A 72089-nucleotide genomic window follows, 5' to 3' on the forward strand; every position below is an offset into this window, starting at 1 on the left:
CACGAGGGAAGCAAAGAGGGTGACCCAATCAAAAGCAGGGAGAAAAAAGCAAGGAAGACCCAATTATAACTAGGTGTAAGGATGGGGGGGGGGGGGGGGGTATAGAAAAAAAGGGGGAAAAGTCTTGTGAAGATTGAGATAATGTGTGTGGCTCAGGCTATATGAAGACAGACTATCATCACCTCTATTTTGGCCTAACCGCCATTTTGAGTGTTTGCTTGTATGAATGCTTATCTGTTTTATTCATGTATGATCTGTAATGTTTGATTCTGCAGTGTATCGCTCCTAGATGTAACTAGCCCTTGTGTAATTCCTACGAGTCATGGAAAGAAATTGAAAGTTGCATTCGTAAGAGGTTTTTCCTGCCTTAGATAATTCTGCTGACCTTAGGTTCTGTTATCTGACAGATACAGTAACACACAGGGCTGAACAGGGAAACTCCTTTATGTCACAAGGTCAAGAGGCCCACATTATGGTAAATTATAGGATAAGAATATAGCGTATGCAGCATATTTATATATCAATATGTATTTTTGTATAAGTCATCATATTGTTTTTATCTCTAAGCCAGCCCCCTTAAGGGGCGTATTACTCATTTTGAAATGTATAAAAATGTGATACCAAGCAATATGTTTTCAGAGGCATGAGTTCATTTTTGAATTCTTTTCTCTCAATTGTACCTTGGTGCAGATACACTCACGTTGTTACTTTGAACCCTTGACTCATTGATTTTATTTCTACGCTTTCACAGTCTGACCAAAGGAGGGGAAACGAGTGAGAACACAGAAAAACACAAGCGGAAGCCCAGGTTAAATCAGCGAGAAACATAGGTGGGGACCGTAAAGAACCAGAGTGTATCAAAGGATGGGGCAGACACAATCAGAACAAGGATGGATCACACGTGAGGGGGACCCAAATAGGACCAAACCTCTTTTCTCTGCCCCCCGCTCTACCCTTTCTCCCTCTGGTCTGGTCCATCCCCCGCTCTACCCGCGTTCCGTCTGGTCCACCCCCCGCTCTACCCGCGTTCCGTCTGGTCCATCCCGCGTTCCGTCTGGTCCATCCCCCGCTCTACCCTCGTTCCGTCTGGTCTGGTCCATCCCCTGCTCTACGCTCGTTCCGTCTGGTCTGGTGCATCTCCCGCTCTACCCGCGTTCCCTTCTGGCCTGGTGCATCCCCCCGCTATACCCTCGTTCCTTTTGGTCTGGTGCATCCCCCGCTCTACCCTTGTTCTGTCTGGTCTGGTGCATCCCCCACTCTACCATCGTTCCTTCTTGTCTGGTGCATCCCCCGCTCTACCCTCGTTCCCTCTGGCCTGGTGCACCCCCCGCTCTACCATCATTACCTCTGGCCTGGTGCACCCCCCTGCATCTACCCTCGTTCCCTTTGGCCTGGTGCATCCCCCCGCTCTAACCTCGTTCCCTTTGGCCTGGTGCACCCCCCGCTCTAACCTCGTTCCCTTTGGCCTGGTGCACCCCCCCACTCTACCCCTCGTTTCCCACTGGCCTGGTGCACCCCCCGCTCTGCTCACCCTGTACGTGCACTCGTGCCTGTGCCTCGATGTTGCCCGCGGGGGTGCTGCTCACACACTTATACACCGTCCCGTCATACACCTCCACGTTGATGATTCTCAGGGTCCCGTTCTGGAAAATCTCAAACCGGGAGTCCTGTGGGGGTGAAGGAGACCATAGGATGAACTGTAGGGGGGCGGGGGGGAATTATAGGGCAGCTGGGGGTTCAGACCTAGAGGCGGTGGAGTGAGTTGGGAGTGCTGACCTGGGGTAGCGGGCGCGGATGGAGGGGGAATGTAAAAACAAAGTGCACAGGTGTGGATAGCGTTTTGGACCCTGAACTTGAAGGGGTTAATAAGGGGGATTAAGGCCACTGGCCGGCGGGTGAGGGGCGCCGGGGAAGAGATAAAAGGAAGAAGTCGCAGCACCGGCGGATTTTCTCATTCTGATTTATTAAAGCCAAAAACAAGCAGCGTTTCGGCCTAGTGGTCGTTCCCAAGTGATAGTGTGCAGGACGCCTGGGAAGGCTGGCGGGGTTATACAGGGGAGGGGGTTATACAGGGGAGGGGGGTCCTGACCTCGGAGATGGGGATCCCGTTGCGGTACCAGCTGACACTGGGTTTCAGGGAGGCTTTGCTGAGGCACTGCAGGTAGCCAGATTTCCCCTCCAACATGCCGGTGTCCTGAGGCTTCTCCACCCACTCCGGAGTTGCTGTGAGGGAGAGAACCAGAGTGGGGTCATACACGCGGCGGGACAGGGGCGGGCGCGACGGGACAGGGGGCGGGAGCGGCGGGACAGGGGGCGGGCGCGACGGGACAGGGGCGGTCGCGCGGGGGGACAGAGGCGAGGGCGCGGCGGGACAGGGGCGGGAGCGGCGGGACAGAGGCAGGCGCGGCGGGACAGAGGCGGGCGCGGGGGGGCAGAGGTGGGCGCGGGGGGGCAGAGGCGGGGCAGAGGTGGGCGCGTCTCTTACTTGCCACAGTGACTTGCAGCTCCTGCCTGTGCTTGCCGGCCATGTTGGACGCATGGCACGTGTATGTGCCCGCATCCTGCTCGGTGATGGGGTTGAACACCAGATCGATGCCATGCTGGTACACTCTGTCCTTGTCAGGGATCCGCACTCCGTCTCTCTCTCCCACCACACGCTGGGCGGGGGAACACCCCGCGGGGGGTCACAGGCGATGCGCTGCACGTGGATGTCCGCAGTGAGGATCCGCGGAGGAAGGGGGCGCATGTGCTCAATTTCTGTGGGAAGACGCACAGCGCTGTGAGAGGGGAGAGGGAGAGGAGAGAGAGAAAGGGGGAGGAGAGAAACCGACACGAGCGACCCCAGCAAGCATAGGGCGAGAGCGAGCGAGCATAGGGGCGAGAGCGAAGCGAGCACAGGGCGAGAGCGAGCACAGGGCGAGAGCGAGCGAGCATAAGGCGAGAGCGAGCGAGCATAAGGCGAGAGCGAGCGAGCATAAGGCGAGAGCGAGCGAGCATAAGGCGAGAGCGAGCGAGCATAAGGCGAGAGCGAGCGAGCATAAGGCGAGAGCGAGCGAGCATAAGGCGAGAGCGAGCGAGCATAAGGCGAGAGCGAGCGAGCATAAGGCGAGAGCGAGCATAAGGCGAGAGCGAGCATAAGGCGAGAGCGAGCGAGCATAAGGCGAGAGCGAGTGAGCATAAGGCGAGAGCGAGCGAGCATAAGGCGAGAGCGAGCGAGCATAAGGCGAGAGCGAGCGAGCATAAGGCCTCGGTCCCGCTGCGCTCGTTGGCGCGGGCGGCAATGTAGCGAGTTCCCCACCAGCAGGGGAATCCTCGCGAGCCGGTCCCGGTCCCCACTGGCTGCACAGCTCACTACACGCTGTGGCGCGTCAGCCGCTGGAGACACCAGAGAATGGTGTTTCCTAGCGTTGACGCGTGACGTGTGTGGCTGTGAGCCAATGGGGAGGGGAGGCTTCGGGAGGAGGAGAGGCTTCGGGGAGCGGGGAGGAGTGTGGAGTGAAAGCAGGTGAGTGCCTGTCTGTGTGTGTGTCCGAGTGCGTGCGTGCCTGCCTCTGTCTGTGTGTGTGTGTGTGTGTGTATGAGTGCGTGAGTGCCTGCCTGTGTGTGCGCGCGTGTGTGTGTATGAGTGCGTGAGTGCCTGCCTGTGTGTGTGTGTGCGCGTGTGTGTGTGTGTGTGTGTGTGTGTGTGTGTGTGTGTGTATGAATGAGTGCCTGCGTGTGTGTGTTTAAACTTACTTTCCAGCTCCAGCCCGAGTCCGTGGAGGGAGGGGGGGGGAGAGTAGCGGGTCCCTCCGCTCAAGCCACGCCCCCCCTCCCTGTCAAACCGCCCACCTCCCGCTCCCTACAGACCGCATATCGCGGTCTGTGTATCTCAGCGCACCGCCTGTCAGCAGTGCGGGTGCGCTGACTCTGGGAGCGGGGCCTTAGCCTAAGGCGAGCGAGCATAAGGCGAGAGCGAGCGAGCATAAGGCGAGAGCGAGCGAGCATAAGGCGAGAGCGAGCGAGCATAGGGCGAGAGCGAGCGAGCATAGGGCGAGAGCGAGCGAGCATAGGGCGAGAGCGAGCGAGCATAGGGCGAGAGCGAGCGAGCATAGGGCGAGAGCGAGCGAGCATAGGGCGAGAGCGAGCGAGCATAGGGCGAGAGCGAGCGAGCATAGGGCGAGAGCGAGCGAGCATAGCGCGAGAGCAAGCGAGCATAGCGCGAGAGCGAGCATAAGGCGAGAGCAAGCGAGCATAGGGCGAGAGCGAGCATAGGGCGAGAGCGAGCATAAGGCGAGAGCGAGCATAGGGCGAGAGCGAGCATAGGGCGAGAGCGAGCATAGGGCGCGCAGGGAGAGGGGGGCGCGCAGGGAGAGGGGGCGCGCAGGGAGAGGGGGCGCGCAGGGAGAGGGGGCGCGCCGGGAGAGGGGGCGCGCCGGGAGAGGGGGCGCGCCGGGAGAGGGGTCGCGCAGGGAGAGGGGTCGCGCAGGGAGAGGGGGCGCGCAGGGAGAGGGGGCGCGCAGGGAGAGGGGGCGCGCAGGGAGAGGGGGCGCGCCGGGAGAGGGGGCGCGCCGGGAGAGGGGTCGCGCCGGGAGAGGGGGCGCGCAGGGAGAGGGGGCGCGCAGGGAGAGGGGGCGCGCAGGGAGAGGGGGCGCGCAGGGAGAGGGAGGCGCGCAGGAGAGAGAGAGCGCGCAGGGAGAGAGAGAGCGCAGGGAGAGAGAGAGCGCAGGGAGAGAGAGAGCGCAGGGAGAGAGAGAGCGCAGGGAGAGAGAGAGCGCAGGGAGAGAGAGAGCGCAGGGAGAGAGAGAGCGCAGGGAGAGAGGGGGGTGGAGGTGCTGTGATAGTCTGTACCTGCAAGGCGCAGCGTGGCCTGTACCACGGCTTGCTTCCCGCGCTGCCCCGTCCCCACACAGCGATATATCCGGACACTGCTATTGCGCAGCTTCACGGTGCTGATGAGCAGGGAGCCGTTCAGGAACACAGTCACACTGCAGAGAGGGGCGGGGGGGGGACACAGTGATCAGAGAAGCAGGGGGGAGGGAGAGAGAGGAACAGTGCTCAGAGAAGCAGGGGGGAGGGAGAGAGAGGAAAAGGGGGGAGAGAGAGGAAAGGGGGGGAGAGAGAGGAAAGGGGGGGAGAGAGAGGAAAGGGGGGGAGAGAGGAAAGGGGGGGAGAGAGGAAAGGGGGGAGAGTGTGGAAAAGGGGGGGGGGGAGAGGATAGGGGGGGAGAGAGAGGAAAGGGGGGGAGGGAGAGGAAAAGGGGGGGAGAGAGAGGAAAGGGGGAGAGAGAGAGGAAAAGCGGGGAGAGAGAGGAAAGGGGGGAGAGAGGAAAGGGGGGGAGAGGGGAAAGGGGGGGAGAGAGGAAAGGGGGGAGAGTGTGGAAAAGGGGGGGAGAGAGAGGATAGGGGGGGGAGAGAGAGGAAAGGGGGGGAGGGAGAGGAAAAGGGGAGAGAGAGAGGAAAAGGGGGGAGAGAGAGGAAAGGGGGGATAGAGAGGAAAGGGGGGGAGAGAGGAAAAGGGGGGAGAGAGAGGAAAGGGGGGAGAGAGAGGAAAGGGGGGAGGGAGAGGAAAAGGGGAGAGAGAGAAAAAGGGGGGAGAGAGAGGAAAGGGGGAGAGAGAGGAAAGGGGGGAGAGAGAGGAAAGGGGGGGAGAGAGAGGAAAGGGGGGAGGGAGAGGAAAGGGGGGAGGGAGAGGAAAAGGGGAGAGATAGAGGAAAGGGGGGAGAGAGAGGAAAGGGGGGAGAGAGAGGAAAGGGGGGGAGAGAGAGGAAAGGGGGGGAGAGAGAGGAAAGGGGGGGAGAGAGGAAAGGGGGGGAGAGAGGAAAAGGGGAGTAGAGGAAAAGGGGGGAGAGAGGAAAAGGGGGGAGAGAGGAAAAGGGGGGAGAGAGAGGAAGGGGGGGAGAGAGGAAAAGGGGGGAGAGAGGAAAAGGGGGGAGAGAGGAAAAGGGGGGAGAGAGAGGAAGGGGGGAGAGAGGAAGGGGGGGAGAGAGGAAAGGGGGAGAGAGGGGAAGGGGGGGGAGAGAGAGGAAGGGGGGGAGAGTGTGGAAAGGGGGGGGAGAGTGTGGAAAAGGGGGGGAGTGTGGAAAAGGGGGGGAGAGTGTGGAAAAGAGGGGGGGGGAGAGTGTGGAAAAGAGGGGGGGAGAGTGTGGAAAAGGGGGGGGGGAAGGGGGAAAAGGGGTGAGAGAAAAAGGGGGGACATATCCGCTGGAAGGTGATCGGATAAGCCTCAGCTTCTGCTCAGATATTTGGGTCTCTCCTTTCGGGGCCACAGACCCCTGATCTGCCTGCATGTGATGTAACGAGACCATGAAGGGGTCTGGAAAGAGAAAGGCATGCGCCTGGAGCAGGGCTACGGGTCCCACCGTGCCCCCCCGCAGGCTGCGGGTCCCACCGTGCCCCCCACCCGCAAGCCCCACCGTATTCCCCCCCCCCCGCAGGCTGCGATACAGAGTGATATCCCGCAGGCTGCGATACAGAGTGATATCCCGCAGGCTGCGATACAGAGTGATATCCCGCAGGCTGCGATACAGAGCGATATCCCGCAGGCTGCGATACAGAGCGATATCCCGCAGGCTGCGATACAGAGTGATATCCCGCAGGCTGCGATACAGAGTGATATCCCGCAGGCTGCGATACAGAGTGATATCCCGCAGGCTGCGATACAGAGCGATATCTCGCAGGCTGCGATACAGAGTGATATCCCGCAGGCTGCGATACAGAGTGATATCCCGCAGGCTGCGATACAGAGTGATATCCCGCAGGCTGCGATACAGAGTGATATCCCGCAGGCTGCGATACAGAGTGATATCCCGCAGGCTGCGATACAGAGTGATATCCCGCAGGCTGCGATACAGAGTGATATCCCGCAGGCTGCGATACAGAGCGATATCCCGCAGGCTGAGATACAGAGCGATATCCCGCAGGCTGCGATACAGAGTGATATCCCGCAGGCTGCGATACAGAGTGATATCCCGCAGGCTGCGATACAGAGCGATATCCCGCAGGCTGAGATACAGAGCGATATCCCGCAGGCTTCGATACAGAGTGATATCCCGCAGGCTGCGATACAGAGCGATATCCCGCAGGCTGCGATACAGAGCGATATCCCGCAGGCTGCGATACAGAGCGATATCCCGCAGGCTGCGATACAGAGTGATATCCCGCAGGCTGCGATACAGAGTGATATCCCGCAGGCTGCGATACAGAGTGATATCCCGCAGGCTGCGAAACAGAGTGATATCCCGCAGGCTGAGATACAGAGTGATATCCCACAGGCTTCGATACAGAGCGATATCCCGCAGGCTGCGATACAGAGCGATATCCCGCAGGCTGCGATACAGAGCGATATCCCGCAGGCTGAGATACAGAGTGATATCCCGCAGGCTGCGATACAGAGCGATATCCCGCAGGCTGCGATACAGAGCGATATCCCGCACGCTGCGATACAGAGTGATATCCCGCAGGCTGCGATACAGAGTGATATCCCGCAGGCTGCGATACAGAGCGATATCCCGCAGGCTGCGATACAGAGCGATATCCCGCAGGCTGCGATACAGAGCGATATCCCGCAGGCTGCGATACAGAGCGATATCCCGCAGGCTTCGATACAGAGCGATATCCCGCAGGCTGCGATACAGAGCGATATCCCGCAGGCTGCGATACAGAGCGATATCCCGCAGGCTTCGATACAGAGCGATATCCCGCAGGCTGCGATACAGAGCGATATCCCGCAGGCTGCGAAACAGAGCGATATCCCGCAGGCTGCGATACAGAGCGATATCCCGCAGGCTGCGATACAGAGCGATATCCCGCAGGCTGCGATACAGAGCGATATCCCGCAGGCTTCGATACAGAGCGATATCCCACAGGCTGCGATACAGAGCGATATCCCACAGGCTTCGATACAGAGTGATATCCCACAGGCTTCGATACAGAGCGATATCCCGCAGGCTGCGATACAGAGCGATATCCCGCAGGCTGCGATACAGAGCGATATCCCGCAGGCTGCGATACAGAGTGATATCCCGCAGACTGCGATACAGAGCGATATCCCGCAGGCTGCGATACAGAGCGATATCCCGCAGGCTGCGATACAGAGCGATATCCCGCAGGCTGCGATACAGAGCGATATCCCGCAGGCTGCGATACAGAGCGATATCCCGCAGGCTGCGATACAGAGCGATATCCCGCAGGCTGCGATACAGAGTGATATCCCGCAGGCTGCGATACAGAGCGATATCCCGCAGGCTGCGATACAGAGCGATATCCCGCAGGCTGCGATACAGAGCGATATCCCGCAGGCTGCGATACAGAGCGATATCCCGCAGGCTACGATACAGAGTGATATCCCGCAGGCTGCGATACAGAGCGATATCCCGCAGGCTGCGATACAGAGTGATATCCCGCAGGCTGCGATACAGAGCGATATCCCGCAGGCTGCGATACAGAGCGATATCCCGCAGGCTGCGATACAGAGCGATATCCCGCAGGCTGCGATACAGAGTGATATCCCGCAGGCTGCGATACAGAGCGATATCCCGCAGGCTGCGATACAGAGCGATATCCCGCAGGCTGCGATACAGAGTGATATCCCGCAGGCTGCGATACAGAGTGATATCCCGCAGGCTGCGATACAGAGTGATATCCCGCAGGCTGCGATACAGAGTGATATCCCGCAGGCTGCGATACAGAGCGATATCCCGCAGACTTCGATACAGAGTGATATCCCGCAGGCTGCGATACAGAGTGATATCCCGCAGGCTGCGATACAGAGTGATATCCCGCAGGCTGCGATACAGAGTGATATCCCGCAGGCTGCGATACAGAGTGATATCCCGCAGGCTGCGATACAGAGCGATATCCCGCAGGCTGCGATACAGAGTGATATCCCGCAGGCTGCGATACAGAGTGATATCCGCAGGCTGCGATACAGAGTGATATCCCGCAGGCTGCGATACAGAGTGATATCCGCAGGCTGCGGGTCCCACCGTGCCCCCCACCCGCAAGCCCCACCGTATTCCCCCCCCCCCCGCAGGCTGCGATACAGAGTGATATCCCGCAGGCTGCGATACAGAGCGATATCCCGCAGGCTGCGATACAGAGCGATATCCCGCAGGCTGCGATACAGAGTGATATCCCGCAGGCTGCGATACAGAGCGATATCCCGCAGGCTGCGATACAGAGTGATATCCCGCAGGCTGCGATACAGAGTGATATCCCGCAAGCTGCGATACAGAGCGATATCCCGCAGGCTGCGATACAGAGCGATATCCCGCAGGCTGCGATACAGAGCGATATCCCGCAGGCTGCGATACAGAGTGATATCCCGCAGGCTGCGATACAGAGTGATATCCCGCAGGCTGCGATACAGAGTGATATCCCGCAGGCTGCGATACAGAGTGATATCCCGCAGGCTGCGATACAGAGTGATATCCTGCAGGCTGCGATACAGAGTGATATCCCGCAGGCTGCGATACAGAGTGATATCCCGCAGGCTGCGATACAGAGCGCTATCTCGCAGGCTGCGATACAGAGTGATATCCCGCAGGCTGCGATACAGAGTGATATCCCGCAGGCTGCGATACAGAGTGATATCCCGCAGGCTGCGATACAGAGTGATATCCCGCAGGCTGCGATACAGAGCGATATCCCGCAGGCTGCGATACAGAGCGATATCCCGCAGGCTGCGATACAGAGCGCTATCTCGCAGGCTGCGATACAGAGTGATATCCCGCAGGCTGCGATACAGAGTGATATCCCGCAGGCTGCGATACAGAGTGATATCCCGCAGGCTGCGATACAGAGTGATATCCCGCAGGCTGCGATACAGAGCGATATCCCGCAGGCTGCGATACAGAGTGATATCCCGCAGGCTGCGATACAGAGCGATATCCCGCAGGTTGCGATACAGAGTGATATCCCGCAGGCTGCGATACAGAGAGATATCCCGCAGGCTGCGATACAGAGCGATATCCCGCAGGCTGCGATACAGAGCGATATCCCGCAGGCTGCGATACAGAGTGATATCCCGCAGGCTGCAATAAAGTGATATCCCGCAGGCTGCGATACAGAGTGATATCCCGCAGGCTGCGATACAGAGTGATATCCCGCAGGCTGCGATACAGTGATATCCTGCAGGCTGAGATACAGAGCGATATCCCGCAGGCTGCGATACAGAGCGATATCCCGCAGGCTGCGATACAGAGCGATATCCCGCAGGCTGCGATACAGAGCGATATCCCGCAGGCTGCGATACAGAGCGATATCCCGCAGGCTGCGATACAGAGTGATATCCCGCAGGCTGCGATACAGAGCGATATCCCGCAGGCTGCGATACAGAGCGATATCCCGCAGGCTGCGATACAGAGCGATATCCCGCAGGCTGCGATACAGAGCGATATCCCGCAGGCTGCGATACAGAGCGATATCCCGCAGGCTGCGATACAGTGATATCCCGCAGGCTGCGATACAGAGCGATATTCCGCAGGCTGCGATACAGAGCGATATCCCGCAGGCTGCGATACAGAGTGATATCCCGCAGGCTGCGATACAGAGCGCTATCTCGCAGGCTGCGATACAGAGCGATATCCCGCAGGCTGCGATACAGAGCGATATCCTGCAGGCTGCGATACAGAGTGATATCCCGCAGGCTGCGATACAGAGCGATATCCCGCAGGCTGCGATACAGAGTGATATCCCGCAGGCTGCGATACAGAGTGATATCCCGCAGGCTGCGATACAGAGCGATATCCCGCAGGCTGCGATACAGAGCGATATCCCGCAGGCTGCGATACAGAGCGATATCCCGCAGGCTGCGATACAGAGTGATATCCCGCAGGCTGCGATACAGAGTGATATCCCGCAGGCTGCGATACAGAGTGATATCCCGCAGGCTGCGATACAGAGTGATATCCCGCAGGCTGCGATACAGAGCGATATCCCGCAGGCTGCGATACAGAGTGATATCCCGCAGGCTGAGATACAGAGTGATATCCCGCAGGCTGCGATACAGAGCGATATCCCGCAGGCTGCGATACAGAGCGATATCCCGCAGGCTGCGATAGAGTGATATCCCGCAGGCTGCGATACAGAGTGATATCCCGCAGGCTGCGATACAGAGCGATATCCCGCAGGCTGCGATACAGAGTGATATCCCGCAGGCTGCGATACAGAGTGATATCCCGCAGGCTGCGATACAGAGTGATATCCCGCAGGCTGCGATACAGAGAGATATCCCGCAGGCTGCGATACAGAGTGATATCCCGCAGGCTGCGATACAGAGCGATATCCCGCAGGCTGCGATACAGAGTGATATCCCGCAGGCTGCGATACAGAGCGATATCCCGCAGGCTGCGATACAGAGTGATAACCCGCAGGCTGCGATACAGAGCGCTATCCCGCAGGCTGCGATACAGAGTGATATCCCGCAGGCTGCGAAACAGAGCGATATCCCGCAGGCTGCGATACAGAGCGATATCTCGCAGGCTGCGATACAGAGCGATATCCCGCAGGCTGCGATACAGAGTGATATCCCGCAGGCTGCGATACAGAGTGATATCCCGCAGGCTGCGATACAGAGCGATATCCCGCAGGCTGCGATACAGAGTGATATCCCGCAGGCTGCGATACAGAGCGATATCCCGCAGGCTGAGATACAGAGCGATATCCCGCACGCTGCGATACAGAGCGATATCCCACAGGCTGCGATACAGAGCGATATCCCGCAGGCTGCGATACAGAGTGATATCCCGCAGGCTGCGATACAGAGTGATATCCCGCAGGCTGCGATACAGAGCGATATCCCGCAGGCTGCGATACAGAGCGATATCCCGCAGGCTGCGATACAGAGTGATATCCCGCAGGCTGCGATACAGTGATATCCTGCAGGCTGAGATACAGAGCGATATCCCGCAGGCTGCGATACAGAGCGATATCCCGCAGGCTGCGATACAGAGCGATATCCCGCAGGCTGCGATACAGAGCGATATCCCGCAGGCTGCGATACAGAGTGATATCCCGCAGGCTGCGATACAGAGCGATATCCCGCAGGCTGCGATACAGAGCGATATCCCGCAGGCTGCGATACAGAGCGATATCCCGCAGGCTGCGATACAGAGCGATATCCCGCAGGCTGCGATACAGAGCGATATCCCGCAGGCTGCGATACAGAGCGATATCCCGCAGGCTGCGATACAGAGCGATATCCCGCAGGCTGCGATACAGAGCGATATCCCGCAGGCTGCGATACAGAGCGATACCCCGCAGGCTGCGATACAGAGCGATACCCCGCAGGCTGCGATACAGAGCGATATCCCGCAGGCTGCGATACAGAGCGATATCCCGCAGGCTGCGATACAGAGCGATATCCCGCAGGCTGCGATACAGAGCGATATCCCGCAGGCTGCGATACAGAGCGATATCCCGCAGGCTGCGATACAGAGCGATATCCCGCAGGCTGCGATACAGAGCGATATCCCGCAGGCTGCGATACAGAGCGATATCCCGCAGGCTGCGATACAGAGCGATATCCCGCAGGCTGCGATACAGAGCGATATCCCGCAGGCTGCGATACAGAGCGATATCCCGCAGGCTGCGATACAGAGCGATATCCCGCAGGCTGCGATACAGAGCGATATCCCGCAGGCTGCGATACAGAGTGATATCCCGCAGGCTGCGATACAGAGTGATATCCCGCAGGCTGCGATACAGAGTGATATCCCGCAGGCTGCGATACAGAGTGATATCCCGCAGGCTGCGATACAGAGTGATATCCCGCAGGCTTCGATACAGAGCGATATCCCGCAGGCTGCGATACAGAGTGATATCCCGCAGGCTGCGATACAGAGTGATATCCCGCAGGCTGCGATACAGAGTGATATCCCGCAGGCTGCGATACAGAGTGATATCCCGCAGGCTGCGATACAGAGCGATATCCCGCAGGCTGCGATACAGAGTGATATCCCGCAGGCTGCGATACAGAGTGATATCCGCAGGCTGCGATACAGAGTGATATCCCGCAGGCTGCGATACAGAGTGATATCCGCAGGCTGCGGGTCCCACCGTGCCCCCCACCCGCAGGCTGCGATACAGAGTGATATCCCGCAGGCTGCGATACAGAGCGATATCCCGCAGGCTGCGATACAGAGCGATATCCCGCAGGCTGCGATACAGAGTGATATCCCGCAGGCTGCGATACAGAGCGATATCCCGCAGGCTGCGATACAGAGTGATATCCCGCAGGCTGCGATACAGAGTGATATCCCGCAAGCTGCGATACAGAGTGATATCCCGCAGGCTGCGATACAGAGCGATATCCCGCAGGCTGCGATACAGAGCGATATCCCGCAGGCTGCGATACAGAGTGATATCCCGCAGGCTGCGATACAGAGTGATATCCCGCAGGCTGCGATACAGAGTGATATCCCGCAGGCTGCGATACAGAGTGATATCCCGCAGGCTGCGATACAGAGTGATATCCCGCAGGCTGCGATACAGAGCGATATCCCGCAGGCTGCGATACAGAGTGATATCCCGCAGGCTGCGATACAGAGCGCTATCCCGCAGGCTGCGATACAGAGCGATATCCCGCAGGCTGCGATAGAGCGATATCCCGCAGGCTGCGATACAGAGTGATATCCCGCAGGCTGCGATACAGAGTGATATCCCGCAGGCTGCGATACAGAGCGATATCCCGCAGGCTGCGATACAGAGCGATATCCCACAGGCTGCGATACAGAGTGATATCCCGCAGGCTGCGATACAGAGTGATATCCCGCAGGCTGCGATACAGAGCGATATCCCGCAGGCTGCGATACAGAGCGATATCCCGCAGGCTGCGATACAGAGCGATATCCCGCAGGCTGCGATACAGAGTGATATCCCGCAGGCTGCAATAAAGTGATATCCCGCAGGCTGCGATACAGAGCGATATCCCGCAGGCTGCGATACAGAGCGATATCCCGCAGGCTGAAATACAGAGCGATATCCCGCAGGCTGCGAAACAGAGCGATATCCCGCAGGCTGCGATACAGAGTGATATCCCGCAGGCTGCGATACAGAGTGATATCCCGCAGGCTGCGATACAGAGCGATATCCCGCAGGCTGCGATACAGAGTGATATCCCGCAGGCTGCGATACAGAGTGATATCCCGCAGGCTGCGATACAGAGCGATATCCCGCAGGCTGCGATACAGAGTGATATCCCGCAGGCTGCGATACAGAGCGATATCCCGCAGGCTGAGATACAGAGCGATATCCCGCAGGCTGCGATACAGAGCGATATCCCGCAGGCTGAGATACAGAGCGATATCCCGCAGGCTGAGATACAGAGCGATATCCCGCAGGCTGCGATACAGAGCGATATCCCGCAGGCTGCGATACAGAGCGATATCCCGCAGGCTGAGATACAGAGCGATATCCCGCAGGCTGCGATACAGAGCGATATCCCGCAGGCTGCGATACAGAGCGATATCCCGCAGGCTGCGATACAGAGCGATATCCCGCAGGCTTCGATACAGAGCGATATCCCGCAGGCTGCGATACAGAGTGATATCCCGCAGGTTGCGATACAGAGCGATATCCCGCACGCTGCGATACAGAGAGATATCCCGCAGGCTGCGATACAGAGTGATATCCAGCAGGCTGCGATACAGAGCGATATCCCGCAGGCTGCGATACAGAGTGATATCCCGCAGGCTGCGATACAGAGGGATATCCCGCAGGCTTCGATACAGAGTGATATCCCGCAGGCTTCGATACAGAGCGATATCCCGCAGGCTGCGATACAGAGCGATATCCCGCAGGCTGAGATAGAGCGATATCCCGCAGGCTGCGATACAGAGCGATATCCCGCAGGCTGCGATACAGAGCGATATCCCGCAGGCTGCGATACAGAGCGATATCCCGCAGGCTGCGATACAGAGCGATATCCCGCAGGCTGCGATACAGAGCGATATCCCGCAGGCTGCGATACAGAGTGATATCCCGCAGGCTGCGATACAGAGCGATATCCCGCACGCTGCGATACAGAGTGAAATCCCGCAGGCTGCGATACAGAGTGAAATCCCGCAGGCTGCGATACAGAGCGATATCCCGCAGGCTGCGATACAGAGTGATATCCCGCAGGCTGCGATACAGAGGGATATCCCGCAGGCTTCGATACAGAGTGATATCCGCAGGCTGCGGGTCCCACTGTGCCCCCCCCCCCGCAGGCCCCATCGTATCCCCCCCCCCCGCAGGCTGCGATACAGAGCGATATCTCGCAGGCTGCGATACAGAGCGATATCCCGCAGGCTGCGATACAGAGCGATATCCCGCAGGCTGCGATACAGAGTGATATCCCGCAGGCTGCGATACAGAGCGATATCCCGCAGGCTGCGATACAGAGCGATATCCCGCAGGCTGCGATACAGAGCGATATCCCGCAGGCTGCGATACAGAGTGATATCCCGCAGGCTGCGATACAGAGTGATATCCCGCAGGCTGCGATACAGAGTGATATCCCGCAGGCTGCGATACAGAGCGATATCCCGCAGGCTGCGATACAGAGTGATATCCCGCAGGCTGCGATACAGAGTGATATCCCGCAGGCTGCGATACAGAGTGATATCCCGCAGGCTGCGATACAGAGCGATATCCCGCAGGCTGCGATACAGAGCGATATCCCGCAGGCTGCGATACAGAGCGATATCCCGCAGGCTGCGATACAGAGCGATATCCCGCAGGCTGCGATACAGAGCGATATCCCGCACGCTGCGATACAGAGTGATATCCCGCAGGCTGCGATACAGAGTGATATCCCGCAGGCTGCGATACAGAGCGATATCCCGCAGGCTGCGATACAGAGCGATATCCCGCAGGCTGCGATACAGAGCGATATCCCGCAGGCTGCGATACAGAGCGATATCCCGCAGGCTGCGATACAGAGCGATATCCCGCAGGCTGCGATACAGAGCGATATCCCGCAGGCTTCGATACAGAGTGATATCCCGCAGGCTGCGATACAGAGCGATATCCCGCAGGCTGCGATACAGAGCGATATCCCGCAGGCTTCGATACAGAGTGATATCCGCAGGCTGCGGGTCCCACTGTGCCCCCCCCCCGCAGGCCCCACCGTGCCCCCACCCCGCAGGCCCCACCGTATCCCCCCCCCCCGCAGGCTGCGATACAGAGCGATATCCCGCAGGCTTCGATACAGAGCGATATCCCGCAGGCTGCGATACAGAGTGATATCCCGCAGGCTGCAATACAGAGCGATATCCCGCAGGCTACGATACAGAGTGATATCCCGCAGGCTGCGATACAGAGTGATATCCCGCAGGCTGCGATACAGAGTGATATCCCGCAGGCTGCGATACAGAGCGATATCCCGCAGGCTGCGATACAGAGCGATATCCCGCAGGCTGCGATACAGAGTGATATCCCGCAGGCTGCGATACAGAGCGATATCCCGCAGGCTGCGATACAGAGTGATATCCCGCAGGCTGCGATACAGAGAGATATCCCGCAGGCTGCGATACAGAGTGATATCCCGCAAGCTGCGATACAGAGCGATATCCCGCAGGCTGCGATACAGAGCGATATCCCGCAGGCTGCGATACAGAGCGATATCCCGCAGGCTTCGATACAGAGTGATATCCCGCAGGCTGCGATACAGAGTGATATCCCGCAGGCTGCGATACAGAGCGATATCCCGCAGGCTGCGATACAGAGCGATATCCCGCAGGCTGCGATACAGAGTGATATCCCGCAGGCTTCGATACAGAGTGATATCCGCAGGCTGCGGGTCCCACTGTGCCCCCCCCCCCCGCAGGCCCCACCGTGCCCCCCCCCCGCAGGCCCCACCGTATCCCCCCCCCCCCCCCCGCAGGCTGCGATACAGAGCGATATCCCGCAGGCTGCGATACAGAGTGATATCCCGCAGGCTGCGATACAGAGTGATATCCCGCAGGCTACGATAGAGCGATATCCCGCAGGCTGCGATACAGAGCGATATCCCGCAGGCTGCGATACAGAGCGATATCCCGCAGGCTGCGATACAGAGCGATATCCCGCAGGCTGCGATACAGAGCGATATCTCGCAGGCTGCGATACAGAGCGATATCCCGCAGGCTGCGATACAGAGCGATATCCCGCAGGCTGCGATACAGAGCGATATCCCGCAGGCTGCGATACAGAGTGATATCCCGCAGGCTGCGATACAGAGTGATATCCCGCAGGCTGCGATACAGAGCGATATCCCGCAGGCTGCGATACAGAGTGATATCCCGCAGGCTGCGATACAGAGTGATATCCCGCAGGCTTCGATACAGAGTGATATCCGCAGGCTGCGGGTCCCACTGTGCCCCCCCCCCGCAGGCCCCACCGTGCCCCCCCCCCGCAGGCCCCACCGTATCCCCCCCCCCCCGCAGGCTGCGATACAGAGCGATATCCCGCAGGCTTCGATACAGAGCGATATCCCGCAGGCTGCGATACAGAGCGATATCCCGCAGGCTGCGATACAGAGCGATATCCCGCAGGCTGCGATACAGAGTGATATCCCGCAGGCTACGATAGAGCGATATCCCGCAGGCTGCGATACAGAGTGATATCCCGCAGGCTGCGATACAGAGTGATATCCCGCAGGCTGCGATACAGAGTGATATCCCGCAGGCTGCGATACAGAGCGATATCCCGCAGGCTGCGATACAGAGCGATATCCCGCAGGCTGCGATACAGAGCGATATCCCGCAGGCTGCGATACAGAGCGATATCCCGCAGGCTGCGATACAGAGTGATATCCCGCAGGCTGCGATACAGAGCGATATCCCGCAGGCTGCGATACAGAGCGATATCCCGCAGGCTGCGATACAGAGCGATATCCCGCAGGCTGCGATACAGAGCGATATCTCGCAGGCTGCGATACAGAGTGATATCCCGCAGGCTGCGATACAGAGCGATATCCCGCAGGCTACGATACAGAGCGATATCTCGCAGGCTGCGATACAGAGCGATATCCCGCAGGCTGCGATACAGAGTGATATCCCGCAGGCTGCGATACAGAGCGATATCTCGCAGGCTGCGATACAGAGCGATATCCCGCAGGCTTCGATTCAGAGCGATATCCCGCAGGCTGTGATACAGAGTGATATCCCGCAGGCTGCGATACAGAGCGATATCCCGCAGGCTGCGATACAGAGCGATATCCCGCAGGCTGCGATACAGAGCGATATCCCGCAGGCTGCGATACAGAGTGATATCCCGCAGGCTGCGATACAGAGTGATATCCCGCAGGCTGCGATACAGAGCGATATTCCGCAGGCTGCGATACAGAGCGATATCCCGCAGGCTGCGATACAGAGTGATATCCCGCAGGCTGCGATACAGAGTGATATCCCCCGCAGACTGCGATACAGAGCGATATCTCGCAGGCTGCGATACAGAGCGATATCCCGCAGGCTGCGATACAGAGTGATATCCCGCAGGCTGCGATACAGAGTGATATCCCGCAGGCTGCGATACAGAGCGATATCCCGCAGGCTGCGATACAGAGCGATATCCCGCAGGCTTCGATACAGAGCGATATCCCGCAGGCTGCGATACAGAGTGATATCCCGCAGGCTGCGATACAGAGTGATATCCCGCAGGCTTCGATACAGAGCGATATCCCGCAGGCTGCGATACAGAGCGATATCCCGCAGGCTGCGATACAGAGTGATATCCCGCAGGCTGCGATACAAAGTGATATCCCGCAGGCTGCGATACAGAGTGATATCCCGCAGGCTGCGATACAGAGCGATATCCCGCAGGCTGCGATACAGAGTGATATCCCGCAGGCTGCGATACAGAGTGATATCCGCAGGCTGCGATACAGAGTGATATCCCGCAGGCTGCGATACAGAGTGATATCCGCAGGCTGCGGGTCCCACCGTGACCCCCCCCGCAGGCTGCGATACAGAGTGATATCCCGCAGGCTGCGATACAGAGCGATATCCCGCAGGCTGCGATACAGAGCGATATCCCGCACGCTGCGATACAGAGCGATATCCCGCAGGCTGCGATACAGAGCGATATCCCGCAGGCTGCGATACAGAGCGATATCCCGCAGGCTGCGATACAGAGCGATATCCCGCAGGCTGAGATACAGAGCGATATCCCGCAGGCTGCGATACAGAGCGATATCCCGCAGGCTGCGATACAGAGTGATATCCCGCAGGCTGCGATACAGAGCGATATCCCGCAGGCTGCGATACAGAGTGATATCCCGCAGGCTGCGATACAGAGTGATATCCCGCAAGCTGCGATACAGAGTGATATCCCGCAGGCTGCAATAAAGTGATATCCCGCAGGCTGCGATACAGAGCGATATCCCGCAGACTGCGATACAGAGCGATATCCCGCAGGCTGAGATACAGAGCGATATCCCGCAGGCTGCGATACAGAGTGATATCCCGCAGGCTGCGATACAGAGCGATATCCCGCAGGCTGCGATACAGAGTGATATCCCGCAGGCTGCGATACAGAGTGATATCCCGCAGGCTGCGATACAGAGCGATATCCCGCAGGCTGCGATACAGAGTGATATCCCGCAGGCTGCGATACAGAGTGATATCCCGCAGGCTGCGATATAGAGTGATATCCCGCAGGCTGCGATACAGAGTGATATCCCGCAGGCTGCGATATAGAGCGATATCCAGCAGGCTGCGATACAGAGTGATATCCCGCAGGCTGCGATACAGAGTGATATCCCGCAGGCTGCGATACAGAGTGATATCCCGCAGGCTGCGATACAGAGCGATATCCCGCAGGCTGCGATACAGAGTGATATCCCGCAGGCTGCGATACAGAGCGATATCCCGCAGGCTGCGATACAGAGCGATATCCCGCAGGCTGCGATACAGAGCGATATCCCGCAGGCTGCGATACAGAGCGATATCCCGCAGGCTGCGATACAGAGCGATATCCCGCAGGCTGAGATACAGAGCGATATCCCGCAGGCTGAGATACAGAGCGATATCCCGCAGGCTGCGATACAGAGTGATATCCCGCAGGCTGCGATACAGAGCGATATCCCGCAGGCTGAGATACAGAGCGATATCCCGCACGCTGCGATACAGAGAGATATCCCGCAGGCTGCGATACAGAGTGATATCCAGCAGGCTGTGATACAGAGTGATATCCCGCAGGCTGCGATACAGAGCGATATCCCGCAGGCTGCGATACAGAGTGATATCCCGCAGGCTGCGATACAGAGGGATATCCCGCAGGCTTCGATACAGAGTGATATCCCGCAAGCTGCGATACAGAGTGATATCCCGCAGGCTGCAATAAAGTGATATCCCGCAGGCTGCGATACAGAGCGATATCCCGCAGGCTGCGATACAGAGCGATATCCCGCAGACTGCGATACAGAGCGATATCCCGCAGGCTGAGATACAGAGCGATATCCCGCAGGCTGCGATACAGAGTGATATCCCGCAGGCTGCGATACAGAGTGATATCCCGCAGGCTGCGATACAGAGCGATATCCCGCAGGCTGCGATACAGAGTGATATCCCGCAGGCTGCGATACAGAGTGATATCCCGCAGGCTGCGATACAGAGCGATATCCCGCAGGCTGCGATACAGAGTGATATCCCGCAGGCTGCGATACAGAGCGATATCCCGCAGGCTGCGATACAGAGTGATATCCCGCAGGCTGCGATACAGAGCGATATCCCGCAGGCTGAGATACAGAGCGATATCCCGCAGGCTGCGATACAGAGCGATATCCCGCAGGCTGAGATACAGAGCGATATCCCGCAGGCTGAGATACAGAGCGATATCCCGCAGGCTGCGATACAAAGCGATATCCCGCAGGCTGCGATACAGAGCGATATCCCGCAGGCTGAGATACAGAGCGATATCCCGCACGCTGCGATACAGAGAGATATCCCGCAGGCTGCGATACAGAGTGATATCCAGCAGGCTGCGATACAGAGCGATATCCCGCAGGCTGCGATACAGAGTGATATCCCGCAGGCTGCGATACAGAGGGATATCCCGCAGGCTTCGATACAGAGTGATATCCCGCAGGCTTCGATACAGAGCGATATCCCGCAGGCTGCGATACAGAGCGATATCCCGCAGGCTGCGATACAGAGTGATATCCCGCAGGCTGCGATACAGAGGGATATCCCGCAGGCTTCGATACAGAGTGATATCCCGCAGGCTTCGATACAGAGCGATATCCCGCAGGCTGAGATAGAGCGATATCCCGCAGGCTGCGATACAGAGCGATATCCCGCAGGCTGCGATACAGAGCGATATCCCGCAGGCTGCGATACAGAGCGATATCCCGCAGGCTGCGATACAGAGCGATATCCCGCAGGCTGCGATACAGAGCGATATCCCGCAGGCTGCGATACAGAGTGATATCCCGCAGGCTGCGATACAGAGCGATATCCCGCACGCTGCGATACAGAGAGATATCCCGCAGGCTGCGATACAGAGTGATATCCCGCAGGCTGCGATACAGAGCGATATCCCGCAGGCTGCGATACAGAGTGATATCCCGCAGGCTGCGATACAGAGGGATATCCCGCAGGCTTCGATACAGAGTGATATCCGCAGGCTGCGGGTCCCACTGTGCCCCCCCCCCCGCAGGCCCCATCGTATCCCCCCCCCCCGCAGGCTGCGATACAGAGCGATATCTCGCAGGCTGCGATACAGAGCGATATCCCGCAGGCTGCGATACAGAGCGATATCCCGCAGGCTGCGATACAGAGTGATATCCCGCAGGCTGCGATACAGAGCGATATCCCGCAGGCTGCGATACAGAGCGATATCCCGCAGGCTGCGATACAGAGTGATATCCCGCAGGCTGCGATACAGAGTGATATCCCGCAGGCTTCGATACAGAGCGATATCCCGCAGGCTGCGATACAGAGTGATATCCCCGCAGGCTGCGATACAGAGTGATATCCCGCAGGCAGCGATACAGTGATATCCCGCAGGCTGCGATACAGAGCGATATCCCGCAGGCTGCGATACAGAGCGATATCCCGCAGGCTGCGATACAGAGCGATATCCCGCAGGCTGCGATACAGAGCGATATCCCGCAGGCTGCGATACAGAGCGATATCCCGCAGGCTGCGATACAGAGCGATATCCCGCAGGCTGCGATACAGAGTGATATCCCGCAGGCTGCGATACAGAGCGATATCCCGCAGGCTGCGATAAAGAGCGATATCCCGCAGGCTGCGATACAGAGCGATATCCCGCAGGCTGCGATACAGAGCGATATCCCGCAGGCTGCGATACAGAGCGATATCCCGCAGGCTGCGATACAGAGCGATATCCCGCAGGCTGCGATACAGAGCGATATCCCGCAGGCTGCGATACAGAGCGATATCCCGCAGGCTGCGATACAGAGCGATATCCCGCACGCTGCGATACAGAGTGATATCCCGCAGGCTGCGATACAGAGTGATATCCCGCAGGCTGCGATACAGAGCGATATCCCGCACGCTGCGATACAGAGCGATATCCCGCAGGCTACGATACAGAGTGATATCCCGCAGGCTGCGATACAGAGTGATATCCCGCAGGCTGCGATACAGAGCGATATCCCGCAGGCTTCGATACAGAGTGATATCCCGCAGGCTGCGATACAGAGTGATATCCCGCAGGCTGCGATACAGAGCGATATCCCGCAGGCTGCGATACAGAGCGATATCCCGCAGGCTGCGATACAGAGTGATATCCCGCAGGCTTCGATACAGAGTGATATCCGCAGGCTGCGGGTCCCACTGTGCCCCCCCCCCGCAGGCCCCACCGTATCCCCCCCCCCCCCGCAGGCTGCGATACAGAGCGATATCCCGCAGGCTTCGATACAGAGCGATATCCCGCAGGCTGCAATACAGAGCGATATCCCGCACGCTGCGATACAGAGCGATATCCCGCAGGCTGCGATACAGAGTGATATCCCGCAGGCTGCGATACAGAGTGATATCCCGCAGGCTGCGATACAGAGCGATATCCCGCAGGCTTCGATACAGAGTGATATCCCGCAGGCTGCGATACAGAGTGATATCCCGCAGGCTGCGATACAGAGCGATATCCCGCAGGCTGCGATACAGAGCGATATCCCGCAGGCTGCGATACAGAGCGATATCCCGCAGGCTGCGATACAGAGCGATATCCCGCAGGCTGCGATACAGAGTGATATCCCGCAGGCTTCGATACAGAGTGATATCCGCAGGCTGCGGGTCCCACTGTGCCCCCCCCCCCGCAGGCCCCACCGTGCCCCCCCCCGCAGGCCCCACCGTATCCCCCCCCCCCCCGCAGGCTGCGATACAGAGCGATATCCCGCAGGCTGCGATACAGAGTGATATCCCGCAGGCTGCGATACAGAGTGATATCCCGCAGGCTACGATAGAGCGATATCCCGCAGGCTGCGATACAGAGCGATATCCCGCAGGCTGCGATACAGAGCGATATCCCGCAGGCTGCGATACAGAGCGATATCCCGCAGGCTGCGATACAGAGCGATATCTCGCAGGCTGCGATACAGAGCGATATCCCGCAGGCTGCGATACAGAGCGATATCCCGCAGGCTGCGATACAGAGCGATATCCCGCAGGCTGCGATACAGAGTGATATCCCGCAGGCTGCGATACAGAGTGATATCCCGCAGGCTGCGATACAGAGCGATATCCCGCAGGCTGCGATACAGAGTGATATCCCGCAGGCTGCGATACAGAGTGATATCCCGCAGGCTTCGATACAGAGTGATATCCGCAGGCTGCGGGTCCCACTGTGCCCCCCCCCGCAGGCCCCACCGTGCCCCCCCCCCCCCGCAGGCCCCACCGTATCCCCCCCCCCGCAGGCTGCGATACAGAGCGATATCCCGCAGGCTTCGATACAGAGCGATATCCCGCAGGCTGCGATACAGAGTGATATCCCGCAGGCTACGATAGAGCGATATCCCGCAGGCTGCGATACAGAGTGATATCCCGCAGGCTGCGATACAGAGTGATATCCCGCAGGCTGCGATACAGAGTGATATCCCGCAGGCTGCGATACAGAGCGATATCCCGCAGGCTGCGATACAGAGTGATATCCCGCAGGCTGCGATACAGAGCGATATCCCGCAGGCTGCGATACAGAGTGATATCCCGCAGGCTGCGATACAGAGTGATATCCCGCAGGCTGCGATACAGAGCGATATCCCGCAGGCTGCGATACAGAGCGATATCCCGCAGGCTGCGATACAGAGCGATATCCCGCAGGCTGCGATACAGAGCGATATCTCGCAGGCTGCGATACAGAGCGATATCCCGCAGGCTGCGATACAGAGCGATATCCCGCAGGCTACGATACAGAGCGATATCTCGCAGGCTGCGATACAGAGCGATATCCCGCAGGCTGCGATACAGAGTGATATCCCGCAGGCTGCGATACAGAGCGATATCTCGCAGGCTGCGATACAGAGCGATATCCCGCAGGCTTCGATACAGAGCGATATCCCGCAGGCTGTGATACAGAGTGATATCCCGCAGGCTGCGATACAGAGCGATATCCCGCAGGCTGCGATACAGAGCGATATCCCGCAGGCTGCGATACAGAGCGATATCCCGCAGGCTGCGATACAGAGTGATATCCCGCAGGCTGCGATACAGAGTGATATCCCGCAGGCTGCGATACAGAGCGATATTCCGCAGGCTGCGATACAGAGCGATATCCCGCAGGCTGCGATACAGAGTGATATCCCGCAGGCTGCGATACAGAGTGATATCCCCCGCAGACTGCGATACAGAGCGATATCTCGCAGGCTGCGATACAGAGTGATATCCCGCAGGCTGCGATACAGAGTGATATCCCGCAGGCTGCGATACAGAGTGATATCCCGCAGGCTGCGATACAGAGCGATATCCCGCAGGCTGCGATACAGAGCGATATCCCGCAGGCTTCGATACAGAGTGATATCCCGCAGGCTGCGATACAGAGTGATATCCCGCAGGCTGCGATACAGAGCGATATCCCGCAGGCTGCGATACAGAGTGATATCCCGCAGGCTGCGATACAGAGTGATATCCCGCAGGCTGCGATACAGAGTGATATCCCGCAGGCTGCGATACAGAGCGATATCCCGCAGGCTGCGATACAGAGTGATATCCCGCAGGCTGCGATACAGAGTGATATCCCGCAGGCTGCGATACAGAGCGATATCCCGCAGGCTGCGATACAGAGCGATATCCCGCAGGCTGCGATACAGAGTGATATCCCGCAGGCTGCGATACAGAGTGATATCCCGCAGGCTGCGATACAGAGTGATATCCCGCAGGCTGCGATACAGAGTGATATCCCGCAGGCTGCGATACAGAGCGATATCCCGCAGGCTGCGATACAGAGTGATATCCCGCAGGCTGCGATACAGAGTGATATCCCGCAGGCTGCGGGTCCCACCGTGTCCCCCCCCCCGCAGGCCCCACCGTGTCCCCCCCCGCAGGCTGCGATAGAGTGATATCCCGCTCACCGGCTCTTGTTGGTTAGGGGGGTGTCATCTTTGAAGAACCATTCTTGGGTGGGGGGCGGCGTGGCGTTGAACTGGCAGTGGAACAGTGCGTCCTCGTTCTCTCTCACGATCTGGTCCTCAGGCGTGACCACCGCCCGTGGGAAGCTCTCATCTGGAGGGAGGGACACGGGAGGGACACAGGAGGGTCACAGGAGGGACACGGGAGGCACACGGACGTCTCATCCCCCCTACTCTGAGGCCGGATTCACGTTGAATCATTCATTTGTATTTCCCTTCTAGGCATTGGCGAGAATGTAACACGGCCACCGGCCGCAAAGTGACCTTTACTGACCAGCGGCCGGCCTGCATTAGGGGGTCTCACCGTGTAAAATACCACATAGCGAGACCCCCGGTCAGACACACCCGCCTGGAAGCCCTGATGCAGGAAGCACTGCTGGGCCAGATGTAGCTGGGGCACCTTTATTGCATGTCCGCTGCCCCCTGCCCCTCCAGGTGCCGCGTTACATAGAGAAACACGCCGACCAGGGCTGCGCAATGCTGTGCGAGTATCAACCCATCACTGCTGAATGGGCAGCACAAACCCTCACGTTAGACCACTAGGGGGAGCCCCTAACTTACAGCATTGAGGGGGTGATTGAAATCTGCAGTAGACATCAGTGCCCCCCCCCCCAAGCCAAACACCCCTGTGCCCCCGCTGACCCGAGTGCCCCTCTGCCCCCTTTAAGTAACGTGGCACGTGTCCCAGTAACGTGTCCCAGTAACGTGCCACGTGTCCCAGTAACGTGCCACGTGTCCCAGTAACGTGTCACGTGTCCCCAGTAATGCCCATTTGGCAGCAGAGAGCTGAGACCCCCCCTTTCCCTGCAGCGGCACGCTGCCACAGTCCCAGGGAGGTGGAGGCCTGTGACTCACCGATGATGCTGAGCGTGAAGTTGCGGTTGCTGCAGGCGGATCCCGCGGCGTTGCGTGCGCAGCAGTAGTACTCTCCGTTGTCGTCCGGTCCAGCGCTGCGCAGCGTCAGAGTGCGCTCCTTGTTGCTGATGGAGTATGAGTGCCCGTCGTCTGAGAGAGAGGTCCCGTCTCGGAACCACTGACAGGTGGGGCTGTGGGTGAGACACAGCGAGTGGGTGCGTGTATACTGCTGCCAGCGGTCACAGTGAGCGGGTGCGTGTATACTGCTGCCAGCGGTCACAGTGTGCGGGTGCGTGTATACTGCTGCCAGCGGTCACAGTGAGCGGGAGCATGTATACTGCTGCCAGCGGTCACAGTGAGCGGGTGCGCGTATACTGCTGCCAGCGGTCACAGTGTGCGGGTGCGTGTATACTGCTGCCAGCGGTCACAGTGAGCGGGTGCGTGTATACTGCTGCCAGCGGTCACAGTGTGCGGGTGCGTGTATACTGCTGCCAGCGGTCACAGTGTGCGGGTGCGTGTATACTGCCGCCAGCGGTCACAGTGTGCGGGTGCGTGTATACTGCTGCCAGCGGTCACAGTGAGTGGGTGCGTGTATACTGCTGCCAGCGGTCACAGTGAGCGGGTGCGTGTATACTGCTGCCAGCGGTCACAGTGTGCGGGTGCGCGTATACTGCTGCCAGCGGTCACAGTGAGTGGGTGCGCGTATACTGCTGCCAGCGGTCACAGTGAGTGGGTGCGTGTATACTGCTGCCAGCGGTCACAGTGAGTGGGTGCGTGTATACTGCTGCCAGCGGTCACAGTGTGCGGGTGCGTGTATACTGCTGCCAGCGGTCACAGTGAGTGGGTGCGTGTATACTGCTGCCAGCGGTCACAGTGAGCGGGTGCGTGTATACTGCTGCCAGCGGTCACAGTGTGCGGGTGCGCGTATACTGCTGCCAGCGGTCACAGTGTGCGGGTGCGTGTATACTGCTGCCAGCGGTCACAGTGAGTGGGTGCGTGTATACTGCTGCCAGCGGTCACAGTGAGCGGGTGCGTGTATACTGCTGCCAGCGGTCACAGTGTGCGGGTGCGCGTATACTGCTGCCAGCGGTCACAGTGAGTGGGTGCGCGTATACTGCTGCCAGCGGTCACAGTGAGTGGGTGCGTGTATACTGCTGCCAGCGGTCACAGTGTGCGGGTGCGTGTATACTGCTGCCAGCGGTCACAGTGAGCGGGTGCGCGTATACTGCTGCCAGCGGTCACAGTGAGCGGGTGCGTGTATACTGCTGCCAGCGGTCACAGTGAGCGGGAGCGTGTATACTGCTGCCAGCGGTCACAGTGTGCGGGTGCGTGTATACTGCTGCCAGCGGTCACAGTGAGTGGGTGCGTGTATACTGCTGCCAGCGGTCACAGTGAGTGGGTGCGTGTGTACTGCTGCCAGCGGTCACAGTGAGCGGGTGCGTGTATACTGCTGCCAGCGGTCACAGTGTGCGGGTGCGCGTATACTGCTGCCAGCGGTCACAGTGAGCGGGTGCGCGTATACTGCTGCCAGCGGTCTCAGTGAGTGGGTGCGTGTATACTGCTGCCAGCGGTCACAGTGAGTGGGTGCGTGTATACTGCTGCCAGCGGTCACAGTGTGCGGGTGCGCGTATACTGCTGCCAGCGGTCACAGTGAGCGGGTGCGTGTATACTGCTGCCAGCGGTCACAGTGTGCGGGTGCGTGTATACTGCTGCCAGCGGTCACAGTGAGTGGGTGCGTGTATACTGCTGCCAGCGGTCACAGTGTGCGGGTGCGCGTATACTGCTGCCAGCGGTCACAGTGAGTGGGTGCGTGTATACTGCTGCCAGCGGTCACAGTGAGCGGGTGCGTGTATACTGCTGCCAGCGGTCACAGTGAGTGGGTGCGTGTATACTGCTGCCAGCGGTCACAGTGAGTGGGTGCGTGTATACTGCTGCCAGCGGTCACAGTGTGCGGGTGCGCGTATACTGCTGCCAGCGGTCACAGTGTGCGGGTGCGTGTATACTGCTGCCAGCGGTCACAGTGAGCGGGTGCGTGTATACTGCTGCCAGCGGTCACAGTGAGCGGGTGCGTGTATACTGCTGCCAGCGGTCACAGTGAGCGGGTGCGTGTATACTGCTGCCAGCGGTCACAGTGTGCGGGTGCGTGTATACTGCTGCCAGCGGTCACAGTGTGCGGGTGCGTGTATACTGCTGCCAGCGGTCACAGTGTGCGGGTGCGTGTATACTGCTGCCAGCGGTCACAGTGTGCGGGTGCGTGTATACTGCTGCCAGCGGTCACAGTGTGCGGGTGCGCGTATACTGCTGCCAGCGGTCACAGTGAGCGGGTGCGTGTATACTGCTGCCAGCGGTCACAGTGTGCGGGTGCGTGTATACTGCTGCCAGCGGTCACAGTGAGTGGGTGCGTGTATACTGCTGCCAGCGGTCACAGTGTGCGGGTGCGCGTATACTGCTGCCAGCGGTCACAGTGAGTGGGTGCGTGTATACTGCTGCCAGCGGTCACAGTGAGCGGGTGCGTGTATACTGCTGCCAGCGGTCACAGTGAGTGGGTGCGTGTATACTGCTGCCAGCGGTCACAGTGAGTGGGTGCGTGTATACTGCTGCCAGCGGTCACAGTGTGCGGGTGCGCGTATACTGCTGCCAGCGGTCACAGTGTGCGGGTGCGTGTATACTGCTGCCAGCGGTCACAGTGAGCGGGTGCGTGTATACTGCTGCCAGCGGTCACAGTGAGCGGGTGCGTGTATACTGCTGCCAGCGGTCACAGTGTGCGGGTGCGTGTATACTGCTGCCAGCGGTCACAGTGTGCGGGTGCGTGTATACTGCTGCCAGCGGTCACAATGTGCGGGTGCGTGTATACTGCTGCCAGCGGTCACAGTGTGCGGGTGCGTGTATACTGCTGCCAGCGGTCACAGTGAGCGGGTGCGAGTATACTGCTGCCAGCGGTCACAGTGAGTGGGTGCGCGTATACTGCTGCCAGCGGTCACAGTGAGTGGGTGCGTGTATACTGCTGCCAGCGGTCACAGTGAGCGGGTGCGTGTATACTGCTGCCAGCGGTCACAGTGAGCGGGTGCGCGTATACTGCTGCCAGCGGTCACAGTGTGCGGGTGCGTGTATACTGCTGCCAGCGGTCACAGTGAGCGGGTGCGTGTATACTGCTGCCAGCGGTCACAGTGTGCGGGTGCGTGTATACTGCTGCCAGCGGTCACAGTGTGCGGGTGCGTGTATACTGCTGCCAGCGGTCACAGTGAGCGGGTGCGCGTATACTGCTGCCAGCGGTCACAGTGAGTGGGTGCGTGTATACTGCTGCCAGCGGTCACAGTGTGCGGGTGCGCGTATACTGCTGCCAGCGGTCACAGTGTGCGGGTGCGTGTATACTGCTGCCAGCGGTCACAGTGAGCGGGTGCGTGTATACTGCTGCCAGCGGTCACAGTGAGCGGGTGCGTGTATACTGCTGCCAGCGGTCACAGTGAGTGGGTGCGTGTATACTGCTGCCAGCGGTCACAGTGTGCGGGTGCGCGTATACTGCTGCCAGCGGTCACAGTGAGCGGGTGCGCGTATACTGCTGCCAGCGGTCACAGTGAGCGGGTGCGCGTATACTGCTGCCAGCGGTCACAGTGAGCGGGTGCGCGTATACTGCTGCCAGCGGTCACAGTGAGCGGGTGCGTGTATACTGCTGCCAGCGGTCACAGTGAGTGGGTGCGCGTATACTGCTGCCAGCGGTCACAGTGAGCGGGTGCGCGTATACTGCTGCCAGCGGTCACAGTGAGTGGGTGCGTGTATACTGCTGCCAGCGGTCACAGTGAGCGGGTGCGTGTATACTGCTGCCAGCGGTCACAGTGTGCGGGTGCGTGTATACTGCTGCCAGCGGTCACAGTGAGCGGGTGCGTGTATACTGCTGCCAGCGGTCACAGTGAGCGGGTGCGTGTATACTGCTGCCAGCGGTCACAGTGAGCGGGTGCGCGTATACTGCTGCCAGCGGTAACAGTGAGCGGGTGCGTGTATACTGCTGCCAGCGGTCACAGTGAGCGGGTGCGTGTATACTGCTGCCAGCGGTCACAGTGAGCGGGTGCGTGTATACTGCTGCCAGCGGTCACAGTGTGCGGGTGCGCGTATACTGCTGCCAGCGGTCACAGTGAGTGGGTGCGTGTATACTGCTGCCAGCGGTCACAGTGTGCGGGTGCGTGTATACTGCTGCCAGCAGTCACAGTGTGCGGGTGCGTGTATACTGCTGCCAGCGGTCACAGTGAGTGGGTGCGTGTATACTGCTGCCAGCGGTCACAGTGAGTGGGTGCGTGTATACTGCTGCCAGCGGTCACAGTGTGCGGGTGCGCGTATACTGCTGCCAGCGGTCACAGTGAGTGGGTGCGTGTATACTGCTGCCAGCGGTCACAGTGTGCGGGTGCGTGTATACTGCTGCCAGCAGTCACAGTGTGCGGGTGCGTGTATACTGCTGCCAGCGGTCACAGTGAGTGGGTGCGTGTATACTGCTGCCAGCGGTCACAGTGAGCGGGTGCGTGTATACTGCTGCCAGCGGTCACAGTGACCGGGTGCGTGTATACTGCTGCCAGCGGTCACAGTGAGCGGGTGCGTGTATACTGCTGCCAGCGGTCACAGTGAGTGGGTGCGTGTATACTGCTGCCAGCGGTCACAGTGAGCGGGTGCGTGTATACTGCTGCCAGCGGTCACAGTGAGCGGGTGCGTGTATACTGCTGCCAGCGGTCACAGTGTGCGGGTGCGTGTATACTGCTGCCAGCGGTCACAGTGAGTGGGTGCGTGTATACTGCTGCCAGCGGTCACAGTGAGCGGGTGCGTGTATACTGCTGCCAGCGGTCACAGTGTGCGGGTGCGCGTATACTGCTGCCAGCGGTCACAGTGTGCGGGTGCGCGTATACTGCTGCCAGCGGTCACAGTGAGCGGGTGCGCGTATACTGCTGCCAGCGGTCACAGTGTGCGGGTGCGTGTATACTGCTGCCAGCGGTCACAGTGAGCGGGTGCGCGTATACTGCTGCCAGCGGTCACAGTGAGCGGGTGCGCGTATACTGCTGCCAGCGGTCACAGTGTGCGGGTGTGTGTATACTGCTGCCAGCGGTCACAGTGAGTGGGTGCGTGTATACTGCTGCCAGCGGTCACAGTGAGTGGGTGCGTGTATACTGCTGCCAGCGGTCACAGTGTGCGGGTGCGTGTATACTGCTGCCAGCGGTCACAGTGAGTGGGTGCGTGTATACTGCTGCCAGCGGTCACAGTGAGTGGGTGCGTGTATACTGCTGCCAGCGGTCACAGTGAGTGGGTGCGTGTATACTGCTGCCAGCGGTCACAGTGAGCGGGTGCGTGTATACTGCTGCCAGCGGTCACAGTGAGCGGGTGCGCGTATACTGCTGCCAGCGGTCACAGTGAGCGGGTGCGCGTATACTGCTGCCAGCGGTCACAGAGGGCGGGTGCGCGTATACTGCTGCCAGCGGTCACAGTGAGTGGGTGCGTGTATACTGCTGCCAGCGGTCACAGTGTGCGGGTGCGTGTATACTGCTGCCAGCGGTCACAGTGTGCGGGTGCGTGTATACTGCTGCCAGCGGTCACAGTGAGCGGGTGCGCGTATACTGCTGCCAGCGGTCACAGTGAGTGGGTGCGTGTATACTGCTGCCAGCGGTCACAGTGAGCGGGTGAGTGTTCTGCGTATGAGGGCGGTGCGTATGAGGGAGGGGGGCGGTGCATATGAGGGAGGGGGACGGTGCGTATGAGGGCGGGGGCGGTGCGTATGAGGGCGGGGGCGGTGCGTATGAGGGCGGGGGGCGGTGCGTATGAGGGCGGGGGGCGGTGCGTATGAGGGCGGGGGCGGTGCGCATGAGGGCGGGGGCGGTGCATATGAGGGAGGGGGGCGGTGCATATGAGGGAGGGGGGGCGGTGCGTATGAGGGAGGGTGCGGTGCGTATGAGGGAGGGGGGCGGTGCGTATGAGGGAGGGGGGCGGTGCGTATGAGGGAGGGGGGCGGTGCGTATGAGGGAGGGGGCGGTGCGGTGCGTATGAGGGAGGGGGCGGTGCGTATGAGGGAGGGGGGGCGGTGCGTATGAGGGAGGGGGCGGTGCGTATGAGGGAGGGAGGGGGGCGGTGCGTATGAGAAAGGGGGGGGGCGGTGCGTATGAGGGAGGGGCGGTGCATATGAGGGCGGGGGGCGGTGCGTATGAGGGCGGGGGGCGGTGCGTATGAGGGCGGGGGGCGGTGCGTATGAGGGCGGGGGGCGGTGCGTATGAGGGAGGGGGGCGGTGCGTATGAGGGAGGGGGGGCGGTGCGTATGAGGGAGGGGGCGGTGCGGTGCGTATGAGGGAGGGGGCGGTGCGTATGAGGGAGGGGGGGCGGTGCGTATGAGGGAGGGGGCGGTGCGTATGAGGGAGGGAGGGGGGCGGTGCGTATGAGAAAGGGGGGGGGCGGTGCGTATGAGGGAGGGAGGAGGGCGGTGCGTATGAGGGAGGGAGGAGGGCGGTGCGTATGAGGGAGGGAGGAGGGCGGTGCGTATGAGGGTGGGGGGCGGTGCGTATGAGGGAGGGGGCGGTGCGTATGAGGGAGGGGGGGCGGTGCGTATGAGGGAGGGGGGCGGTGCGTATGATGGAGGGGGCGGTGCGTATGAGGGAGGGGGGCGGTGCGTATGAGGGAGGGGGGCGGTGCGTATGAGGGCGGGGGCGGTGCGTATGAGGGAGGGGGGCGGTGCGTATGAGGGAGGGGGGGCGGTGCGTATGAGGGAGGGGGGCGGTGCGTATGAGGGAGGGGGGCGGTGCGTATGAGGGCGGGGGCGGTGCGTATGAGGGAGGGGGGCGGTGCGTATGAGGGAGGGGGGGCGGTGCGTATGAGGGAGGGGGGCGGTGCGTATGAGGGGGGGGCGGTGCGTATGAGGGCGGGGGGCGGTGCGTATGAGGGAGGGGGGGCGGTGCGTATGAGGGAGGGGGCGGTGCGTATGAGGGAGGGGGGCGGTGCGTATGAGGGAGGGGGGGCGGTGCGTATGAGGGAGGGGCGGTGCATATGAGGGCGGGGGGCGGTGCGTATGAGGGCGGGGGGCGGTGCGTATGAGGGCGGGGGGCGGTGCGTATGAGGGCGGGGGGGCGGTGCGTATGAGGGCGGGGGGGCGGTGCGTATGAGGGCGGGGGGGCGGTGCGTATGAGGGCGGGGGGCGGTGCGTATGAGGGCGGGGGGCGGTGCGTATGAGGGCGGGGGGGCGGTGCGTATGAGGGCGGGGGGGCGGTGCGTATGAGGGCGGGGGGGCGGGGCGTATGAGGGAGGGGGCGGTGCGTATGAGGGAGGGGGCGGTGCGTATGAGGGAGGGGGCGGTGCGTATGAGGGGGGGTGCGGTGCGTATGAGGGAGGGGGCGGTGCGTATGAGGGAGGGGGGCGGTGCGTATGAGGGAGGGGGGCGGTGCGTATGAGGGAGGTGGGCGGTGCGCATGAGGGAGGGGGGGCGGTGCGTAAGAGGGAGGGGGGCGGTGTGTATGAGGGAGGAGGGACGGTGCGTATGAGGGTATGAGGGTGGGGGGCGGTGCGTATGAGGGAGGGGGCGGTGCGTATGAGGGAGGGGGGCGGTGCGTATGAGGGAGGGGGGGCGGTGCGTATGAGGGAGGGGGGCGGTGCGTATGAGGGAAGGGGGCGGTGCGTATGAGGGAGGGGGGGCGGTGCGTATGAGGGAGGGGGGGCGGTGCGTATGAGGGAAGGGGACGGTGCGTATGAGGGAAGGGGACGGTGCGTATGAGGGAGGGGCGGTGCGTATAAGGGCGGGGGGCGGTGCGTATGAGGGCGGGGGGCGGTGCGTATGAGGGCGGGGGGCGGTGCGTATGAGGGCGGGGGGCGGTGCGTATGAGGGCGGGGGGCGGTGCGTATGAAGGAGGGGGGGCGGTGCGTATGAAGGAGGGGGGGCGGTGCGTATGAGGGAGGGGGGGCGGTGCGTATGAGGGAGGGGGGCGGTGCATATGAGGGAGGGGGCGGTGTGTATGAGGGAGGGAGGGGGGCGGTGCGTATGAGGGAGGGGGGCGGTGCGTATGAGGGAGGGGGGGCGGTGCGTATGAGGGAGGGAGGAGGGCGGTGCGTATGAGGGAGGGGGGGACGGTGCGTATGAGGGTATGAGGGTGGGGGGCGGTGCGTATGAGGGCAGGGGGGCGGTGCGTATGAGGGCGGGGGGGCGGTGCGTATGAGGGAGGGGGGCGGTGCGTATGAGGGTGGGGGGGCGGTGCGTATGAGGGAGGGGGGGGGCGGTGCGTATGAGGGAGGGGGGGCGGTGCGTATGAGGGAGGGGGGGCGGTGCGTATGAGGGAGGGGGAGCGGTGCATATGAGGGAGGGGGGCGGTGCGTATGAGGGAGGGGGGGCGGTGCGTATGAGGGAGGGGGGGCGGTGCGCATGAGGGAGGGGGGGCGGTGCGTATGAGGGAGGGGGAGTGGGTGCGTATGAGGGAGGGGGGGCGGTGCGTATGAGGGAGGGGGGGCGGTGCGTATGAGGGAGGGGGGGCGGTGCGCATGAGGGAGGGGGGGCGGTGCGTATGAGGGAGGGGGAGTGGGTGCGTATGAGGGAGGGGGGGCGGTGCGTATGAGGGAGGGGGAGCGGTGCATATGAGGGAGGGGGGCGGTGCGTATGAGGGAGGGGGGGCGGTGCGTATGAGGGAGGGGGGGCGGTGCGCATGAGGGAGGGGGGGCGGTGCGTATGAGGGAGGGGGAGTGGGTGCGTATGAGGGAGGGGGGGCGGTGCGTATGAGGGCGGTGCATATGAGGGAGGGGCGCGGTGCGTATAAGGGCGGGGGGCGGTGCGTATGAGGGCGGGGGGCGGTGCGTATGAGGGCGGGGGGCGGTGCGTATGAGGGCGGGGGGCGGTGCGTATGAGGGCGGGGGGCGGTGCGTATGAAGGAGGGGGGGCGGTGCGTATGAAGGAGGGGGGGCGGTGCGTATGAGGGAGGGGGGGCGGTGCGTATGAGGGAGGGGGGCGGTGCATATGAGGGAGGGGGCGGTGTGTATGAGGGAGGGAGGGGGGCGGTGCGTATGAGGGAGGGGGGCGGTGCGTATGAGGGAGGGGGGGCGGTGCGTATGAGGGAGGGAGGAGGGCGGTGCGTATGAGGGAGGGGGGACGGTGCGTATGAGGGTATGAGGGTGGGGGGCGGTGCGTATGAGGGCAGGGGGGCGGTGCGTATGAGGGCGGGGGGGCGGTGCGTATGAGGGAGGGGGGCGGTGCGTATGAGGGTGGGGGGGCGGTGCGTATGAGGGAGGGGGGGGCGGTGCGTATGAGGGAGGGGGGGCGGTGCGTATGAGGGAGGGGGGGCGGTGCGTATGAGGGAGGGGGAGCGGTGCATATGAGGGAGGGGGGCGGTGCGTATGAGGGAGGGGGGGCGGTGCGTATGAGGGAGGGGGGGCGGTGCGCATGAGGGAGGGGGGGCGGTGCGTATGAGGGAGGGGGAGTGGGTGCGTATGAGGGAGGGGGGGCGGTGCGTATGAGGGAGGGGGGGCGGTGCGTATGAGGGAGGGGGGGCGGTGCGCATGAGGGAGGGGGGGCGGTGCGTATGAGGGAGGGGGAGTGGGTGCGTATGAGGGAGGGGGGGCGGTGCGTATGAGGGAGGGGGAGCGGTGCATATGAGGGAGGGGGGCGGTGCGTATGAGGGAGGGGGGGCGGTGCGTATGAGGGAGGGGGGGCGGTGCGCATGAGGGAGGGGGGGCGGTGCGTATGAGGGAGGGGGAGTGGGTGCGTATGAGGGAGGGGGGGCGGTGCGTATGAGGGCGGTGCATATGAGGGAGGGGCGCGGTGCGTATGAGGGCGGGGGCGCGGTGCGTATGAGGGAGGGGCGGTGCATATGAGGGCGGGGGGCGGTGCGTATGAGGGCGGGGGGCGGTGCGTATGAGGGCGGGGGGGCGGTGCGTATGAGGGCGGGGGGGCGGTGCGTATGAGGGCGGGGGGGCGGGGCGTATGAGGGAGGGGGCGGTGCGTATGAGGGAGGGGGCGGTGCGTATGAGGGAGGGGGCGGTGCGTATGAGGGGGGGTGCGGTGCGTATGAGGGAGGGGGGGCGGTGCGTAAGAGGGAGGGGGGCGGTGTGTATGAGGGAGGAGGGACGGTGCGTATGAGGGTATGAGGGTGGGGGGCGGTGCGTATGAGGGAGGGGGCGGTGCGTATGAGGGAGGGGGGCGGTGCGTATGAGGGAGGGGGGCGGTGCGTATGAGGGAGGGGGGCGGTGCGTATGAGGGAGGGGGGCGGTGCGTATGAGGGAGGGGGGCGGTGCGTATGAGGGAGGGGGGCGGTGCGTATGAGGGAGGGGGGGCGGTGCGTATGAGGGAGGGGGGGCGGTGCGTATGAGGGAAGGGGACGGTGCGTATGAGGGAAGGGGACGGTGCGTATGAGGGAGGGGCGGTGCATATAAGGGCGGGGGGCGGTGCGTATGAGGGCGGGGGGCGGTGCGTATGAGGGCGGGGGGCGGTGCGTATGAGGGCGGGGGGCGGTGCGTATGAGGGCGGGGGGCGGTGCGTATGAGGGCGGGGGGCGGTGCGTATGAAGGAGGGGGGGCGGTGCGTATGAAGGAGGGGGGGCGGTGCGTATGAGGGAGGGGGGGCGGTGCGTATGAGGGAGGGGGGCGGTGCATATGAGGGAGGGGGCGGTGTGTATGAGGGAGGGAGGGGGGCGGTGCGTATGAGGGAGGGGGGCGGTGCGTATGAGGGAGGGGGGGCGGTGCGTATGAGGGAGGGAGGAGGGCGGTGCGTATGAGGGAGGGGGGACGGTGCGTATGAGGGTATGAGGGTGGGGGGCGGTGCGTATGAGGGCAGGGGGGCGGTGCGTATGAGGGCGGGGGGGCGGTGCGTATGAGGGAGGGGGGCGGTGCGTATGAGGGTGGGGGGGCGGTGCGTATGAGGGAGGGGGGGGCGGTGCGTATGAGGGAGGGGGGGCGGTGCGTATGAGGGAGGGGGGGCGGTGCGTATGAGGGAGGGGGAGCGGTGCATATGAGGGAGGGGGGCGGTGCGTATGAGGGAGGGGGGGCGGTGCGTATGAGGGAGGGGGGGCGGTGCGCATGAGGGAGGGGGGGCGGTGCGTATGAGGGAGGGGGAGTGGGTGCGTATGAGGGAGGGGGGGCGGTGCGTATGAGGGAGGGGGAGCGGTGCATATGAGGGAGGGGGGCGGTGCGTATGAGGGAGGGGGGGCGGTGCGTATGAGGGAGGGGGGGCGGTGCGCATGAGGGAGGGGGGGCGGTGCGTATGAGGGAGGGGGAGTGGGTGCGTATGAGGGAGGGGGGGCGGTGCGTATGAGGGCGGTGCATATGAGGGAGGGGCGCGGTGCGTATGAGGGCGGGGGACGGTGCGTATGAGGGCGGGGGACAGTGCGTATGAGGGCGGGGGACGGTGCGTATGAGGGTGGGGGGCGGTGTGTATGACATGGGGAGGGGTGTATGGGAGGGGGTCTCACCGCGGTTACCCATCGATGTGGCAGCGCAGAGTGACGGGTGAGGCGCTCTGGATCTCGCTGGCAGTGGCTGGGTACTGCAGGGGGTAGTGTATGGGTTGGGGTGTATGAGAGGGGGAGGGGGTCTCACCGCGGGTGGTAGTGTATGAGGGAGGGGTGTATGAGAGGGGGAGGGGGTCTTACCGCGGGTGCCCATCAATGTGGCAGCGCAGAGTGACGGGTGAGGCGCTCTGGATCTCGCCGGCAGTGGCTGGGTACAGCAGGGTGACCCCTCCGCTCTCTATCCCTGCAATACACATGGGACAGAATGATGAGATCTCAATAAGTAACCACACAAACACACCCATATATACACACACACACACATACATACACACAGGTCCGGAAATAATTGGAGACACAATTTTCATAATTTTGCCTCTGTACGCCAACACAATGGATTTGAAATGAAACAACCGAGATGCAATAGAAGTGCAGACTTTCAGCTTTAATTCAAGGGGTTGAACAAAAATATCGTATGAAACGTTTAGGAATTGCAACCATTTTCATACACAGTCCCCTTATTTCAGGGGCTCAAATGTAATTGGACAAATTAACACAATCATAAATAAAATGTTCATTTTTAGTACTTTGTAGAGAATCCTTTGCAGGCAATGACTGCATGAAGTCTGGAACGCATGGACATCACCAAACGCTGGGTTTCCTCCTTTGTGATGCTTTGCCGGCCTTTACTGCAGCTGTCTTCAGTTGTTGTTTGTTCGTGGGTCTTTCTGCCTTAAGTTTTGTCTTCAGCAAGTGAAATGCATGCTCGATCGGGTTGAGATCAGTTGATTGATCGGCCATTGCAGAATATTCCACTTCTTTGCCTTAAAAAACTCCTGGGTTGCTTTTGCAGTATGTTTTGGGTCATTGTCCATCTGAATTTGGCTGAAGCTGAGCAGACAATATATCCCTATACACTTCAGAATTCATCCGGCTGCTTCTGTCTTCTGTCACATCATCAATAAACACTAGTGAAGCAGTGCCATTGTAAGCCGTGCATGCCCATGCCATCACACTGCCTCCATCGTGTTTATCAGATGATGTGGTATGCTTCGGATAATGAGCCATTCCAAGCCTTCTCCATACCTTTTTCTTCCCATCATTGTGGTACAGGTTGATCTTAGTTTCATCTGTTCAAAGAATGCTGTTCCAGAACTGGGCTGGCTTTTTTAGATATTGTTTGGCAAAGTCTAATCTGGCCTTTCTATTCTTGAGGCTTATGAATGGTTTGCACCTTGTGGTGAACCCTCTGTATTTGCTCTCGTGAAGTCTTCTCTTTATGGTAGACTTGGACAATGATATGCCTACCTCCTGGAGAGTGTTCTTCACTTGGCTGGATGTTGTGAAGGGGTTTTTCTTTACCATGGAAAGGATCCTACGATCATCCACCACTGTTGTCTTCCGTGGACGGCCAGGCCTTTTTGTGTTGCAGAGCTCACCAGTGCGTTCTTTTTTCTCAGAATGTACCAAACTGTTGATTTGGCCGCTCCTAATGTTCCTGCTATCTCTCTGATGGATTTTCTTTTTTTTTTACAGCCTAAGGATGCCCTGTTTCACTTGCATTGAGAGCTCCTTTGTCCGCATGTTTTGGGTTCACAGCAACTGCTTCCAAATGCGAATGCCACACCTGGAATCAACTCCAGACCTTTTACCTGCTTAATTGATGATGAAATAACGAAGGAATAGCCCACACCTGTCCATGAAACAGCTTTTGAGTCAATTGTCCTATTACTTATGGTCCCTTGAAAAAGAGGGGGCTACATATTAAAGATATGTAATTCCCAAACCCTTCCTCCAATTTGATGTTAATACCTTCAAATTAAAGCTGATAGACGGCACTTTAAGCCCATATCTACTATATATTTCTCAAAGTGTCCTATGTGTCGTTGTCTGTCTGTCTGTATGTATGTGTCTCCCTGTGTCTACGGTCCCTGTGTCTACGGCCCATCGCATTGGACCTTTGGCCCGTCACTCCGCCTGAGGCCAATCCGCCTCAGGCCAATCACATTGCTCCCCTGACACACCCGCCCCCGCACACCTCTCATTTGCACTGACACCACGGCCTCAGCCCAATTACATAGCTCCCTTGGCCCCACGCCCGCCCCCGCACTCCTCTCATTGGCCTGCGGCCAACACACCAACCCCACTACCACACTCTCCCACCCCTCACTGAGCTTTGGGAACGCTTCACAGCACCTAACCCTCACTGCTCTGGGAGATTTGGGAACGCTTCACAGCTCTCACCTCTCAACCATCAAAAACCTGACCGTCTGATACCACCAAAACAAGGACGCAGGTACACACTCTTACATATCTATATATTCTTTTCACCACTGCAACAGCGCCCGATCACCTACACACACCGCACGCTCACAGAGCGCACACCGACGGCCACCCCCAATTAACAACCACACACCCAACAATGCATACCACACCTCTGCCGCTACCGCAGCCCCTCTACCACCCGCACACACTCCTGCCTACCCTGCCAACACCCCTCCCCTCCACCTCAACATAACACGTTCATCCCAAAAACACCACACACCCCCCAGCAAACATCGCCACCAAACAACGCCCGCATCTCCTCCACTACCACGCAACACACTACCCCACCTCCCAAGGCCGCAACACAGCCTCCCCGTAGCCCTCATCGAGCGCAACCCCTCCCGTGCACCCTCCCATGCCAAAACGCACTGACGACGCCACAAACCCCTACCTCCAGAGGCCACCCATCTCAAACACGCACGTGGAGCGCAAGCCCTACCGCAGGAGGGCCTGCATCACAACCACGCACGTGGAGCGTAACCCCTACCGCAGGAGGGCCCACATCCACCACCGTACGCACAAAGCACTCATTTACACCGCCCTTACCAATAAATACACTCCCGTATCCCGTCCCGCACCCCCCCCCCCCTCACACCCACCGAGCACACAACCACAACACCTCCCGCTGCACGCCACAACCCCCCTCCAGGGACCACATACCTCTACTTCACCCTGCTGCCGCTGTATTGTTTCAGTGTACGTCGCAATACCTCCTGGATGACGCACCAAACACCCCACACACTCCCGTAGACCGCCCGCCCAAACCCCCCCAAAAACACTCACGTAGCCCACCCTGACCCAACCCCCCCAAACACTACCATAGCCCGCCGGACACCCCCTCACCCCCCCAAAAACACTCCCGTAGCCCACCCGGACACCCCCCCCCACAAACACTACCATAGCCCGCAGGACCCCCCCCACCCCCCCAAAAAACACTCCCGTAGCCCACCCGGACACCCCCCCCCCCACAAACACTACCATAGCCCGCAGGACCACCCCCACAAAAAACACTCCCGTAGCCCACCCGGACACCCCCCCAAACACTACCATAGCCCGCCGGCCCCCCCCCCACACAAACACTCCCGTAGCCCACCCGAACCACCCCCCCCCCCAAAAAAAACACTACGCCACACATCTCAAACACGCACGTGGAGCGCAAGCCCTACCTCCGAAGGGCCCGCATCACAACCACGCACGTGGAGCGCAACCCCTACCGCAGGAGGGCCCGCATCCACCACCGTACGCACAAAGCACTCATTTACACCGCCCTTACCAATAAATACACTCCCGTATCCCGTCCCGCACCCCCCCCCCCAAACACTACCATAGCCCGCCGGACACCCCCCCCCCCACAAACACTACCATAGCCCGCCGGACACCCCCCCCCCCACAAACACTACCATAGCCCGCTGGACCCCCCCCCCCCCAAAAACACTTCCGTTGCCCGCACGCCCCCCCCCAAACACTACCTTTGCCAGCCACATCAAAACTGTCCCGAAGCCCTCACCACCGCACAAACCCTACCGTGACCCTCCCCCCCCGCACCCCACATCGCCACACGTAGCCTGCAAACACACCAACACCTCCTGTAGCCCAACACACCTCACCTTCAACCTCGTGCAATATCCGTGCTTCACACAATAACATAGCACTCATTCCATTTAACAACACCTCCTGACACATGTCTGCTTCCTAAAACAATATAGGATCACTGTGTCCCTTACACACAAACACACACACACACAACAGTAAACCACACGCCCCCTCAATCACGTGCCTGCACAACCCCTCTGCCACGCCTCACGTCCTCAGCCACGCCACATACCCTCAGCCACGCCACACCCTCACCCACGCACGCACTCACGCAGCACACACACCCTCAGCCACGCACCACGCGCACACACGCACCCTCAAACACGCCACGCGCACCACACACACACACGCACTCACCAACACACATATGCCCTAATCCACGGCACACGCCCTCACCCACCACACACGTCTTCACACACACACAACCCTCCTCTGCTGATACGCCACACTAAACAACACTTCCACACACCCCTACCTACCCCCCACACCACAACGCATGCTGCCGCATATTCAACCCACCTCCCCTACACAACGCTTTAACACACACCCACACGGACGCCAAAACACAACAACACACCCTTCCCGCCCCAAACACACCTCCCCTTCACCGTGCTGCCACAAACACACTACACTCAACACCATGCTGATTTACAAGTCTGCAACACACCTCCCCTTGCACCTCAACCCGCCACCACCCCAAATCTGCGCAACAACACACACCCTCCGCTGCCACCTCACACAGGAAATCAGCTCTTCGGTCCAATACAATTGATTCACAACACAATACACATTCAGCCGTCTGTGTCATTTATTGCACACTTTCAACACATCCGCACACAACAATCACACAACACTCAACACACACACTCAACACACACACACAACCACACACACACAACACTACAGAAAACACACTCACCCACACTACAACACACACACACCCAACCCACCCTCACTCACCTACCCACCACACAATCACTTTCTACTGTTGTTGGTTTACAAACACACTTTTCTAAAATATTACATAACATTCACATGACATTAAAACTTTGCAATACACATCATACAACATTTACACATACTTATTCACGGTTCACATCCCGGGCAACGCCGGGTCTCTCAGCTAGTTCATTATATAACTGTGACTTGAACTTATTTTGGTACACAGCCGGAATAACAAAACTTGTATCAGTGTCCAATTATTTCCGGACCTAACTGTATGTGCACATGCGCGCGTGTGTATGTATATATGTATATGCAGTGTTCGACAAACCTATACATTTGCTCGCCCCGGGCGAGTGGATTTAACCCCCGGGCGAGTAAATATTGGCCCAAGCAGCACACGTTTGGTACTAGGTGGCGAGTAGATTTTTTTGTGTGGCGAGTAGATTTTTTGGTGATTTGTCAACCACTGTGTATATGTATATGTATATATAAAATGTTTTACCAGGAAGTAATACATTGAGTTACCTCTCGTTTTCAAGTATGTCCTGGACATAGTTAATATGACAGATAATACATGGTTACAAATACAGTTACATAAATGAGCAGGGTATACATTATATACAAGACATTGCATGCAGTTAGAGAAGATGTATATTATAGGCGTATGTAACAGTTACAGATAATATATATTATGAGCGTATGTAACAGTTACAGATAATATATATTATAGGCGTATGTAACAGTTACAGATAATATATATTATGAGCGTATGTAACAGTTACAGACCAGGATAAAATGTGAGACAGACTTAGTTAGGAAAGAACTTAGACTGGTGGCGGCTAAGAGTCTCTCCGGTAGACTGTTCCAGTTTTGGGGTGCACGGTAAGAGAAGGAGGAGCGGCCGGATACTTTGTTGAACCTTGGGACCATGAACAGTCTTTTGGAGTCAGATCTCAGATAAGTGCTGCATGTTGTAGGGGTGAGGAGCTTGTTCAGATAGGTGGGTAGCTTGCCCAAAAAGTATTTGAAGGCAAGACAGGAAAGGTGAACACATACATATATATATATATATATATATACATATATATATATATATATATATATATATATATATATATATATATATATATATATATATATATATACACACACACACACAGTGGTCGACAAATCACCAAAAAATCTACACAGCGAACAAGAAAATTTACTCGCCACCTAGTACCAAAGGTGTGCTGCTTGGGCAAATAGGCGCTCGCCACGATGTTAAATCCACTCGCCCGGGGCGTGCAAATGTATAGGTTTGTCGAACACTGTATGTATATATATATACATATATATACATATACATTACTGACACTAGCGAACTCTCTTCCCATGAGCGCTAAAGGCCATGTCTGTACATACTGTGCTATATGTATGCACACACAGCTGTCTCTCACACATACTAATACTCCTTATTTTTCCATCCATATACACCAATAGGGACCACATAGTATCCACACACACTTTTAGTTGTGCTACAAACTCTCACATTTCCACACCCACCCACACCATTTATATCCCTCTCACTCCACACACACCTTGTGTAGAGCACTGTTTATACTGTGGGCTCTCCATTCATTTTTATTCACACTGATACACATACACAATCTTTCTTCACTTGCTTTCAGTTACCCTTTGACACCTCTAGCCATAAAACACATCCACACCGGGGGAAGGACAAGCACAGATAACATTCCAAGAGACACTGTTTTTAAGTTATCCTTGCTTCATTCATTGTAACATCGCAGGAAGAAGAGATCAGTGTATCTCGAAAGCTCGCACAAATAAAAGCATTTCGTTAGCCACAGAACGGTATCATCTATTTATTTTTTGATTATTGAAGCTCGGCTAACACGGTACTGATACCTCTACACACACATATATATATATATATATAAAACATAATACTGAGTTAAGTTATGGTGAGTAAAAAAAGTGACAAAAACCCTCCACAGGAAAGCAAATATGCAAATATAACTGTATGCTCATCTGCATGTCTATGACCTGCCACAGCCGCACAGGGTAACATGGCACTGCCATCACACCGCGGGTCTCACCTTCTCTCACCCCTCCTAAGGCACAGCCGCACAGGGTAACATGGCACTGCCATCACACCGCAGGTCTCACCTTCTCTCCCCCCTCCTAAGGCACAGCCACACAGGGTAACATGGCACTGCCATCACACCGCGGGTCTCACCTTCTCTCACCCCTCCGAAGGCACAGCCGCACAGGGTAACATGGCACTGCCATCACACCGCGGGTCTCACCTTCTCTCACTCTCCTAAGGCACAGCCGCACAGGGTAACATGGCACTGCCATCACACCGCGGGTCTCACCTTCTCTCACCCCTCCTAAGGCACAGCCGCACAGGGTAACATGGCACTGCCATCACACCGCAGGTCTCACCTTCTCTCACCCCTCCTAAGGCACAGCCGCACAGGGTAACATGGCACTGCCATCACACCGCGGGTCTCACCTTCTCTCACCCCTCCTAAGGCACAGCCGCACAGGGTAACATGGCACTGCCATCACACCGCGGGTCTCACCTTCTCTCACCCCTCCTAAGGCACAGCCGCACAGGGTAACATGGCACTGCCATCACACCGCGGGTCTCACCTTCTCACCCCTCCTAAGGCACAGCCGCACAGGGTAACATGGCACTGCCATCACACCACGGGACTCACCTTCTCTCCCCCCTCCTAAGGCACAGCCGCACAGGGTAACATGGCACTGCCATCACACCGCGGGTCTCACCTAACCCCTCCTAAGGCACAGCCGCACAGGGTAACATGGCACTGCCATCACACCGCGGGTCTCACCTAACCCCTCCTAAGGCACAGCCGCACAGGGTAACATGGCACTGCCATCACACCGCGGGTCTCACCTTCTCTCACCCCTCCTAAGGCACAGCCGCACAGGGTAACATGGCACTGCCATCACACCGCGGGTCTCACCTTCTCTCACCCCTCCTAAGGCACAGCCGCACAGGGTAACATGGCACTGCCATCACACCGCGGGTCTCACCTTCTCACCCCTCCTAAGGCACAGCCGCACAGGGTAACATGGCACTGCCATCACACCGCGGGTCTCACCTTCTCTCACCCCTCCTAAGGCACAGCCGCACAGGGTAACATGGCACTGCCATCACACCGCGGGTCTCACCTTCTCACCCCTCCTAAGGCACAGCCGCACAGGGTAACATGGCACTGCCATCACATCGCGGGTCTCACCTTCTCACCCCTCCTAAGGCACAGCCGCACAGGGTAACATGGCACTGCCATCACACCGCGGGTCTCACCTTCTCACCCCTCCTAAGGCACAGCCGCACAGGGTAACATGGCACTGCCATCACACCGCAGGTCTCACCTTCTCTCCCCCCTCCTAAGGCACAGCCACACAGGGTAACATGGCACTGCCATCACACCGCGGGTCTCACCTTCTCTCACCCCTCCGAAGGCACAGCCGCACAGGGAAACATGGCACTGCCATCACACCGCGGGTCTCACCTTCTCTCACTCTCCTAAGGCACAGCCGCACAGGGTAACATGGCACTGCCATCACACCGCAGGTCTCACCTTCTCTCACCCCTCCTAAGGCACAGCCGCACAGGGTAACATGGCACTGCCATCACACCGCGGGTCTCACCTTCTCTCACCCCTCCTAAGGCACAGCCGCACAGGGTAACATGGCACTGCCATCACACCGCGGGTCTCACCTTCTCTCACCCCTCCTAAGGCACAGCCGCACAGGGTAACATGGCACTGCCATCACACCGCGGGTCTCACCTTCTCACCCCTCCTAAGGCACAGCCGCACAGGGTAACATGGCACTGCCATCACACCACGGGACTCACCTTCTCTCCCCCCTCCTAAGGCACAGCCGCACAGGGTAACATGGCACTGCCATCACACCGCGGGTCTCACCTAACCCCTCCTAAGGCACAGCCGCACAGGGTAACATGGCACTGCCATCACACCGCGGGTCTCACCTAACCCCTCCTAAGGCACAGCCGCACAGGGTAACATGGCACTGCCATCACACCGCGGGTCTCACCTTCTCACCCCTCCTAAGGCACAGCCGCACAGGGTAACATGGCACTGCCATCACACCGCGGGTCTCACCTTATCTCCCCTCCTAAGGCACAGCCGCACAGGGTAACATGGCACTGCCATCACACCGCGGGTCTCACCTTCTCACCCCTCCTAAGGCACAGCCGCACAGGGTAACATGGCACTGCCATCACACCGCGGGTCTCACCTTCTCTCACCCCTCCTAAGGCACAGCCGCACAGGGTAACATGGCACTGCCATCACACCGCGGGTCTCACCTTCTCACCCCTCCTAAGGCACAGCCGCACAGGGTAACATGGCACTGCCATCACATCGCGGGTCTCACCTTCTCACCCCTCCTAAGGCACAGCCGCACAGGGTAACATGGCACTGCCATCACACCGCGGGTCTCACCTTCTCACCCCTCCTAAGGCACAGCCGCACAGGGTAACATGGCACTGCCATCACACCGCGGGTCTCACCTTATCACCCCTCCTAAGGCACAGCCGCACAGGGTAACATGGCACTGCCATCACACCGCGGGTCTCACCTTCTCTCACCCCTCCTAAGGCACAGCCGCACAGGGTAACATGGCACTGCCATCACACCGCGGGTCTCACCTTCTCTCTCCCCTCCTAAGGCACAGCCGCACAGGGTAACATGGCACTGCCATCACACCGCGGGTCTCACCTTCTCTCACCCCTCCTAAGTCACAGCCACACAGGGTAACATGGCACTGCCATCACACCGCGGGTCTCACCTTCTCTCACCCCTCCTAAGGCACAGCCGCACAGGGTAACATGGCACTGCCATCACACCGCGGGTCTCACCTTTTCACCCCTCCTAAGGCACAGCCGCACAGGGTAACATGGCACTGCCATCACACAGCGGGTCTCACCTTATCACCCCTCCTAAGGCACAGCCGCACAGGGTAACATGGCACTGCCATCACACCGCGGGTCTCACCTTCTCTCACCCCTCCTAAGGCACAGCCGCACAGGGTAACATGGCACTGCCATCACACCGCGGGTCTCACCTTCTCTCACCCCTCCTAAGGCACAGCCGCACAGGGTAACATGGCACTGCCATCACACCGCGGGTCTCACCTTCTCTCACCCCTCCTAAGGCACAGCCGCACAGGGTAACATGGCACTGCCATCACACCGCGGGTCTCACCTTATCTCCCCTCCTAAGGCACAGCCGCACAGGGTAACATGGCACTGCCATCACACCGCGGGTCTCACCTTCTCACCCCTCCTAAGGCACAGCCGCACAGGGTAACATGGCACTGCCATCACACCGCGGGTCTCACCTTCTCTCACCCCTCCTAAGGCACAGCCGCACAGGGTAACATGGCACTGCCATCACACCGCGGGTCTCACCTTCTCACCCCTCCTAAGGCACACCCGCACAGGGTAACATGGCACTGCCATCACACCGCGGGTCTCACCTTCTCTCACCCCTCCTAAGGCACAGCCGCACAGGGTAACATGGCACTGCCATCACACCGCGGGTCTCACCTTCTCTCACCCCTCCTAAGGCACAGCCGCACAGGGTAACATGGCACTGCCATCACACCGCGGGTCTCACCTTATCACCCCTCCTAAGGCACAGCCGCACAGGGTAACATGGCACTGCCATCACACCGCGGGTCTCACCTTCTCACCCCTCCTAAGGCACAGCCGCACAGGGTAACATGGCACTGCCATCACATCGCGGGTCTCACCTTCTCACCCCTCCTAAGGCACAGCCGCACAGGGTAACATGGCACTGCCATCACACCGCGGGTCTCACCTTCTCACCCCTCCTAAGGCACAGCCGCACAGGGTAACATGGCACTGCCATCACACCGCGGGTCTCACCTTATCACCCCTCCTAAGGCACAGCCGCACAGGGTAACATGGCACTGCCATCACACCGCGGGTCTCACCTTCTCTCACCCCTCCTAAGGCACAGCCGCACAGGGTAACATGGCACTGCCATCACACCGCGGGTCTCACCTTATCACCCCTCCTAAGGCACAGCCGCACAGGGTAACATGGCACTGCCATCACACCGCGGGTCTCACCTTCTCACCCCTCCTAAGGCACAGCCGCACAGGGTAACATGGCACTGCCATCACATCGCGGGTCTCACCTTCTCACCCCTCCTAAGGCACAGCCGCACAGGGTAACATGGCACTGCCATCACACCGCGGGTCTCACCTTCTCACCCCTCCTAAGGCACAGCCGCACAGGGTAACATGGCACTGCCATCACACCGCGGGTCTCACCTTATCACCCCTCCTAAGGCACAGCCGCACAGGGTAACATGGCACTGCCATCACACCGCGGGTCTCACCTTCTCTCACCCCTCCTAAGGCACAGCCGCACAGGGTAACATGGCACTGCCATCACACCGCGGGTCTCACCTTCTCTCTCCCCTCCTAAGGCACAGCCGCACAGGGTAACATGGCACTGCCATCACACCGCGGGTCTCACCTTCTCACCCCTCCTAAGGCACAGCCGCACAGGGTAACATGGCACTGCCATCACACCGCGGGTCTCACCTTCTCACCCCTCCTAAGGCACAGCCGCACAGGGTAACATAGCACTGCCATCACACCGCGGGTCTCACCTTCTCACCCCTCCTAAGGCACAGCCACACAGGGTAACATGGCACTGCCATCACACCGCGGGTCTCACCTTCTCACCCCTCCTAAGGCACAGCCGCACAGGGTAACATGGCACTGCCATCACACCGCGGGTCTCACCTTCTCACCCCTCCTAAGGCACAGCCGTACAGGGTAACATGGCACTGCCATCACACCGCGGGTCTCACCTTCTCACCCCTCCTAAGGCACAGCCGCACAGGGTAACATGGCACTGCCATCACACCGCGGGTCTCACCTTCTCTCACCCCTCCTAAGGCACAGCCGCACAGGGTAACATGGCACTGCCATCACACCGCGGGTCTCACCTTCTCACCCCTCCTAAGGTACAGCCGCACAGGGTAACATGGCACTGCCATCACACCGCGGGTCTCACCTTCTCACCCCTCCTAAGGCACAGCCGCACAGGGTAACATGGCACTGCCATCACACCGCGGGTCTCACCTTCTCTCCTCCCTCCTAAGGCACAGCCGCACAGGGTAACATGGCACTGCCATCACACCGCAGGTCTCACCTACTCACCCCTCCTAAGGCACAGCCGCACAGGGTAACATGGCACTGCCATCACACCGCGGGTCTCACCTTCTCACCCCTCCTAAGGCACACCCGCACAGGGTAACATGGCACTGCCATCACACCGTGGGTCTCACCATCTCACCCCTCCTAAGGCACAGCCGCACAGGGTAACATGGCACTGCCATCACACCGCGGGTCTCACCTTCTCTCACCCCTCCTAAGGCACAGCCGCACAGGGTAACATGGCACTGCCATCACACCGCGGGTCTCACCTTCTCTCCCCTCCTAAGGCACAGCCGCACAGGGTAACATGGCACTGCCATCACACCGCGGGTCTCACCTTCTCTCACCCCTCCTAAGGCACACCCGCACAGGGTAACATGGCACTGCCATCACACCGCGGGTCTCACCTTCTCACCCCTCCTAAGGCACAGCCGCACAGGGTAACATGGCACTGCCATCACACCGCGGGTCTCACCTTCTCACACCCCTCCTAAGGCACAGCCGCACAGGGTAACATGGCACTGCCATCACACCGCAGGTCTCACCTTCTCTCACCCCTCCTAAGGCACAGCCGCACAGGGTAACATGGCACTGCCATCACACCGCGGGTCTCACCTTCTCTCCCCTCCTAAGGCACAGCCGCACAGGGTAACATGGCACTGCCATCACACCGCGGGTCTCACCTTCTCACCCCTCCTAAGGCACAGCCGCACAGGGTAACATGGCACTGCCATCACACCGCGGGTCTCACCTTATCACCCCTCCTAAGGCACAGCCGCACAGGGTAACATGGCACTGCCATCACACCGCGGGTCTCACCTTCTCTCACCCCTCCTAAGGCACAGCCGCACAGGGTAACATGGCACTGCCATCACACCGCGGGTCTCACCTTCTCTCACCCCTCCTAAGGCACAGCCGCACAGGGTAACATGGCACTGCCATCACACCGCGGGTCTCACCTTCTCTCACCCCTCCTAAGGCACAGCCGCACAGGGTAACATGGCACTGCCATCACGCCGCGGGTCTCACCTTCTCTCACCCTCCTAAGGCACAGCGCACAGGGTAACATGGCACTGCCATCACACCGCGGGTCTCACCTAACCCCTCCTAAGGCACAGCCGCACAGGGTAACATGGCACTGCCATCACACCGCGGGTCTCACCTTCTCACCCCTCCTAAGGCACAGCCGCACAGGGTAACATGGTACTGCCATCACACCGCGGGTCTCACCTTCTCACCCCTCCTAAGGCACAGCCGCACAGGGTAACATGGCACTGCCATCACACCGCGGGTCTCACCTTTTCTCACCCCTCCTAAGGCACAGCCGCACAGGGTAACATGGCACTGCCATCACACCGCGGGTCTCACCTTTTCACCCCTCCTAAGGCACAGCCGCACAGGGTAACATGGCACTGCCATCACACCGCGGGTCTCACCTTTTCACCCCTCCTAAGGCACAGCCGCACAGGGTAACATGGCACTGCCATCACACCGCGGGTCTCACCTTCTCTCACCACTCCTAAGGCACAGCCGCACAGGGTAACATGGCACTGCCATCACACCGCGGGTCTCACATTCTGTCCCCTCCTAAGGCACAGCCGCACAGGATAACATGGCACTGCCATCACACCGCGGGTCTCACCTTCTCACCCCTCCTAAGGTACACCCGCACAGGGTAACATGGCACTGCCATCACACCGCGGGTCTCACCTTCTCTCACCCCTCCTATGGCACAGCCGCACAGGGTAACATGGCACTGCCATCACACCGCGGGTCTCACCTTCTCTCACCCCTCCTAAGGCACAGCCGCACAGGGTAACATGGCACTGCCATCACACCGCGGGTCTCACCTTCTCTCACCCCTCCTAAGGCACAGCCGCACAGGGTAACATGGCACTGCCATCACACCGCGGGTCTCACCTTCTCTCCCCTCCTAAGGCACAGCCGCACAGGGTAACATGGCACTGCCATCACACCGCGGGTCTCACCTTTTCACCCCTCCTAAGGCACAGCCGCACAGGGTAACATGGCACTGCCATCACACCGCGGGTCTCACCTTCTCTCCCCCCTCCTAAGGCACAGCCGCATAGGGTAACATGGCACTGCCATCACACCGCGGGTCTCACCTTCTCTCCCCTCCTAAGGCACAGCCGCACAGGGTAACATGGCACTGCCATCACACCGCGGGTCTCACCTTCTCTCACCCCTCCTAAGGCACAGCCGCACAGGGTAACATGGCACTGCCATCACACCGCAGGTCTCACCTTCTCTCACCCCTCCTAAGGCACAGCCGCACAGGGTAACATGGCACTGCCATCACACCGCGGGTCTCACCTTCTCTCACCCCTCCTAAGGCACAGCCGCACAGGGTAACATGGCACTGCCATCACACCGCGGGTCTCACCTTCTCTCACCCCTCCTAAGGCACAGCCGCACAGGGTAACATGGCACTGCCATCACACCACGGGACTCACCTTCTCTCCCCCCTCCTAAGGCACAGCCGCACAGGGTAACATGGCACTGCCATCACACCGCGGGTCTCACCTAACCCCTCCTAAGGCACAGCCGCACAGGGTAACATGGCACTGCCATCACACCGCGGGTCTCACCTTCTCACCCCTCCTAAGGCACAGCCGCACAGGGTAACATGGCACTGCCATCACACCGCGGGTCTCACCTTCTCACCCCTCCTAAGGCACAGCCGCACAGGGTAACATGGCACTGCCATCACACCGCGGGTCTCACCTAACCCCTCCTAAGGCACAGCCGCACAGGGTAACATGGCACTGCCATCACACCGCGGGTCTCACCTTATCTCCCCTCCTAAGGCACAGCCGCACAGGGTAACATGGCACTGCCATCACACCGCGGGTCTCACCTTCTCACCCCTCCTAAGGCACAGCCGCACAGGGTAACATGGCACTGCCATCACACCGCGGGTCTCACCTTCTCTCACCCCTCCTAAGGCACAGCCGCACAGGGTAACATGGCACTGCCATCACACCGCGGGTCTCACCTTCTCTCACCCCTCCTAAGGCACAGCCGCACAGGGTAACATGGCACTGCCATCACACCGCGGGTCTCACCTTCTCACCCCTCCTAAGGCACAGCCGCACAGGGTAACATGGCACTGCCATCACATCGCGGGTCTCACCTTCTCACCCCTCCTAAGGCACAGCCGCACAGGGTAACATGGCACTGCCATCACACCGCGGGTCTCACCTTCTCACCCCTCCTAAGGCACAGCCGCACAGGGTAACATGGCACTGCCATCACACCGCGGGTCTCACCTTATCACCCCTCCTAAGGCACAGCCGCACAGGGTAACATGGCACTGCCATCACACCGCGGGTCTCACCTTCTCTCACCCCTCCTAAGGCACAGCCGCACAGGGTAACATGGCACTGCCATCACACCGCGGGTCTCACCTTCTCACCCCTCCTAAGGCACAGCCACACAGGGTAACATGGCACTGCCATCACACCGCGGGTCTCACCTTCTCTCTCCCCTCCTAAGGCACAGCCGCACAGGGTAACATGGCACTGCCATCACACCGCGGGTCACACCTTCTCTCACCCCTCCTAAGTCACAGCCACACAGGGTAACATGGCACTGCCATCACACCGCGGGTCTCACCTTCTCTCACCCCTCCTAAGGCACAGCCGCACAGGGTAACATGGCACTGCCATCACACCGCGGGTCTCACCTTTTCACCCCTCCTAAGGCACAGCCGCACAGGGTAACATGGCACTGCCATCACACAGCGGGTCTCACCTTATCACCCCTCCTAAGGCACAGCCGCACAGGGTAACATGGCACTGCCATCACACCGCGGGTCTCACCTTCTCACCCTCCTAAGGCACAGCCGCACAGGGTAACATGGCACTGCCATCACACCGCGGGTCTCACCTTCTCTCCCCCCTCCTAAGGCACAGCCGCATAGGGTAACATGGCACTGCCATCACACCGCGGGTCTCACCTTCTCTCCCCTCCTAAGGCACAGCCGCACAGGGTAACATGGCACTGCCATCACACCGCGGGTCTCACCTTCTCTCACCCCTCCTAAGGCACAGCCGCACAGGGTAACATGGCACTGCCATCACACCGCGGGTCTCACCTTCTCACCCCTCCTAAGGTACAGCCGCACAGGGTAACATGGCACTGCCATCACACCGCAGGTCTCACCTTCTCACCCCTCCTAAGGCACAGCCGCACAGGGTAACATGGCACTGCCATCACACCGCAGGTCTCACCTTCTCTCACCCCTCCTAAGGCACAGCCGCACAGGGTAACATGGCACTGCCATCACACCGCGGGTCTCACCTTCTCTCCCCCCTCCTAAGGCACAGCCGCACAGGGTAACATGGCACTGCCATCACACCGCGGGTCTCACCTTCTCTCACCCCTCCTAAGGCACAGCCGCACAGGGTAACATGGCACTGCCATCACACCGCGGGTCTCACCTTCTCTCACCCCTCCTAAGGCACAGCCGCACAGGGTAACATGGCACTGCCATCACACCACGGGACTCACCTTCTCTCCCCCCTCCTAAGGCACAGCCGCACAGGGTAACATGGCACTGCCATCACACCGCGGGTCTCACCTAACCCCTCCTAAGGCACAGCCGCACAGGGTAACATGGCACTGCCATCACACCGCGGGTCTCACCTTCTCTCACCCCTCCTAAGGCACAGCCGCACAGGGTAACATGGCACTGCCATCACACCGCGGGTCTCACCTAACCCCTCCTAAGGCACAGCCGCACAGGGTAACATGGCACTGCCATCACACCGCGGGTCTCACCTTCTCTCCCCTCCTAAGGCACAGCCGCACAGGGTAACATGGCACTGCCATCACACCGCGGGTCTCACCTTATCTCCCCTCCTAAGGCACAGCCGCACAGGGTAACATGGCACTGCCATCACACCGCGGGTCTCACCTTCTCACCCCTCCTAAGGCACAGCCGCACAGGGTAACATGGCACTGCCATCACACCGCGGGTCTCACCTTCTCTCACCCCTCCTAAGGCACAGCCGCACAGGGTAACATGGCACTGCCATCACACCGCGGGTCTCACCTTCTCACCCCTCCTAAGGCACAGCCGCACAGGGTAACATGGCACTGCCATCACACCGCGGGTCTCACCTTCTCACCCCTCCTAAGGCACAGCCGCACAGGGTAACATGGCACTGCCATCACACCGCGGGTCTCACCTTCTCACACCCCTCCTAAGGCACAGCCGCACAGGATAACATGGCACTGCCATCACACCGCGGGTCTCACCTTCTCTCACCCCTCCTAAGTCACAGCCACACAGGGTAACATGGCACTGCCATCACACCGCGGGTCTCACCTTCTCTCACCCCTCCTAAGGCACAGCCGCACAGGGTAACATGGCACTGCCATCACACCGCGGGTCTCACCTTTTCACCCCTCCTAAGGCACAGCCGCACAGGGTAACATGGCACTGCCATCACACAGCGGGTCTCACCTTATCACCCCTCCTAAGGCACAGCCGCACAGGGTAACATGGCACTGCCATCACACCGCGGGTCTCACCTTCTCACCCTCCTAAGGCACAGCCGCACAGGGTAACATGGCACTGCCATCACACCGCGGGTCTCACCTTCTCTCCCCCCTCCTAAGGCACAGCCGCATAGGGTAACATGGCACTGCCATCACACCGCGGGTCTCACCTTCTCTCCCCTCCTAAGGCACAGCCGCACAGGGTAACATGGCACTGCCATCACACCGCGGGTCTCACCTTCTCTCACCCCTCCTAAGGCACAGCCGCACAGGGTAACATGGCACTGCCATCACACCGCGGGTCTCACCTTCTCTCACCCCTCCTAAGGCACAGCCGCACAGGGTAACATGGCACTGCCATCACACCGCGGGTCTCACCTTCTCTCCCCCCTCCTAAGGCACAGCCGCACAGGGTAACATGGCACTGCCATCACACCGCGGGTCTCACCTTCTCTCCCCCCTCCTAAGGCACAGCCGCACAGGGTAACATGGCACTGCCATCACACCGCGGGTCTCACCTTCTCACCCCTCCTAAGGCACAGCCGCACAGGGTAACATGGCACTGCCATCACACCGCGGGTCTCACCTAACCCCTCCTAAGGCACAGCCACACAGGGTAACATGGTACTGCCATCACACCGCGGGTCTCACCTTCTCACACCCCTCCTAAGGCACAGCCGCACAGGGTAACATGGCACTGCCATCACACCGCGGGTCTCACCTTCTCACCCCTCCTAAGGCACACCCGCACAGGGTAACATGGCACTGCCATCACACCGCGGGTCTCACCTTCTCACCCCTCCTAAGGCACAGCCGCACAGGGTAACATGGCACTGCCATCACACCGCGGGTCTCACCTTCTCTCACCCCTCCTAAGGCACAGCCGCACAGGGTAACATGGCACTGCCATCACACCGCGGGTCTCACCTTCTCTCCCCTCCTAAGGCACAGCCGCACAGGGTAACATGGCACTGCCATCACACCGCGGGTCTCACCTTCTCACCCCTCCTAAGGCACAGCCGCACAGGATAACATGGCACTGCCATCACACCGCGGGACTCACCTTCTCTCACCCCTCCTAAGGCACAGCCGCACAGGGTAACATGGCACTGCCATCACACCGCGGGTCTCACCTTCTCCCACCCGTCCTAAGGCACAGCCGCACAGGGTAACATGGCACTGCCATCACACCGCGGGTCTCACCTTCTCACCCCTCCTAAGGCACAGCCGCACAGGGTAACATGGCACTGCCATCACACCGCGGGTCTCACCTTCTCTCACCCCTCCTAAGGCACAGCCGCACAGGGTAACATGGCACTGCCATCACACCGCGGGACTCACCTTCTCTTAAGGCACAGCCGCACAGGGTAACATGGCACTGCCATCACACCGCGGGTCTCACCTTCTCCCACCCGTCCTAAGGCACAGCCGCACAGGGTAACATGGCACTGCCATCACACCGCGGGTCTCACCTTCTCACCCCTCCTAAGGCACAGCCGCACAGGGTAACATGGCACTGCCATCACACCGCGGGACTCACCTTCTCTCCCCCCTCCTAAGGCACAGCCGCACAGGGTAACACGGCACTGCCATCACACCGCGGGTCTCACCTAACCCCTCCTAAGGCACAGCCGCACAGGGTAACATGGCACTGCCATCACACCGCGGGTCTCACCTAACCCCTCCTAAGGCACAGCCGCACAGGGTAACATGGCACTGCCATCACACCGCGGGTCTCACCTTCTCTCCCCTCCTAAGGCACAGCCGCACAGGGTAACATGGCACTGCCATCACACCGCGGGTCTCACCTTCTCACCCCTCCTAAGGCACAGCCGCACAGGGTAACATGGCACTGCCATCACACCGCGGGTCTCACCTTCTCTCACCCCTCCTAAGGCACAGCCGCACAGGGTAACATGGCACTGCCATCACACCGCGGGTCTCACCTTCTCTCACCCCTCCTAAGGCACAGCCGCACAGGGTAACATGGCACTGCCATCACACCGCGGGTCTCACCTTCTCACCCCTCCTAAGGCACAGCCGCACAGGGTAACATGGCACTGCCATCACACCGCGGGTCTCACCTTCTCACCCCTCCTAAGGCACAGCCGCACAGGGTAACATGGCACTGCCATCACACCGCGGGTCTCACCTTCTCTCCCCCCTCCTAAGGCACAGCCGCACAGGGTAACATGGCACTGCCATCACACCGCGGGTCTCACCTTCTCACACCCCTCCTAAGGCACAGCCGCACAGGGTAACATGGCACTGCCATCACACCGCGGGTCTCACCTTCTCTCACCCCTCCTAAGGCACAGCGCACAGGGTAACATGGCACTGCCATCACACCGCGGGTCTCACCTTCTCACCCCTCCTAAGGCACAGCCGCACAGGGTAACATGGCACTGCCATCACACCGCGGGTCTCACCTTCTCACACCCCTCCTAAGGCACAGCCGCACAGGGTAACATGGCACTGCCATCACACCGCGGGTCTCACCTTCTCTCTCCCCTCCTAAGGCACAGCCGCACAGGGTAACATGGCACTGCCATCACACCGCGGGTCTCACCTTCTCTCTCCCCTCCTAAGGCACAGCCGCACAGGGTAACATGGCACTGCCATCACACCGCGGGTCTCACCTTCTCACCCCTCCTAAGGCACAGCCGCACAGGGTAACATGGCACTGCCATCACACCGCGGGTCTCACCTTCTCACCCCTCCTAAGGCACAGCGCACAGGGTAACATGGCACTGCCATCACACCGCGGGTCTCACCTTCTCACACCCCTCCTAAAGGCACAGCCGCACAGGGTAACATGGCACTGCCATCACACCGCGGGTCTCACCTTATCTCCCCTCCTAAGGCACAGCCGCACAGGGTAACATGGCACTGCCATCACACCGCGGGTCTCACCTTCTCTCACCCCTCCTAAGGCACAGCCGCACAGGGTAACATGGCACTGCCATCACACCGCGGGTCTCACCTTCTCACCCCTCCTAAGGCACAGCCGCACAGGGTAACATGGCACTGCCATCACACCGCGGGTCTCACCTTCTCACCCCTCCTAAGGCACAGCGCACAGGGTAACATGGCACTGCCATCACACCGCGGATCTCACCTTCTCACCCCTCCTAAGGCACAGCCGCACAGGGTAACATGGCACTGCCATCACACCGCGGGTCTCACCTTCTCACCCCTCCTAAGGCACAGCCGCACAGGGTAACATGGCACTGCCATCACACCGCGGGTCTCACCTTCTCACCCCTCCTAAGGCACAGCCGCACAGGGTAACATGGCACTGCCATCACACCGCGGGTCTCACCTTCTCACCCCTCCTAAGGCACAGCCGCACAGGGTAACATGGCACTGCCATCACACCGCGGATCTCACCTTCTCACCCCTCCTAAGGCACAGCCGCACAGGGTAACATGGCACTGCCATCACACCGCGGGTCTCACCTTCTCACCCCTCCTAAGGCACAGCCGCACAGGGTAACATGGCACTGCCATCACACCGCGGGTCTCACCTTCTCACCCCTCCTAAGGCACAGCCGCACAGGGTAACATGGCACTGCCATCACACCGCGGGTCTCACCTTCTCACCCCTCCTAAGGCACAGCGCACAGGGTAACATGGCACTGCCATCACACCGCGGGTCTCACCTTCTCACCCCCCCTAAGGCACAGCCGCACAGGGTAACATGGCACTGCCATCATACCGCGGGTCTCACCTTCTCTCCCCCCTCCTAAGGCACAGCCGCACAGGGTAACATGGCACTGCCATCACACCGCAGGTCTCACCTTCTCACCCCTCCTAAGGCACAGCCGCACAGGGTAACATGGCACTGCCATCACACCGCGGGTCTCACCTTCTCTCACCCCTCCTAAGGCACAGCCGCACAGGGTAACATGGCACTGCCATCACACCGCGGGTCTCACCTTCTCTCACCCCTCCTAAGGCACAGCCGCACAGGGTAACATGGCACTGCCATCACACCGCGGGTCTCACCTTCTCACCCCTCCTAAGGCACAGCCACACAGGGTAACATGGCACTGCCATCACACCGCGGGTCTCACCTTCTCACCCCTCCTAAGGCACAGCCGCACAGGGTAACATGGCACTGCCATCACACCGCGGGTCTCACCTTCTCACCCCTCCTAAGGCACACCCGCACAGGGTAACATGGCACTGCCATCACACCGTGGGTCTCACCATCTCACCCCTCCTAAGGCACAGCCGCACAGGGTAACATGGCACTGCCATCACACCGCGGGTCTCACCTTCACACCCCTCCTAAGGCACAGCCGCACAGGGTAACATGGCACTGCCATCACACCGCGGGTCTCACCTTCTCTCACCCCTCCTAAGGCACAGCCGCACAGGGTAACATGGCACTGCCATCACACCGCGGGTCTCACCTTCTCTCCCCTCCTAAGGCACAGCCGCACAGGGTAACATGGCACTGCCATCACACCGCGGGTCTCACCTTCTCACCCCTCCTAAGGCACAGCCGCACAGGGTAACATGGCACTGCCATCACACCGCGGGTCTCACCTTCTCTCACCCCTCCTAAGGCACAGCTGCACAGGGTAACATGGCACTGCCATCACACCGCGGGTCTCACCTTCTCTCACCCCTCCTAAGGCACAGCCGCACAGGGTAACATGGCACTGCCATCACACCGCGGGTCTCACCTTCTCACCCCTCCTAAGGCACAGCCGCACAGGGTAACATGGCACTGCCATCACACCGCGGGTCTCACCTTCTCTCACCCCTCCTAAGGCACAGCCACACAGGGTAACATGGCACTGCCATCACACCGCGGGTCTCACCTTCTCACCCCTCCTAAGGCACAGCCGCACAGGGTAACATGGCACTGCCATCACACCGCGGGTCTCACCTTATCACCCCTCCTAAGGCACAGCCGCACAGGGTAACATGGCACTGCCATCACACCGCGGGTCTCACCTTCTCTCACCCCTCCTAAGGCACAGCCGCACAGGGTAACATGGCACTGCCATCACACCGCGGGTCTCACCTTCTCTCACCCCTCCTAAGGCACCGCCGCACAGGGTAACATGGCACTGCCATCACACCGCGGGTCTCACCTTCTCACCCCTCCTAAGGCACAGCCGCACAGGGTAACATGGCACTGCCATCACACCGCGGGTCTCACCTTCTCTCACCCCTCCTAAGGCACAGCCGCACAGGGTAACATGGCACTGCCATCACACCGCGGGTCTCACCTTCTCTCCCCTCCTAAGGCACAGCCGCACAGGGTAACATGGCACTGCCATCACACCGCGGGTCTCACCTTCTCACCCCTCCTAAGGCACAGCCGCACAGGATAACATGGCACTGCCATCACACCGCGGGACTCACCTTCTCTCACCCCTCCTAAGGCACAGCCGCACAGGGTAACATGGCACTGCCATCACACCGCGGGTCTCACCTTCTCCCACCCGTCCTAAGGCACAGCCGCACAGGGTAACATGGCACTGCCATCACACCGCGGGTCTCACCTTCTCACCCCTCCTAAGGCACAGCCGCACAGGGTAACATGGCACTGCCATCACACCGCGGGTCTCACCTTCTCTCACCCCTCCTAAGGCACAGCCGCACAGGGTAACATGGCACTGCCATCACACCGCGGGTCTCACCTTCTCTCACCCCTCCTAAGGCACAGCCGCACAGGGTAACATGGCACTGCCATCACACCGCGGGACTCACCTTCTCTTAAGGCACAGCCGCACAGGGTAACATGGCACTGCCATCACACCGCGGGTCTCACCTTCTCCCACCCGTCCTAAGGCACAGCCGCACAGGGTAACATGGCACTGCCATCACACCGCGGGTCTCACCTTCTCACCCCTCCTAAGGCACAGCCGCACAGGGTAACATGGCACTGCCATCACACCGCGGGTCTCACCTTCTCTCACCCCTCCTAAGGCACAGCTGCACAGGGTAACATGGCACTGCCATCACACCGCGGGACTCACCTTCTCTCCCCCCTCCTAAGGCACAGCCGCACAGGGTAACATGGCACTGCCATCACACCGCGGGTCTCACCTAACCCCTCCTAAGGCACAGCCGCACAGGGTAACATGGCACTGCCATCACACCGCGGGTCTCACCTTCTCTCCCCTCCTAAGGCACAGCCGCACAGGGTAACATGGCACTGCCATCACACCGCGGGTCTCACCTTCTCACCCCTCCTAAGGCACAGCCGCACAGGGTAACATGGCACTGCCATCACACCGCGGGTCTCACCTTCTCTCACCCCTCCTAAGGCACAGCCGCACAGGGTAACATGGCACTGCCATCACACCGCGGGTCTCACCTTCTCACCCCTCCTAAGGCACAGCCGCACAGGGTAACATGGCACTGCCATCACACCGCGGGTCTCACCTTCTCTCACCCCTCCTAAGGCACAGCCGCACAGGGTAACATGGCACTGCCATCACACCGCGGGTCTCACCTTCTCTCACCCCTCCTAAGGCACAGCCGCACAGGGTAACATGGCACTGCCATCACACCGCGGGTCTCACCTTCTCACCCCTCCTAAGGCACAGCCGCACAGGGTAACATGGCACTGCCATCACACCGCGGGTCTCACCTTCTCACACCTCCTAAGGCACAGCCGCACAGGGTAACATGGCACTGCCATCACACCGCGGGTCTCACCTTCTCTCCCCCCTCCTAAGGCACAGCCGCACAGGGTAACATGGCACTGCCATCACACCGCGGGTCTCACCTTCTCACACCCCTCCTAAGGCACAGCCGCACAGGGTAACATGGCACTGCCATCACACCGCGGGTCTCACCTTCTCACACCCCTCCTAAGGCACAGCCGCACAGGGTAACATGGCACTGCCATCACACCGCGGGACTCACCTTCTCACCCCTCCTAAGGCACAGCCGCACAGGGTAACATGGCACTGCCATCACACCGCGGGTCTCACCTTCTCTCTCCCCTCCTAAGGCACAGCCGCACAGGGTAACATGGCACTGCCATCACACCGCGGGTCTCACCTTCTCTCTCCCCTCCTAAGGCACAGCCGCACAGGGTAACATGGCACTGCCATCACACCGCGGGTCTCACCTTCTCACCCCTCCTAAGGCACAGCCGCACAGGGTAACATGGCACTGCCATCACACCGCGGGTCTCACCTTCTCACCCCTCCTAAGGCACAGCGCACAGGGTAACATGGCACTGCCATCACACCGCGGTTCTCACCTTCTCTCCCCCCTCCTAAGGCACAGCCGCACAGGGTAACATGGCACTGCCATCACACCGCGGGTCTCACCTTCTCACCCCTCCTAAGGCACAGCGCACAGGGTAACATGGCACTGCCATCACACCGCGGGTCTCACCTTCTCTCCCCCCTCCTAAGGTACAGCCGCACAGGGTAACATGGCACTGCCATCACACCGCAGGTCTCACCTTCTCACCCCTCCTAAGGCACAGCCACACAGGGTAACATGGCACTGCCATCACACCGCGGGTCTCACCTTCTCACCCCTCCTAAGGCACAGCCACACAGGGTAACATGGCACTGCCATCACACCGCGGGTCTCACCTTCTCACCCCTCCTAAGGCACAGCCGCACAGGGTAACATGGCACTGCCATCACACCGCGGGTCTCACCTTCTCACCCCTCCTAAGGCACACCCGCACAGGGTAACATGGCACTGCCATCACACCGTGGGTCTCACCATCTCACCCCTCCTAAGGCACAGCCGCACAGGGTAACATGGCACTGCCATCACACCGCGGGTCTCACCTTCTCTCACCCCTCCTAAGGCACAGCCGCACAGGGTAACATGGCACTGCCATCACACCGCGGGTCTCACCTTCTCTCCCCTCCTAAGGCACAGCCGCACAGGGTAACATGGCACTGCCATCACACCGCGGGTCTCACCTTCTCACCCCTCCTAAGGCACAGCCGCACAGGGTAACATGGCACTGCCATCACACCGCGGGTCTCACCTTCTCACACCCCTCCTAAGGCACAGCCGCACAGGGTAACATGGCACTGCCATCACACCGCGGGTTTCACCTTCTCTCACCCCTCCTAAGGCACAGCCGCACAGGGTAACATGGCACTGCCATCACACCGCGGGTCTCACCTTCTCACCCCTCCTAAGGCACAGCCGCACAGGGTAACATGGCACTGCCATCACACCGCGGGTCTCACCTTCTCTCACCCCTCCTAAGGCACAGCCGCACAGGGTAACATGGCACTGCCATCACACCGCGGGTCTCACCTTCTCTCCCCCCTCCTAAGGCACCGCCGCACAGGGTAACATGGCACTGCCATCACACCGCGGGTCTCACCTTCTCTCACCCCTCCTAAGGCACCGCCGCACAGGGTAACATGGCACTGCCATCACACCGCGGGTCTCACCTTCTCTCACCCCTCCTAAGGCACAGACGCACAGGGTAACATGGCACTGCCATCACACCGCGGGTCTCACCTTCTCACCCCTCCTAAGGCACAGCCGCACAGGGTAACATGGCACTGCCATCACGCCGCGGGTCTCACCTTCTCTCACCCTCCTAAGGCACAGCCGCACAGGGTAACATGGCACTGCCATCACACCGCGGGTCTCACCTAACCCCTCCTAAGGCACAGCCGCACAGGGTAACATGGCACTGCCATCACACCGCGGGTCTCACCTTCTCACCCCTCCTAAGGCACAGCCGCACAGGGTAACATGGCACTGCCATCACACCGCGGGTCTCACCTTCTCACCCCTCCTAAGGCACAGCCGCACAGGGTAACATGGCACTGCAATCACACCGCGGGTCTCACCTTTTCTCACCCCTCCTAAGGCACAGCCGCACAGGGTAACATGGCACTGCCATCACACCGCGGGTCTCACCTTTTCACCCCTCCTAAGGCACAGCCGCACAGGGTAACATGGCACTGCCATCACACCGCGGGTCTCACCTTTTCACCCCTCCTAAGGCACAGCCACACAGGGTAACATGGCACTGCCATCACACCGCGGGTCTCACCTTCTCTCACCCCTCCTAAGGCACAGCCGCACAGGGTAACATGGCACTGCCATCACACCGCGGGTCTCACATTCTCTCCCCTCCTAAGGCACAGCCGCACAGGGTAACATGGCACTGCCATCACGCCGCGGGTCTCACCTTCTCACCCCTCCTAAGGTACACCCGCACAGGGTAACATGGCACTGCCATCACACCGCGGGTCTCACCTTTTCACCCCACCTAAGGTACACCCGCACAGGGTAACATGGCACTGCCATCACACCGCGGGTCTCACCTTCTCACCCCTCCTAAGGCACAGCCACACAGGGTAACATGGCACTGCCATCACACCGCGGGTCTCACCTTCTCTCCCCTCCTAAGGCACAGCCACACAGGGTAACATGGCACTGCCATCACACCGCGGGTCTCACCTTCTCACCCCTCCTAAGGCACAGCCGCACAGGGTAACATAGCACTGCCATCACACCGCGGGTCTCACCTAACCCCTCCTAAGGCACAGCCACACAGGGTAACATGGCACTGCCATCACACCGCGGGTCTCACCTTCTCTCACCCCTCCTAAGGCACAGCCGTACAGGGTAACATGGCACTGCCATCACACCGCGGGTCTCACCTTCTCACACCCCTCCTAAGGCACAGCCGCACAGGGTAACATGGCACTGCCATCACACCGCGGGTCTCACCTTCTCACCCCTCCTAAGGCACACCCGCACAGGGTAACATGGCACTGCCATCACACCGCGGGTCTCACCTTCTCACCCCTCCTAAGGCACAGCCGCACAGGGTAACATGGCACTGCCATCACACCGCGGGTCTCACCTTCTCTCCCCTCCTAAGGCACAGCCACACAGGGTAACATGGCACTGCCATCACACCGCGGGTCTCACCTTCTCACCCCTCCTAAGGCACAGCCGCACAGGGTAACATGGCACTGCCATCACACCGCGGGTCTCACCTAACCCCTCCTAAGGCACAGCCACACAGGGTAACATGGCACTGCCATCACACCGCGGGTCTCACCTTCTCTCCCCTCCTAAGGCACAGCCGCACAGGGTAACATGGCACTGCCATCACACCGCGGGTCTCACCTTCTCACCCCTCCTAAGGCACAGCCGTACAGGGTAACATGGCACTGCCATCACACCGCGGGTCTCACCTTCTCACACCCCTCCTAAGGCACAGCCGCACAGGGTAACATGGCACTGCCATCACACCGCGGGTCTCACCTTCTCACCCCTCCTAAGGCACACCCGCACAGGGTAACATGGCACTGCCATCACACCGCGGGTCTCACCTTCTCACCCCTCCTAAGGCACAGCCGCACAGGGTAACATGGCACTGCCATCACACCGCGGGTCTCACCTTCTCTCACCCCTCCTAAGGCACAGCCGCACAGGGTAACATGGCACTGCCATCACACCGCGGGTCTCACCTTCTCTCCCCTCCTAAGGCACAGCCGCACAGGGTAACATGGCACTGCCATCACACCGCGGGTCTCACCTTCTCACCCCTCCTAAGGCACAGCCGCACAGGGTAACATGGCACTGCCATCACACCGCGGGACTCACCTTCTCTCACCCCTCCTAAGGCACAGCCGCACAGGGTAACATGGCACTGCCATCACACCGCGGGTCTCACCTTCTCCCACCCGTCCTAAGGCACAGCCGCACAGGGTAACATGGCACTGCCATCACACCGCGGGTCTCACCTTCTCACCCCTCCTAAGGCACAGCCGCACAGGGTAACATGGCACTGCCATCACACCGCGGGTCTCACCTTCTCTCACCCCTCCTAAGGCACAGCCGCACAGGGTAACATGGCACTGCCATCACACCGCGGGACTCACCTTCTCTTAAGGCACAGCCGCACAGGGTAACATGGCACTGCCATCACACCGTGGGTCTCACCTTCTCCCACCCGTCCTAAGGCACAGCCGCACAGGGTAACATGGCACTGCCATCACACCGCGGGTCTCACCTTCTCACCCCTCCTAAGGCACAGCCGCACAGGGTAACATGGCACTGCCATCACACCGCGGGACTCACCTTCTCTCCCCCCTCCTAAGGCACAGCCGCACAGGGTAACATGGCACTGCCATCACACCGCGGGTCTCACCTAACCCCTCCTAAGGCACAGCCGCACAGGGTAACATGGCACTGCCATCACACCGCGGGTCTCACCTAACCCCTCCTAAGGCACAGCCGCACAGGGTAACATGGCACTGCCATCACACCGCGGGTCTCACCTTCTCTCCCCTCCTAAGGCACAGCCGCACAGGGTAACATGGCACTGCCATCACACCGCGGGTCTCACCTTCTCACCCCTCCTAAGGCACAGCCGCACAGGGTAACATGGCACTGCCATCACACCGCGGGTCTCACCTTCTCTCACCCCTCCTAAGGCACAGCCGCACAGGGTAACATGGCACTGCCATCACACCGCGGGTCTCACCTTCTCACCCCTCCTAAGGCACAGCCGCACAGGGTAACATGGCACTGCCATCACACCGCGGGTCTCACCTTCTCACCCCTCCTAAGGCACAGCCGCACAGGGTAACATGGCACTGCCATCACACCGCGGGTCTCACCTTCTCTCCCCCCTCCTAAGGCACAGCCGCACAGGGTAACATGGCACTGCCATCACACCGCGGGTCTCACCTTCTCACACCCCTCCTAAGGCACAGCCGCACAGGGTAACATGGCACTGCCATCACACCGCGGGTCTCACCTTCTCTCACCCCTCCTAAGGCACAGCGCACAAGGTAACATGGCACTGCCATCACACCGCGGGTCTCACCTTCTCACCCCTCCTAAGGCACAGCCGCACAGGGTAACATGGCACTGCTATCACACCGCGGGACTCACCTTCTCACACCCCTCCTAAGGCACAGCCGCACAGGGTAACATGGCACTGCCATCACGCCGCGGGTCTCACCTTCTCACCCCTCCTAAGGCACAGCCGCACAGGGTAACATGGCACTGCCATCACACCGCGGGTCTCACCTTCTCTCACCCCTCCTAAGGCACAGCCGCACAGGGTAACATGGCACTGCCATCACACCGCGGGTCTCACCTTCTCTCTCCCCTCCTAAGGCACAGCCGCACAGGGTAACATGGCACTGCCATCACACCGCGGGTCTCACCTTCTCTTACCCCTCCTAAGGCACAGCCGCACAGGGTAACATGGCACTGCCATCACACCGCGGGTCTCACCTTCTCTCACCCCTCCTAAGGCACAGCCGCACAGGGTAACATGGCACTGCCATCACGCCGCGGGTCTCACCTTCTCACCCCTCCTAAGGCACAGCCGCACAGGGTAACATGGCACTGCCATCACACCGCGGGTCTCACCTTCTCACCCCTCCTAAGGCACAGCCACACAGGGTAACATGGCACTGCCATCACACCGCGGGTCTCACCTTCTCACCCCTCCTAAGGCACAGCCGCACAGGGTAACATGGCACTGCCATCACACCGCGGGTCTCACCTTCTCACCCCTCCTAAGGCACAGCGCACAGGGTAACATGGCACTGCCATCACACCGCGGGTCTCACCTTCTCTCCCCCCTCCTAAGGCACAGCCGCACAGGGTAACATGGCACTGCCATCACACCGCGGGTCTCACCTTCTCACCCCTCCTAAGGCACAGCGCACAGGGTAACATGGCACTGCCATCACACCGCGGGTCTCACCTTCTCTCCCCCCTCCTAAGGCACAGCCGCACAGGGTAACATGGCACTGCCATCACACCGCAGGTCTCACCTTCTCACCCCTCCTAAGGCACAGCCACACAGGGTAACATGGCACTGCCATCACACCGCGGGTCTCACCTTCTCACCCCTCCTAAGGCACAGCCGCACAGGGTAACATGGCACTGCCATCACACCGCGGGTCTCACCTTCTCTCCCCCCTCCTAAGGCACAGCCGCACAGGGTAACATGGCACTGCCATCACACCGCGGGTCTCACCTTCTCACCCCTCCTAAGGCACAGCCGCACAGGGTAACATGGCACTGCCATCACACCGCGGGTCTCACCTTCTCTCACCTCCTAAGGCACAGCCGCACAGGGTAACATGGCACTGCCATCACACCGCAGGTCTCACCTTCTCACCCCTCCTAAGGCACAGCCACACAGGGTAACATGGCACTGCCATCACACCGCGGGTCTCACCTTCTCACCCCTCCTAAGGCACAGCCGCACAGGGTAACATGGCACTGCCATCACACCGCGGGTCTCACCTTCTCACCCCTCCTAAGGCACAGCCACACAGGGTAACATGGCACTGCCATCACACCGCGGGTCTCACCTTCTCACCCCTCCTAAGGCACAGCCGCACAGGGTAACATGGCACTGCCATCACACCGCGGGTCTCACCTTCTCACCCCTCCTAAGGCACAGCCGCACAGGGTAACATGGCACTGCCATCACACCGCGGGTCTCACCTTCTCACCCCTCCAAAGGCACAGCCGCACAGGGTAACATGGCACTGCCATCACACCGCGGGTCTCACCTTCTTCTCACCCCTCCTAAGGCACAGCCGCACAGGGTAACATGGCACTGCCATCACACCGCGGGTCTCACCTTCTCACCCCCCTCCTAAGGCACAGCCGCACAGGGTAACATGGCACTGCCATCACACCGCGGGTCTCACCTTCTCTCACCCCTCCTAAGGCACAGCTGCACAGGGTAACATGGCACTGCCATCACACCGCGGGTCTCACCTTCTCACCCCTCCTAAGGCACAGCCGCACAGGGTAACATGGCACTGCCATCACACCGCGGGTCTCACCTTCTCTCACCCCTCCTAAGGCACAGCCGCACAGGGTAACATGGCACTGCCATCACACCGCGGGTCTCACCTTCTCTCACCCCTCCTAAGGCACAGCCACACAGGGTAACATGGCACTGCCATCACACCGCGGGTCTCACCTTCTCTCACCCCTCCTAAGGCACAGCCGCACAGGGTAACATGGCACTGCCATCACACCGCGGGTCTCACCTTCTCTCACCCCTCCTAAGGCACAGCCGCACCGGGTAACATGGCACTGCCATCACACCGCGGGTCTCACCTTCTCTCACCCCTCCTAAGGCACAGCCGCACAGGGTAACATGGCACTGCCATCACACCGCGGGTCTCACCTTCTCACCCCTCCTAAGGCACAGCCGCACAGGGTAACATGGCACTGCCATCACACCGCGGGTCTCACCTTCTCTCACCCCTCCTAAGGCACAGCCGCACAGGGTAACATGGCACTGCCATCACACCGCGGGTCTCACCTTCTCTCACCCCTCCTAAGGCACAGCCGCACAGGGTAACATGGCACTGCCATCACGCCGCGGGTCTCACCTTCTCACCCCTCCTAAGGCACAGCCGCACAGGGTAACATGGCACTGCCATCACACCGCGGGTCTCACCTTCTCACCCCTCCTAAGGCACAGCCGCACAGGGTAACATGGCACTGCCATCACACCGCGGGACTCACCTTCTCTCCCCCCTCCTAAGGCACAGCCGCACAGGGTAACATGGCACTGCCATCACACCGCGGGTCTCACCTAACCCCTCCTAAGGCACAGCCGCACAGGGTAACATGGCACTGCCATCACACCGCGGGTCTCACCTAACCCCTCCTAAGGCACAGCCGCACAGGGTAACATGGCACTGCCATCACACCGCGGGTCTCACCTTCTCTCCCCTCCTAAGGCACAGCCGCACAGGGTAACATGGCACTGCCATCACACCGCGGGTCTCACCTTCTCTCACCCCTCCTAAGGTACACCCACACAGGGTAACATGGCACTGCCATCACACCGCGGGTCTCACCTTCTCACCCCTCCTAAGGCACAGCCGCACAGGGTAACATGGCACTGCCATCACACCGCGGGTCTCACCTTCTCACCCCTCCTAAGGCACAGCCGCACAGGGTAACATGGCACTGCCATCACACCGCGGGTCTCACCTTCTCTCACCCCTCCTAAGGCACAGCCGCACAGGGTAACATGGCACTGCCATCACACCGCGGGTCTCACCTTCTCTCACCCCTCCTAAGGCACAGCCGCACAGGGTAACATGGCACTGCCATCACACCGCGGGTCTCACCTTCTCACCCCTCCTAAGGCACAGCCGCACAGGGTAACATGGCACTGCCATCACACCGCGGGTCTCACCTTCTCACCCCTCCTAAGGCACAGCCGCACAGGGTAACATGGCACTGCCATCACACCGCGGGTCTCACCTTCTCTCCCCCCTCCTAAGGCACAGCCGCACAGGGTAACATGGCACTGCCATCACACCGCGGGTCTCACCTTCTCACACCCCTCCTAAGGCACAGCCGCACAGGGTAACATGGCACTGCCATCACACCGCGGGTCTCACCTTCTCTCACCCCTCCTAAGGCACAGCGCACAAGGTAACATGGCACTGCCATCACACCGCGGGACTCACCTTCTCACACCCCTCCTAAGGCACAGCCGCACAGGGTAACATGGCACTGCCATCACACCGCGGGTCTCACCTTCTCTCTCCCCTCCTAAGGCACAGCCGCACAGGGTAACATGGCACTGCCATCACACCGCGGGTCTCACCTTCTCTCTCCCCTCCTAAGGCACAGCCGCACAGGGTAACATGGCACTGCCATCACACCGCGGGTCTCACCTTCTCTTACCCCTCCTAAGGCACAGCCGCACAGGGTAACATGGCACTGCCATCACGCCGCGGGTCTCACCTTCTCTCACCCCTCCTAAGGCACAGCCGCACAGGGTAACATGGCACTGCCATCACACCGCGGGTCTCACCTTCTCACCCCTCCTAAGGCACAGCCGCACAGGGTAACATGGCACTGCCATCACACCGCGGGTCTCACCTTCTCTTACCCCTCCTAAGGCACAGCCGCACAGGGTAACATGGCACTGCCATCACACCGCGGGTCTCACCTTCTCACCCCTCCTAAGGCACAGCCGCACAGGGTAACATGGCACTGCCATCACACCGCGGGTCTCACCTTCTCACCCCTCCTAAGGCACAGCCACACAGGGTAACATGGCACTGCCATCACACCGCGGGTCTCACCTTCTCACCCCTCCTAAGGCACAGCCGCACAGGGTAACATGGCACTGCCATCACACCGCGGGTCTCACCTTCTCACCCCTCCTAAGGCACAGCGCACAGGGTAACATGGCACTGCCATCACACCGCGGGTCTCACCTTCTCTCCCCCCTCCTAAGGCACAGCCGCACAGGGTAACATGGCACTGCCATCACACCGCGGGTCTCACCTTCTCACCCCTCCTAAGGCACAGCCGCACAGGGTAACATGGCACTGCCATCACACCGCGGGTCTCATCTTCTCACCCCTCCTAAGGCACAGCCGCACAGGGTAACATGGCACTGCCATCACACCGCGGGTCTCACCTTATCTCCCCTCCTAAGGCACAGCCGCACAGGGTAACATGGCACTGCCATCACACCGCGGGTCTCACCTTCTCACCCCTCCTAAGGCACAGCGCACAGGGTAACATGGCACTGCCATCACACCGCGGGTCTCACCTTCTCTCCCCCCTCCTAAGGCACAGCCGCACAGGGTAACATGGCACTGCCATC

At 60.1% G+C, this 72089-nt stretch overlaps 1 protein-coding gene across 1 annotated transcript; it reads right to left on the reverse strand.

Annotated features, from left to right (window-relative positions):
* Positions 1-1484: 1484 nt before the first annotated feature.
* On the reverse strand, positions 1485-38095 carry LOC142475312 (inactive tyrosine-protein kinase 7-like). Its single transcript, XM_075581233.1, is given in 8 exon segments — positions 1485-1667; positions 2090-2223; positions 2486-2645; positions 2648-2757; positions 4831-4967; positions 25474-25624; positions 26386-26576; positions 37965-38095. Coding segments are annotated over 8 exon segments (1182 nt in total). The 5' UTR covers positions 38081-38095.
* Between the last annotated feature and the right edge of the window lie 33994 nt (positions 38096-72089).

This window comes from Ascaphus truei, unplaced genomic scaffold (assembly GCF_040206685.1).
Source record: "Ascaphus truei isolate aAscTru1 unplaced genomic scaffold, aAscTru1.hap1 HAP1_SCAFFOLD_1144, whole genome shotgun sequence".
NCBI lineage: Eukaryota > Metazoa > Chordata > Amphibia > Anura > Ascaphidae > Ascaphus > Ascaphus truei.